Genomic DNA, 61741 nt, shown 5'->3' on the forward strand with positions numbered 1-61741 from the left:
GTTTAGAGATACAACTTTAATATTTAAATGTGATTTAAATATCAAGAATATGAATACGTTTATATACGGAAGCTCAGAAATAATGGAAATGGTCAAAGATGTAAAAAGTCAAAGAGTTGACTTTTGACTTTGAAAAGTCAAACTTTGACCGACTTTATATTCAAATGTGATTTGAATTTCAAAGAAAATGAATGTGGATTCATGCTCGGGAGGTCAAAATTAGTAAACACCGGGGAAAAAAAAAAAAATCAAAACGTTGACTTTTTTGGTCAAAGTTTGACTTTGACAAAATGACTATTTTTTCCCTTTGACTAAAGTTAGTGGGAAAATCCAAACTTTTGTTGGATAATTCCACTAACAAGATAGTGGGCTAGGTGTTGGCTTATAGTGGAGACATTAAGCCCACTTAGATAGTAGATTCTAGGTATTGGGTTTTTATGGATTTGTTTTATACAAATGTTGCATGACTTTTTTCTATAAATATGGGCTTTCAATTTGGATTAAAAACTTTTGCCATTGTGTCAAAATTGTTCGCTAAATTTAGGCTGAAAAAATCACAATTTTGGAGAAAAATTGATAACCCAAACCCAACCCAAAATTTCATCTTCTATTTCCATCTCTTTCTCTCTCTCGGGTTCTTCATCCATCGGGTCCCACAACCCGATTCTGAGTCCAGAGGATAGTAGGTCAGCTTTAGTGGTTGTTCGGTTCGTGTTCGAGCGGAGATAGAAGAGATTCGGGAGCTTCAAATGTAAGATTTAAAAAAAAAAAAACCTAATTAACTAATTTAGGGTTGTATGTTTAATTTATGCAATTAGAGTAAGATTGATCTTCAATTCCGCTGCGCATGCCTATTTTTCCATCAATGTTATATAATGAGACTAAACATTTTATGGTCCGGTCTTATACAAACTTCTTTGTATAGAATATCTTCGCTTACATGTCTCCACATGAATGATCAAGATAAGATCATTTGTAGCACTTTACAACAATTGTAACATCTACAAAGATGGTCATACTCGTAGTGTCACCAGGATAAGGTATCCAGTCTTATCCATCTACTACAAATCATTTAGAATATCACTTAAACATGATCCACCCGTATGTCTCTACATACATGTTTAAGCTATAAGATAATCTTGGATGTTAGTTATTGGATTGTGTTAATGCAACTAATTTTGAAATAAAACATCACATGTTTTATTACATAAATAAAATGTCTATACATTATAATAACAAACTATGGGACCTTATAAATTTAGGGTATCAACCCCAATATGACAATAAAATATTTACGGATTCATGTTATTTTTAAATATACCTTTTAACATTGTATTAATTTCTAAAAATGTTCTAAGTAATATATGAAATATATTGGTAAATATATTTGATATGTACTCAAATACAACTGCTTTACGATACTCAATGTTCAGCATAAACCACAGTATATATCATAAATTCAATTATATCATAGTATATATCATACAAAAATTCAAAATAGGCTAATACAAACAGAAATATCTACCACAGTATATAAATAATAGATTGACTCAATTTTCAGAATAAATGATAGTATATATCATAAAAATTTTAAATATACATCACAGTATATCATATATCACAATATATATTCTACCTGGGGATTTCTATAGGTTAAACAAAATGAAAGAGGTTCCTTGGTTTGCTTGCCCAAGAATCTCCCCAAATTCATCTTTGTTGTCGTTCAATTGTCCGTCGTTGTTCGTTTGTCTGCCACATATCCACTATCGTCCGTGTCGCGTCGTTGTCGGCCGTCAAGGCCAATCACTCAACATACATCGACTAGCCAAGTTTATCATTCATCATTCGCCATTCGTTCGTCGTCTGCATCACGCCATCATCTGTCGTCCAGTCGATCGTCGTTTCGTTCGTCTTCCAGTGTGGTCGCTAATGTTGAAGGTGGAGAGAGAGGGTTAGAGAGAGAGATAGGGAGAATGTGGGATAGAGAGAGAAAGAGAGTTAGAGGGTTAGAGAGAACATGAGACAGATAGAGAATGAGTGGGGTTTTGAAAAATAATTTTGGGTAAAATAAAAATTATACGTGAATCAAGGAAACTTTTGAGTTTCTTTTTTTGAAATGTGTAATTAATTATAGGTTGGGGACAAAAAGATAATTGAACACTAATATTTATGTAATTAAGAGGTTAACTTAGACATTCTTGTAAATAATAGAAAAAGTTGGACATAAATATAATATAGGGTCTTTATTAAGGTCTTATGTGTTATTATCCCAAAAAACATTCTCCTATTGATTTCTTTGTTTTTAATTTTCTTTATTTTTAAGAGTGCTTTTAAAATCCAATCGCATTTTAAAAACTAAAAAGAATAGCTGTTTAAAATTTTATTTGTTAATTGCAAAATGAAATTAGGAGAAAATAAAATATTTTTCAAATAATTAACATAGGACCCTATTATTAATGGGCTTCTTGTAGATTTTTGGAAAAATAAGTTTAAAAAATTAGGCTCATAGCCCGAAATTATTACTTTTGCAAAATAGTGAAAAACAAGTTCAACCTACGTGATACATTAATACACCTGATACACTTGATACACTATCGATATACACTTGATATACTACTCATATACACCTGATATATTTACTATACTGTTGATACACACTGTTGGGGATGATGTCTTAAACTCTCGTTGGGTCCTGTAGTTTGTAAACACAGTTTTGAACAAACGTTTGTGATGTATAATATATGATATTTTCTTCACTTTTGTCTATGAACATTTGATGTTTTAATTGTTTTACCACAAACCAATAAACTAAGATCCCTAGTTGTCATTTGTAACTTAAGCATGTATGTGGAGACATACAGTGGATCATGTCTTAAGTGATAACCAAAATGATCTGTAGTATATGGATATAGGAGAGAAACCTTATCCTGATAACGCTATGGATGCGGCCCGCTTTGTAGAATAGTTACAAGTGTTGTGACTTGCTACAAATGGTATGATCCTGATCATTCATTAGAGATATGCGAGCGGGGGCGTCCTATACAAAGAGTTTGTATAAGACCGGACCATGAGGTGTAGTCTCTTATAGTCATGAAGTGTTATAGTCTTGAGTCGTTCGTGAAGAAGATCGGAGCACCAATTGAAGGAACTTTTAACGAAGAGCATCCATGAAGGCGTTCGGATCTTTCCGATTTCATCGTGACCGAAATACAACACATACATTCTAACAGATAGTTTTGCAAATTAACGCTAATTAACAGCATGCTTCCAACAATAAAACACAAGGGAAAGTGTTCTCATACTAGTTAAAGACTCTCTTCAAACGTCGAACTCAGAAGCAGCAGAAGAACCTCTACACGCTCTATCGCCCAGCAAATCAAATGGTTGCGACAGCACGATCGTCTACACAAACAGTCACGAACAAGAAAACAACGGGGACGACACCACTAGTTGGAGCCCTTGGTATTCTCGGAGTGAGAATCCAAAGTGTGGTCTTTGGTGAATTTGGTAGAGGTAGGAGAAAAGACAGATCGTATAGACGATAAACAAGTGGGAGAGAAAGAGCTATTGTATAGCAGGGATGCTTATCGTTTAGATGGAGCTACACGATCGTGTAGGTTTTACTAAGCGATCATTTAATAAAAGGTAGATGATCGTTTAAAAAGGTAGCACGCTATGCGATCGTTTAGGAAATCTAAGTGATCGTTTAAGGACAAGTGTGCAATCGTTTAGGTACTAGTATGCGATCGTTTAGACAATGAGCTACTATCGTATAGGCTCTCAAGCTAGATGATCGTTTACATTTTTGCACCAATTGCGAATTTTTGAACTCTTTGCCAAATGAAACAATTTTTTATTTTATTCATCGATTACTGTAACCGAATGCAGCTGCTTCTACTAACGCACGATGGAGGAGAATAAAACGGCCAATTATCTCATAATTAATGAATTTAATAATAAATGAATATAATCATATTATATTCTTACCCTATAGTTTGATATCACATATTTACTATAGTAATTTCTCCTCCACTTGATATAAATCATATTTATATCTAATTTCCTCCAAAATAATATATCTCATACATTTAGCCAATTATATCATATATAATTAACCAGTTCGATTATATCAATATAATCGAACTGCCTCTTGTCAATTTGAACATTTCAAACTGACTCAAACACTGATTTTTCAACTTTATCCAAGCTACCCAGGGGACCTAATGGACCTATGGCTCGAAGCTCTAACGGTCCACATCCGTTAACTGTCAGGCATTCCACTAAAGACCAACAGCTGAACTGTTCTTACCACAAATATATTTTTGTGTCCATCAGATATAACCAATCATGAGTACGATGACCCTTCACAGATGCTCGTAAGTACAACTAGGCCAATTTACCGTTTTGCCCCTGTAGTTATATCTCACTCCTTAAGTACCACTGATTCTTCTAATGAACAATACAATATAGTCCAACTATGTGTGAACACCTCTCGGACCAAGAGAAGGTATGTGGTGCCATATCGTTCAAGCCTTGGAATCAGCCGTTAAGGGAGTTATCTATCTACTTACCCATGCCTCAGGGAAGGAGTGAATTCCATCTTGTGTAGCTGAGTTCCCAGGTCCCAAATCAGACGAATCCCCAAAATGATAGGTTTGAATTGGCGACCTGGCCATTCGCACCCATACAAATCAAAGAACCGTCCTCAATGGCAGGAGTTCCCAACTCACTCAGGACTGAGGTGATGTTTCTTATGGTCATCCTAGTGAAGTGAAATTTCTGTCATGAACGGTGTTATATAACGAGACGTTAACACTTCGTAGTCAGGTCTTATACAAACTCTTTGTATAGGACGCCCCCACTCACATGTCCCCTATACGAATGATCAAGATCAGACCATCTGTGACAAGTCACAACACTTGCGACCATTTCACAAAGCGGGTCGCATCCGTAGCGTTACCAGGATAAGATTTCCCTCCTATATTCATATACTACAGACCATTTTGGTTATCACTCAAGACATGATCCACTTGTATGTCACCACATACATGCTTAAGTTACATACAGATAACAAGGGATTTTATGTTTATTGGTTTGTGGTAAAGCAAATAAAATATACAACTGAGCAAAAACAAGATGTGAAGTAAATATTATATATTATACAACACAAGCGTTCGTACAAACTGTTTAGAAACTACAGGACACGATAATTTAGGGCATCAACCTGAACAGTTCATGACAGAGACTTCACTTCACTAGGATGACCATAGATAACATGATCTCAATCCTGAGTGAGTTGGGAACTCCTGCCCTTGAGGGCGATCCTTTGATTTGTATGGGTGTGAATGGCCAGATCGCCAACTCAAACCCTTTAGGGATTCGTCTGATTTGGGATCTGGGAACTCAGGTACACAAGATGGAATTCACTTCTTCCCCGAAGCAAGGGTAAGTAGATAGATTGCTCCCTTAAGGGTTGATTCCGGGGCTTGAACGATGTGACGCCACATACCTTCTCATGTCCCGAGAGGTATCCACACATAGTAGGACTATGTTATATTGTTCATTAGAGGGATCAGTAGTACTTAAGAAGTTAGATGTAACTATAGGGGCAAAACGGTAAATTGGTCCAGCTGTACTTACGAGCATCTATTAAGGGTTATCGTATTGTTATTAGCTATATCCGATGGACAAAGAAATATATTTGTGGAGAGAATAGTGCAGTTGTCGGTCTTTAGTGGAATGCCTGGCAGTTAATGGATGTTGGATCTCGTGGCTAAAAAGTTTAGTCAGCTATTCAGGTACTATTGGAGCTTCGAGCCATAGGTCCATAAGGTCCCCTTGGTAGCTCAATGGATTCAAGTTATGAATCAGTTTTTGGGTCAGTTTGAAGTGTTCAAATTGACAAGAGGGAGTTCAATTATATATGATATGATTGAACTAGTCAATTATATATGATATGATTTACATTATGTATGAGATACATTATTTGGAGGTAAATGATATAAATATGATTTATATCTAGTGGAGGAGAAAAATACTATGGTTATTGTATTGCATATGATGTGATATTAAACCATATGTTATAAATAAATATGATTATATTTATTATTTATTTTTGACAATTATAGTATAATTGTGCCGGTTTTATCTCCGTAACTCAATGATAGTGGGAGGTTGCATTCAGTTTTCATAACTGAAGGATAAAATGAAAACCATTTTCATTTTGCAAAGAGATAAGACATTTGCTCATGTTTAGTGTATACTACCTATCGCATAGCAAACCGAAAGCCTACACGATAGCTTAATGTTTCTAAAAAATCATATACACGCATGCGCAGTTTACTAAACGATCGCATAGGATTTGCTAAACGATCGTTTAGCTTTTTCCTAAACGATCGCACTCCCGAGCGTTTACTAAACCATTGTGTATCTCTTTCTAAACGATCAAGCATCGTCTATACGATAGACACCCGATATTCTCCCACTTGCTTGGTCGTGGTATACGATTGTGTCTTCCTCTTTCCCTCTACCAAATCCAACAGAGCCTACACCTCTTAGATTCTCACACCGAGAATACCGAGGGTTCTAAGTGGTAGTGTCTGCCTTGTTGCCGAGTTCGTTTGGTGTCCGTTTGTGAGTAGACGATTTGGTGGACTATTATTTGGATGTTCTCAGCGAGAGCAAAAGGAACAGTCGTTGGACGAGAGGGAGGTTTCTGTGAAGAAAGGTTCTTCAACTGATATGTATCTCCTCTCTTTTTTGTTTAAGTTTGAAAGCATGCCTGAAATTTGTTGTATATTGCATAACTAGTCTGGTAGATTGTGAATGCGGTAATTCTATCACAATGAGTTTGGAACGATCTCGCTTCCGCTTAGAGGTACTCTTTGATAAAAGTTCCTTCACACACTTGATATACTATTGATAGACACTTGACACTTGAGATACTAATGATACACGATTGAAAATGACTAGTTATTTAAACATTTTAAAAAATTCATGAAATTTTTTTTTTCGAAAAAAAAATCTCTAGTCATTCCAAAAATGCCCAAATTGTCGAAATGAGCATATTAAATTAACATTTATGAGTTTTAGGTTGAATCTCCTCGATCTATTATACATTTGTACTTAAAAATGAAAGAAACAACATCCTTTAAAAAGGAAAAAAGCTACAAAGAATAAAAAATGTAGCAAATACAAAAATTAAAATAAGTAATAACTCATATTATTACAAACAAAAATATAAAAAAGTATACAAATCAATGAAAAAAATACATAACTGGTATACTTTAAATGTGGTATTAGTTGACTGATATATCAAAAAAACGTGAGTTTGTTAAAAGGAAAAAATTGAAATACGGAATAAACGAAAATTTAAATTTGAAAATTTTACTATAACTATAATTTTTCATATGTTGAAGACGTATCTCTAATTATATATTTTAAATTTGCCACCCATGGTAAATTTCGTTATTTATTTATTTTGAAACAATGGTTAGGGGATGGAGGCGGAGTTTATTACTTGAATTTATAGCCTTATTTAGAGTTTATTACTTGAATTTATAGCCTTATTTTATATTTATTACTCTTGAATTTATTCCACTTTTGTGCTGTTAAGTGGGTAGAAATTAAATAGGTTGTCATAATTTAAAGGCTTGATTTAACTTTATTGTTGGGTTGAATTTGTAGGATCATTATTATTGTTGAGATTTTATGGATTGTTTATGTAATTCAAATTGAGACCTCACGGCTTTTGAAAAACCATCAATTAATATTTAATTAAAAAAAACGTTTTTTGGACAAAAAAAAAATTAAAAAAAAAACATTTATTAATTATTGATACAAAGTTCACTAAAAATGTTTTTTTTAAAAAAAAAAAAAAAGTTACATGAATAAAAAACCGATCGATTAATATTTTGCCCTACTTTTTATAACAATTTTGCCCTATTTCTTGATATTGAGATATTTTGTTTGCTTATGTCATTATCAATCAAAAAAACCAGAATACCCTTAGATTTTTTTATTTTTTTTTTATCTTCTTCCACTTCTCAATTTTCTCTTTCTCCACTGATTTTTTTAAGTTACAAGTTCAAGCGTGAGTATTTTTTTTTTCTTTTACCATAATCTTTGATGTACTTCAAAATGTAGGTTTTCTTTTTTTAAAAAAAAATAAATAAAAATAAAAATAAAAAGCTTTTTGCAAATTTCTCTTTCTCCCCCACTCTCTTATCAAAATGTGGGTTTTAACTAGAGAGAGGTCCTCAGAATGGGTTCGTTGGATTTATGAATTTTTACTCGAGAGAGCAAGAGCGTGATAGAGGAGATTGATAGTGAGGCAAGAGTGAAAGAGTAGAATGTGTTTGCATGTAGAAGATAAGGAGATTGAGAATGAGCAAGGACAGATATATTAAGAGGTTAGGGAGCACGTGCCCCCCTCACATCATGTCGTTTTACATATATATATTTGTATTTTCTTAATCTTAAATATAAAAATATGTATTGGTAACGTGAATATATATTAATGCGTGCCCTAGAATCTAAAATTGGAGCTTGGTTCAATGGTCGGGCAGTGGACTTTAAGACTCCTTTTAGATTGAGTTGCAATGTTAAGAAGTGATTATGGGAAAATCTTAACTGCCTACTTTGTTTGGTAAAATGGATTATTTATTAATATAACATAATCACTTTTTAATTTTAACTAGCCTGTAAAGCTGATGGACACTAGCTTTTAGATTTAGCTTCTTTAAAAATTTGCTGAACTTCTTAACCATTTAATTAAATATTTATAATAATATCTTTTTATATTAATATATTTTGTTATATATATTTTTAAAGGTTAATTAATTCATTTTCTATGAGAATTATTTTTAATCATTTGCCCAAGAATATATTTTTTAAAACTTATATCCAATTATTAAAATTAAATAAAATTAGTCGGAATTTAAATTACATAAATTTTTAAATAAATTATAAATTAATTATTCAGACAAAAATAACCGAAATAATAACTCTAGTTTGATTCATATAACTAAATTACACAAATTTAAATTTATTAAACACCATAACTAATTTTTTCTTATTTAAATTAAAATTTACTAAACACTATTTTACTTTTTTTCATAGCGGATTCTTCTAAAAGCACTAACTAGCAACAATATTTTAAAAGCTACCACAATCCCAAATTGAGCCTAATTCACCTAGCAAACCAGATTTTGAAATTGAGGAGAGGTCGTTGTTTTTTTCTTTTTATTATAACCAATTTTTAGTGCTTAGTGTGTGTATATATATATATATATATATATGTATGTATGTATATATATATATATATGTATGTATGTATATATGTATATATGTATATTGCCAGTGATGGATCAGTTTCTCCCATGCAATGTTGGCTCACTCTTGACTCATTGAGGAAGAGGTATAGTAAGAGATTATGTGAAGGACCCTAAAGCAAGCTATTAAATTTATCCTAACTAAAGAAAGTTGATGTGTCGATTACGTTCATCTCATAAAGATGTTCCTTTTTACTCCTAGATGAAAACTAAACTAAACGACAACATAACTTCTAAGGCAAAAGAGTCAAATATATATATACTTGTAACAACTTATTCCATTTTTATTTTTTCACATATATGTACACATATACAAATATTTCTGAGAGCTCGAGTTTGTTTGGAAACTATTTGATTGTTGGTTTTTATTTTTGAAAATTAATACATATAAACACCACTTTCACTTATAAATTTTTTGTTTTGTTATTTAGTTTCCCATTATTTTAAAATTACATTCAAGTTTGTAGAAGTTTAATCTATAGTTTTTAAAATTTATGACTAATAAATATTTAAACTTTCAATTTTAACTCTAATAAATTTCTTTAAAATGTCTAATAGATATATAAACTTTGAATTTAATATCTAAAAATTTTATAGAATATTAAAAATGCTTAAAAGTTAATCGATGTATTATACTATTTTCTTTTTTGTTTCCAATTGAACCTCAAATTTTTTAATTTTGTAGCCAATAGTTACATTATTTTTTTAAAAAAATGTAGGTACTATGTATTAGACAAACATATCGAGATATCAGTGGTCTATTATATATTTTCTTAAGTTCAAAAACTATACATGACATACATCTAGAAGTTAGTGGGCTAAAATTTTAACCTTGTACCCCTAACATGAAATTCTAGATTTGCCATTGTTCGTATATCCGTTACTTATGCTGGCTTTTGCGATATTATATGACTTGAATATTATATCCATGCATTTAAAATTATATTTATATGAAGGAAAATTATTTTAAATGACAAAACTATTGAAAATATTCACAAATATAGCAAAATATCACAATCTATATGCAATAGACCGCGATAGATTATTATTTGTGTCTATCATGACACAGATAGACACAGATATTAATCTATCGCAATATAGACACAGATATTAATCTATCGCAATCTATCGCAGATAGACAATGAAACTTTGTTATATCATATAAATATTTTGGTTCATCCTTACATGAACTTGCGTCCCTCTTACATAAGCAACCCAGTCTTCATGCATGATGTTCCGTTTTGGTGATTATGCTCGGATATGACATAAGCAAAAAGACAAAAATCCTATAACTTACGAAGTAGGTTAAATCTCACTTCACCCTAAATTTTGGGTTATTCCTACAATTTTTTCAATCTTTTAATTTGCTACAGGAAAATAAAGGAAAAATATCAATTCATACCTCTAAACTTTAGATATATCAATCTAAACCCTAAACTAATAATAATACCGATTTAACCCTAAACTTTTATAAGTATATCAATTTATGCCCTCAATTACCTTATGATTGGAAAAATCTCTTGTGAGACTTATAATTGTATCAATTAACCCCCTAAATTTTTATAAATGAATCAATTTAGACTCTTATTATTCAAACTTTTCTTTGAGAATTCTCCATGTATTCACATTAATTGTCTATTTTGTAAAATTGACATTTGAAGAAGTCTACATGTTTGAGTATTAATGCATGGAAGATTTTTAAAGGTAACCGTAACGCATGGTTAAAATTGATTGACTTATGAAAATTTAGGAGTCTAATTTACTCAAGTTATAAGTTTCACACGATATTGACCGAACAAAATTTGGAAAAAGATGTAAATCGATATACTTACAAAAGTTTAGGATTTAAATTTACAATTATTAGTTAACTAAAGTTGTAAATCCAACTCTTGGATGAGATAATTGTTTTGCATACACATTCGATCAAAGGTTTGCCCTTTTTACTTGGATTAATTTTATCCTTTTCATTTTAAACGTACAAAGTATAGGTTAAAAATCATTTTTAGTCCCTAAACTTTCATAAAAGTAACAATTTACTCCTTGAATTTTAGTTTATAACGATTTAGTCTTTATTGTAGAAATTAATATTAAGATTCAATGAGATTTCTTGAATAAATAAATCGATAAATTAATTAGAGACTCAATATTTTTGTAAAATACAAAGTTTATATCATAAAAAAAATAAAAATTGACATCTAATTTTGATAATTTTTTTCATTAGAAACTAAATTATTACAAAATTGAAAGTACAGGTACTAAATTGTTACATGTTAAAGTTTAAGAACTAAATTATTTGAACTAACTCCATTCAACCTTGTCTTCGGTACTTGGAATTAACCATCAATCTTCAATCCATTAGCATCTTCCATCATCTATTTACAACTTTCGTCTATGGTTTGTCCTTTTATATGCACTAGAGATGTGTTATGCATGTGGTTCAAAATCATTAGAACAAAAAATTTTAAATAGATATACTTTTAGTTACATTTAAACAGTATAAATGTCTAACGTGAAATTTAAAAATAATGAAAGAGATTAGATAAGTAAGACTGTGTATGTTTTATTTAGTTACCATAATGAATATAAAATGTGTTAGATGTAGTTGAAAATGCATGAAACATAATTTTAAGAGTTATTAAACAGTAGAACAAATATAATTTTTGTAATTATTAGACATGAAGTTTAAAATTAAACAAAGAGATAAAATGTAGAAATGTAGAAATGTATTTTCATTTAGAATTTCAAGAGTTGTTTTCAAATATAGTCAAATGAACCAAAATATTTACAAATATAACAAAATGTCACTGTCCATTAGTGTTTGATAGACATTGATAGACTACTATCATATATCACTAATAAAAACTAATAAATGTCTATCAGTATCTATCAATATCTATAATTGATAGACTGTGACATTTTGTTATATTTGAAAATATTTTCAAAATATTTTCATTTAAAACAATTTTTCTAATTTTGAATGGTCTTGAGTAAAAATGAATTATCTATAACGATATACACTAGAGTTTTTTTTTAAAAAAAAAAAAAAAAAAAGTAAAACAACGTTGTATTTTCTAAAACATTGTGGGATTTTATAGATTGGACAAATTTTTTTTTATTCTTTAATTAAAAAATTAAAAATTGGAAACAAAGAGACATATTCGAAATAAAAGATTTGAGGAGAAAATAATAATCGTTGAAAGATCTAATGACAAAAGAAAATTGTAAAATTAAATGAAAAAAGAAAAAGAAAAGACATGAAATGTAAAAAGAAAGTAGAGGTAAAAAAAGTTGGAAGGAATGTGAGGGCAAAAGAGGAATTGTTGAAAAATATAATAATAAAAGAGATGTAAAATTAAAAGAAAAAATAAAGTGTATAAAAGGTACTTAGAAGAGTATGGAGGAAGTGTGAATGTGAGGGCAAAAGAGTCTTTATCAAAAAAGTTAAAGAACAAAGAGGGAAGTTAAAAATTCTCCCTTCTTAGCCCATCTTAATATAATAGAGATATTTCAGTTTGTTCTTGATTGCACTTTATTCGTTAAATCATTATCATTACTTATGTTGAATAGCACATTTTTCTCTCTTTTTTTTCTTCTTTTTTTTTTTTTTACCGTTAAGACGACACTTCAGCAATGTTTTATTGACATTACTAAAAATGACAATAAATAAGCCACGTTGTGGGTTACAAGTTAATGTACCATGTCTCTTTTAAAATTAAACGACATCCACAAGTTAATGTACCATGTCTCTTTTAAAATTAAACGACAAAATCTCATGTCATTCTGGTGATATCATACGCTATATGAAAAAACATGATATTATATGTTATGATAACACGTGGAGGAATTAGGAAGTTGACTCCTAAATCCTCATAGGCTCTCCTTATTGCATTCTCAACTTGTGAATTGAGAAATCACTTTCCTTGTTTCACAACTAATACACACACAACTCATTGCACTATATATTAAAGTACAACTATGGAAAAAGATCTCTTTGGTGAGTTAGTTTTTAATTATTATATATGTTACATTTTCTTTTCTTAGATGCATATGAAATCTTTTATGATTTGGGTTTTATATTTTTTTTAATTAATCAATCATTTTGGTATGTTGATACTTTGTTAATTCTCAAATGAAAGTAGTAATTTCTCTTTCCTTTTTATATCCATGAGTGTTTGAATCCATTTACGTAATCCTACGACATTTTGATATTAAGAGAACTCGTATGATATTAGACTATGTTTACCTTAATGAATACATGATAGATCAATGGAAATAAGAAAATTGGCTCCATCTAATTACTTTTGGTGTTGTTTACTACATAGGATCCACATTCAAATCTGTAATAAAAAAACGCAAATTAATAAATAAAATGAGAGATCTCAATCCATTTGCATTTGGAAACTATATCGTATCATTCTTGTTACCGTTATGACTACCGTTATTGTTACGATTCAAACTGAAAAATTATCAATTTTAACATATTTATATTGATCCATAAAATTTCATTACAATTACACCAATTTCCATTATGATTTGGCAAATGTGGCCTTAAATCCTAGATAGGTGACCCCCATAAATTGAACCTATGACTTCTTAGCCCTTTATCAAGGGGATGTTCTCTTATTTACCATTAGCCCCACCCATTTCCCCTAGCCTATTATAATAAACTTCAATCAAAGTCTTACCCCATGGAATCAAGGTTAAAAGGCCAGCACAAGTGTAATAATAGAGATTAATTATGAAAATGATAAAATAGAATAGAATAGAATAAAATAAAAACATTAGACTTCCATTTAAATGGAAAATTTTATTACATAGATTTACAACAAAGCAAAGGTACGGGAAAGAATTAAAAAATCTGATCAAGTTATTCAGCATGGGAAGCTGGTAGACTAGTGCAAAAACTCAACTATACATCCTGTGTTAAAATAACAAAACACGTGATAAATTATTCAAATCACTGCAAGACCACCAAATTTTGAAGGTGACAAATTATTCAAAAAGTTGAAAAGGCCCGGTTTGATAACTGGTTCAAAAATGAAGAAGAAATGGAGAGGAAACAAGTACAATTTTCACAAACCGAAAACACAAAATGAAACCATTACTAAATGAGACCTAAAGTATTGATTTTGATAATCTAATACACACTTAATATGATACTAATTTGACTCAAATTCAACATATCATCCAGCCTTGAGTCTAGTATTTTATCTAGATTCAGCCCACAAGAAGACCATTCAAAGCAAAACAAGAATGAATCACAGACAGTGCAAAATGAATTTAGGGTGAACTAACATTGTGGTTTGTCAAAGCCACAAGAGCTAAGACATAGGCCTAAGTGCAAATATCTCATAAAACCTGAGAAATTCAGCAATAATACTTCTTCCTTTGATCCTATGATCCTATCTTATCAATCACTACACAGACAAAAAGTTTAAGCCGTTGAGATAAAGTAAAATCTAATCATTGAATACACTCTCAACACGAAGAACCAAAACAAACACTTGCTGATGTTCTTGTCTCGATTGATATCAACAAAAATTTGAAAATCTATATACAACTAAAGTCAGATACAGCTTTAATACGTAAACTCTAAAAGGATCCTTTTTTTTTTTTTTTTCCAACTTAAGTCAACCTGGAAAGATTATAAACATCAAACAGCTAATTCAACAAGGGATCAGAAGCAACAGGCTACCGCAAAAAAAACATAGAGACAGATTTGATACAAAAGGGTAACCTGGAAATATCGTCCATTAATTTCTGATCAACTTAATGTGGCTAACACTTCGCAGCGGAGGTGGATTCATCATGGTAGCAGGATTCGGGGTAGCCATTCGTCCGCCTTCTTCGATGACACGAAACATGGTAACTTTGAGCACAATTTCTCTCATCCTAAGAAGCTCAAACACACAAACATCACCCTCCCCTAAATTATTTTCCAGGCAAAACTCATACCATCCCTGACTTAACTTCGCTCTACCAACTTTATAAAGACATCGGACTGGCCACTGTCTCCCATCAGGTGTCTGAAGTTTGATGAATCCTGAAACCCCGCTTAGATTCTTTTCAGCAAAGCAAGATGGCAAATACTGTAAAAGAGTGGTCAAACTACCAATGTTAGTGCTCACATTTTTCAATTTAAGAGCTTCCATATTATATATTTCAAGAACCTCAGTATCTTACCATTATGCAACCTCTGTATAGATAAGATGGTCGCAAGACAACTCTGCAGAAAGGATTACCAGGCTCAAAAGCTTTTGCAGCGTTAATAGCTCTTTCTCTTTCTTCTGCTGTCACAGTTCTCTTTCTAGCAGAAGCACTTTCATAAAATCTAAAGCGAATGTCTCCTAAATCTTCACTATTGTGAGCAGATGGATGGTGCTCACCTGCAGATCGAAAGATACTGGGTAAGATATTCAAACATTTACATTGCAAAATGTGAAGCAATTTGACAGAAGCTTACTAGACTCAATTTTCCGCTTTTTGCCTCCACTCTTTTTAACTCTGTGTGCTGCATCATCACCCAAATTCTGGAATCTCACCTCGTCTGCAGATTTTTTAACCTCCACAGCACTAAACTGAACCCCAATATCTCGAGTAGATAAATACTCGGCTTGCAATGTACTTGCAGATTTTGATTGGTGCAGATTCCATTCATCACCAAATAGTTTATTTCGCAAAGAACCGGAATTCATGGACTGAGTGGAAGGAATGGCTTCAGGAATGTCATAATCCTCCATTTCTTCAAAGATTCGGTTTTGAATGCTGTAATTATTCCTTTGATTACTACCAAGAGCAGCCGATTGGTAGTTTATTTCAGATGTATTAAGATTAAAGATAAAAACACAGAATGCTGAGTTTCCCTCATATCTGAATACTAATAAATACCCAACCCGTATGGAGTAATGCTCAAGAAATCCTTGCCATCCATCTTCAAACCAAAATTTATTATCGGATTTCCTCAAACCCACACGCCAAACATGCCCATCAGGAACAGTAAGGGTTGCAACTGCTGAAAGCTCATCCCTGATCATCCTGACAAAAGTTTCTGGAATTCTCTGCCAAAATATTGAGCAGGGAAGGGGTCATGCAAATGAATGATAATATAGAAACTTAACTCCATTCCAACAAATAGGACATATCTGACAAGATGACTGCAGATGTATGACCATTCAACAAATCAAATCAAATGGAAATGTTCCTTATTGAAAAGGGAAGGTATTAGAACTCTTGAATTATGATTAAAGAAACAAAGCAATTCTATAAAGCGGTTGTAGCCAACGACAAATATTATTCATATGGGACAGAAAAAGTGCATAACATGATTAAACATGGGCTACATAAAACCAGACCCTTTTTCAGATGAAAACAACTTTCATCGTGACATATGTAAGAAATTAAGAATAAAAAACAATACCAATAGAGAGAGAGAAGGAAAGCCCAAACCAAGAAAACCAGGCAAAAATAAATCATAGCACAAACGGCATGATAAGAAACAAAACAACCAATCACGAAGCAGTAAGCTAACATGAAGTGCAGCAAGAATAACAAAAGCTAACACAACGAACGGTGAGAATAACAATACAACAGAAGGAATATAATGTTCGTTCGCTTTTGTCAAGATCCAACTGCTAAACTAGACTGATTCAACACTAAGAAACGATGGAAAGATCTCAAAGTACTTGCCACCAAGTTCTTAAGTTAAAAATTTCATGCTGTGAAGAATAAAGACATAAATCATTTATCTCCGCAATTAACAGTTGACAAGATATTTCAGAAGAGTAGTTGTAAATGAAAACAAAATTCTATCTGATTTATTATCTAAATGATATCTCACAGCTTAGCATGAAATAATAGTCATTATACTTCGAACGTTCTTCTCAGAGAACCAAGCATTTCAGTTGAAAATCGTAAAAAGATGAAACGAATCCATGAAAGAGGGCTCAAAATCTTTTGTTTATGTGACTATAGTATATGATATAACTATATTGTGTACATCAAATTAGAACAAACCTAAAAATGCTATCCCTAGAAGCTGAGAAGCGAGAACTTGAAGAGCAGGGCTCTAAAACTGAGAATGTTCAGTTAAAACGGGCCCTCAGAAAACTGGGATTTTACTACCAAGTGATTTCCAGCTGAAGGAAACATAACCTGCCTATCATGCAACTGAGAAGGAAACCCTTTTGAAAGCATAACCAATGCATCCCCTTAGATTACCGAAACTAACACGAAAAACCATTTCCAGCCCAGGAGATAACTTCATCTATTTCATGTTCATCTACTAATAAAAAGATACTTTAGAAACATGATTAACAGGCTTAAATAATGAAAGCTTTCAGCTCCAAATTCAATAATAATAGTCGTATATCTCTGTAGCAGACTGATAGACAAGGAAATGAAAACTTGGGAGTCTGACCTAGTACGACTAAAAAACTTCTTCGATTGATCAAAACTAATAAACAGAGAAGTAAGTAAAATCATCAAGAAAATCGAGTATATCCCGACAACTTTTTCCTTCTTCCCTGATTAAACACAACATAGAACTCAGGGTTTTAGCTTGAATCCATCAGAAAATTCGTTGTTAGAGCAAAAAAAACTCAGCAGGAGATACAGAAGGAGCAATAGTAGATGGACTATAAAAGAAAGAGAAAGAAGAAACGAAGTTGAGGCTGATTTTTCACGATAAACAAACAAAGGAAGCAAAACCCAGAAAAAATCAAACAGAAAAAGGATCAAGAGAGTACCAATTTCCTGGCTTGGATAGTTGAAGAAAGAACAAGCTTGTGAAAATGAGGGCGCGGCATTTTCCTTTTGAAACCGCCCGTTCGGAAAGCTGGAAAATCAGTCATTCAGCATAACGATTCAAAAACCCTTGTTCTGTTTTTTTTGTTTTTGTTCGAATCTACAAAACAATCGGCCGACCGTCGCCGGATTTTTCTCCCTTAATCTCCGCCGTATGAGGCTCTGTTGTATGAGCTTTCAGATCTACTTGCTGCCCTTCTTCCACTGATTCTTCTTCTTGCAGTCAAATTCCGTTTCTTCGAATTAATAATTAAAATTAAAATTAAAAACAAAAGTGAAAAAGAAAAAAAAAAAAAAAATTAAAAGGGAAAAGGGAGAAGAAAACTCAACTTGACCTAAAAGTTGAACCAGCCGATGGAAGGGGCTGGCCCATGGTGACTCATCGTAACTCGTCGCGATTTGACTCGGATTTTTTAACTCGGTTTAACTCGAACGATCCACTCAGTCATTAATTTTTTATTAACTATTATTGGAAACATTCCAAATTTTGCTCCAACTCTTGCAAGAGTTGGTATCTTTCCTGTCGTAGCCCTTTATTTTAATTCTTATTTTAAATTAAATTATAAGTTAATTAATAAATTAGTTCAAAAAAATTTTAGATCGGTGGCTTATTGATCTCTAAACTTATAAAATTACAAATTTAATTAATGAGCTTTTAAGGGTGTGTTTGGCGTTGCTTTTGGGAAGGATGGAAGCAATTATGAGAATAAATTAAGCGTTTTTTGTATTTGGTGAAACAAATTGAGATTAAATCACTTTTTAAAAACGCTCATTTCACACTTTGGACAAGTAACGTAATGAACCGTACCTGTATCTCTAGGCGCTATGATGTCTTATTATGTGGATCACGTCTTCCTTTTCGGGTTCCAAACCCCCCCTTCTCTAATAGGGGAAAGTACAAACCCACGCCTAGGGATATACAAGCACCATTTTTCAGATGGATCATTATTCGATAGTTATTGTAGCCAGGATAAGTAGGACTTCCGTATAACACCCTAGTTTGTTAATACATTTTTGTTTGTGAGTCGGTCCACTACGATCAAGACCCATACTCCTGGCATGGCTGCGAAAAAATCTATGGCGACACTCTCCCATGGTCACTGTGGTACAGGCTACGACTCCAAGAGCCTTAGGAGTCTGTCCCGCTCGACCTTGTACTATTGACACACAAGGCACATCTTCACATACTCAGCAACGTCGTCTGACATAACCGCTCTTGGGGCCATTCCATCAAATCTTTGAGAAGGTCGTATTTGATGGTCGGCGTGGCGATAGGGTTCGCTTCTACGACTGCCTCCCCAGCTATTGCGTTCTAAAATTAATATTCTACCATTTTTAGATTTTCCTAAAATCAGATATAGTTTTTAATTAATATTTATTATTTAATTTTATCTTAAAAATTAAGCTTTATTTTATATATCTATCTCTCACCTAATCAAATTTATCTTTTATTTTTTATAGTTTGAATGCATTAGCTTTATATATATATATATATATATTTCCTTTCATATTTAAAAATTAATCTAGCGAAAACAAAATATACCATACTAAACAATTTTTTAAAATTATAAATTATAAAAAAAAAATTAACAATAGGTATATTTGTGTTATTATTTTTTATAAATACTTTAGTACTTGTTTACCAAACCCTATCACTTATTTTTTTCAAATTTCAAGCTGAAATTTACCAAATACTAATTTACTTTATTTTACAGTTGATTTTCTAGAAGTATAGTTGACAACAATTATTTTAAAAACTAATCTCTTAAAATTTGATTCATTAGACACGAAATTGAAAATTTAGAATTCAATTAAAGGTATGTATGGGAGTGACTTTGAAATGGTTAAAACCAATTTTGTTACTTTTAAAATCACTTTAAAACATGTTATTGTTTATTTAAAACGAATTTTGATGATATGAAAATTACATTTAAAAGTGAAATTACACATAAAATAATTTTAAGTAATTAAAGGTGTGTTTCAGATTGATTTTGAATTTGACAAAAGTGATATTAATAATTTCAAAATCTCACTCACAAACATGCACCAAACATAAAAATCAATTTTATATTTAATAAGTGAATTAATTTTTAAATTTTTTAAATTTTAAATTTGTTAAAGACGTATTAGATACAAGATTGAAAAGTGAGAACCTATTAGACATAATACAACATTGAAACTTTCAACACCTATTAAATATTTTTTAAAATTTAGATACCAAATAGACAAACAGAAAAAGTTCATATATTAAACTTGTAGTTTAATTTAAATTTAGGAACTCATTTGTTTTTATGTATTATTGTTATGTCTTGTTTCTTATTTTTAATTAAATTTATGCCTTGTCTCTTATAACTATATTTTGTTGTTTTTTCTCTTTTTATTGAAAAAAAAAAGACATAAACGTGTTTGGTTAGCATTTTTCATTTCTTAGTTCTCTAAAATTTAAAATGTAAACATTTTACCTAAAAGTAAATATAGAAATATTTGATGTTATATTTATTCTTTTAGATATCTATTACATATTTTAGAAATAAAAAAATGATAATCTAATACTTTTATAGTGTTTTGGAAAAAACGAAAAAGAGATAAGAAATCAAATGCTTGATTTTATACAACTCCAACCATTGTGTTGCTAATTTTCTGTTTTTAATTTTTATAAAATTCATATTTGATAACCAATTCTCTTTCTTCAATTTTGAAAAAAAAAAACACAAATAGAATGTGTTCGATAATAGTTTTGGGTTTCTTACTATTTATTATATTACTAATATGTTTTCCTCTTCATACTCTAATCTCTCGAAGCAATCCATAGAAATGATCACAAATACAAGAAATCTCACAAATTTCACCTCGTCTCAATCTATGCGGTCAATCCCTCTCGTTTTTCGATTCTCCACTCTCATTTCTCTAGAACCAGCACCATCGCCTCTATAATATGCAATGCCCTAGACTGGGCTATGACGAAAATCTTTTTTGTAGTTTATTTTTTTAAGTCGAATTTGAAAACGTTTTTTAAATTTATAGATAAGAAATAGGATTGTTTATTAGACATGTATATTTTAAAAAATTTGAAAAACAACTATAGAAAATGAGAACATTATCAAATAAGATCATGTTTTCCACTATTACGTATAAAATTGTTTTTGAAAATTGAAGAATAAGAAGTATGAAGTATGATTAGTTAACAAACCTTTTAAAAAAAGTGAAAACAATATTAACAACTCTATTAAAATGCCTTGGATATTTCTTTCTAATTCTTGTATTTATTTAATGTTTTGTTTTTCCTTTTAAGAATATTACTTTAAGGTTTTGTTTTTTAATGCAAATTTTATAAATTTTGTATTTATTTTGCAGCTTTATATCTAACTTTGTATATGTAGATTCAAATATTGTTTAGTTAATTTCAAAAAGGAAAATATATAGTTTACTTTAGTCTAATGAATAAATACACGCATAAAGTTTTTTCTCAAGATTTTATTGAAAACTTGATAATTATGACTAGATTTAATTTTTATTTAAATATTATTTTTGGTTTTGGAATTTTTTTATACTTTGAAAATGTTCATTTTGATCTCTATATTTTTAACTTTGATTCATTTTGATCCATGTACTTTAAATATTTATTTCATTCTTTACCATGAATGGTCATTTTTTGAAAGCTTAAATACTAAAATGAATTGAAATTAAAAGTATAAAGACCAAAATGAATATTTTGGAAGTACAGAAATCAAAATAAACCAAAATTAAAAATACAAGGACTAAAATAAACTTTAAAAATATAGAGACCAAAATAAATCAAAATCAAAAGTACAAGGACCAAAACAATATTAAAAAATTTGAATTTATATGCAACTTCAAAGTTGGAAAAATTGTAGCAATATCCAAAGTTGTTTTTATTATTTACTTTTATTTTAATTGAGAGAGAGTTCAAGTATGAAACCTTCATAAAATATTATAAATATGTCTAGAGAGAGAAACTCATAGTCTTATGCTAATAATTCTAACCTCTTTGAATTGCAAATCGATCTCTAGACTTTCTACAATTTCTGATTCTCAATTAGCATGCTAGTGGCTAGTTGGTCTCTTCTTCCTCTTTCTCCTCCTCCTTCTTCGTCGACTTTCACTGATGTTGGTGATGTGAGTTTAGATGCTCTATCGTTCATCATTCTCATGATTTTACCACAATGGCTATAAATACACGTCTATGCTATCTTTGTTGAAGTTCTTTTTTTCCTTTATAGAGTTCACAACTTCTTGATTCATAGTTCGTTGCGTGACTTTCTGGATTTAAACTTTAAGAGATGTAGCAAACTAAGACAGTCTGGATGCTAGCCAAGAGTGGAGCAATACTAATGAGATTCAACATTTTATTAATTCTTCTACGTGATTTGATACATCGTGGTTTAACCTATAGCTTCTTTCATGTCATTCACAATTGTAACTCAACTGTTTATGAGTTGACGTCTCATGCTCGTAGACATCGACTCCCAACAATTTTGGTTTGAAAATCAAACATTATTAGTTCTTCTATCATGTCTAATTATCATGATCAATGACTTTATTTGTTCTTCTATTTCGTTATTGTTTACTAAAAAAAGAAAGAAAGAAATCAAAGATTTCAAAATTGATTTTTAATTTTATAGCTCGCACCAAAATGTAGATGCAACTTTTAGATAGGATTTTGTTCAACCTTAATAGTTTAATTATTGGAATTATTATATTTGGATTTTTTCTAATATCATCCAATTTTTTTAGAATTAAAATTTATGAACCATTTCAAAAACATTTTTTACTTTTTACTTTTTGGAAAATAAAATCATTAAATAGCAATTAAATCCATGATAGTAAGTTTTCATTATATTTTAAATTAAGACTTTTAACATCAATAATCAAGGTATGTAATGATAAAAAAGCTAATGTGACCTTTTTTGTGTGTAATGACAAAGCTATTGTGAGTTAACTACATGAAAAATGAAATCTCTGCATAAAAAAAAAAAAAAAAAATATCATTTTTACTGAAAGGACATATCAAGTCTAGTCTTTATTTTGCCATTTATCTAAATATAGTCAGTGACTCAATACATGAGATAAAATTAGTAAATTTATTCTCTAAAAAAAACAAAACAAAACAGAAAGTGAAACAGCAAAAACTAGAACAAAATTGCTAAATTTTATATATATTAATTTATTTAGTTAAAAAAGTTAAAATGGCGGATGATTAAAATGATATTTTGAAAGTCAAAGGTGAGTCTCGTGTGTACAAATGTAACCTAAATAAGATCTCAAATTGACATTTTAATACAGTAATTTATGGTTTTATACTAATTGAATTCTACTCTAAATCACATACGTGCTATTGCTTTTAATATTATCTTACGATACTTGTTTTTTTAGAATATGAGATAGAGGTATTCAAAAAATCCGATGATTCGAAAATTAGATCAATCCAACCTACTCAGTATGGTTTGGGTTTAGTTGAATTCAGACAAATAAAAATTTTATGAATCGGGTTTGTTTATGGGTTCACCTGAATTAACTCAAATCAAGCCGAATTTATTATTAATTTCAAAAGTATGTTGTTTTTATTTATGACACAATTTTTTTAACATATATTTATTTATACTTCATTTTTTTTTGCATGATTTTTTTATCTCCACCAACTCCTAAAAACAATTTTTTTAGCATGTTAGAAAGGAAATTTTGATAATATATATTGAAATTGAGCTATTAATCTTAATTAAATATATGAACATAATTAAATAAAAATTTTACATATTAACATTTTACTTATTTTTAGAATAGAAATTTAAATAAATGACCCAACTAACTCAAACCAATCCAACCCAAATGTTTTCATGGTGGAGTTGGATTGGATTTATTATTTAATTTAGTTTATTTTGGTTGAAGAAGTTTACGATTCAAATAATTGAGTTAGGTCTAAAAAATGCTTCAATCCAACCCAACCCACAAACACTCGAGATTATAGGAGGGTGGATTTAAAATTTTGACCTATAGAAAAGATTGTTGATTAGGATTGTATCAACACAAGGATCATCTAAGCACTCAAATTCACTAATTTTGGTATAATATAAAGCATGCTTCAGCAGAAAATGGGTTTCAAGACATACCTCTTGTAGAACTTCTTCAAAACTCCTTCTCCAGCTGCAACTTATTGTAGACCACCTCAAGATCTTCCCCACTTTTCTCTCGATGCTTTAGATTGAGTTGTGGGACTCAAAACAAGCTTGAATAAAGGGATGAAGGAGAAAAACTCACTGCAACAACCTTGTTGAAGAACCATTCTTCAAACCAGTTTTTCTCTAAAAAACTCTATGGATTGCATGCCCGATTTTCACTCCAATCTCTTCATTATATTGCAGATCAACATGCAAAGAGAAGAGCGGCATAAGTTGCAGCTCATGCTTGGAGAAGACAAGGCAAAATGTTGCTTCATGTGTGAGCTACTTCAAATATGGATAATGGAAAAATCCATTTTTCCATTTTGTCTTTTAGTTTTCCAATTTTTCAATTTTATCTAAAAATCAAAATTTGATTTTAAAAATGAAAAATTAATTAATTTCATAAATTAATTATTAAATAAAACTTAATTAATTTAATATCAAATATTAAATTAATTTTAACATATATCCATCTTTATATTTAAATCATATTTAAATATATAAATTCTCCTATTTCGTTTAATTCTAAAATTAAACATAAATATATCTCATATAATTACTAATTCCCTTAATTCTAATTTGAACGTTTCAAATTAACTTATCAGCTAGTCTGTTACGAGCTAGTAGGGGTATCTCGCGGACCTACAGATCATGGGCTCCAACGATCCAAGATTAATTGGCTGAACTCATTAGACCAGATTAATCTCCATTCATTAACTAATGGGTCATTCCACTAAAGCCTATAATTGCACTCCTCTCAATGTAGATATATTATGTCCACATGATTTAACCATAATCAGTAAGTCCACCCTTCACAGGTTGTTCGTAATAACGGCTGGGTCAAATATCTATTTTACCCCCAAAATTATGTCTTATTCCTCAAGTCCCTGATCCTCTAATGAACAATTGGTTTGTGATCCAATCACCAAACCAAACTCTCTTAGGCCAATGAGAGGGTGGGGCCCCTTGTTCAAGACCTGGATTCAGTACTTGAGAGAACAACCTTTCTCCTATCCCTAAATCGGGTAGGCGTGAACTTCGTCTTGCACCCTATGTCCCCAGCTATCTATCCGGTCTTACCCTTAAAATGGGAGTCTTATTGAGTCAGTGCTGTTGAGCCAACCCTCAACTATGCAAATCTAAGAGCAATCCCGAATGAACAGGAGTTCATAGTTAGCTTAGAATTAAGATCGAGTTACCTAGGTTATCTAGATGAAATAGTCAGTCTTAAACAGTAAACAACGTTATAAAGTAAGAGTGACTTATTTCTTGATCTTGATCTTATGCAAACTCATTACATAGGATGCCCCCACTCCTCATGTCATAACATGTACGAATTAGGATCACATCGTATGTAGCACTTTACAGCTCTTTGTAACAACTACAGAGTAGGTCACATCCAATGGTGTTACCAGAATAAGGTACCCAACCTCGTTCATGTACCATAGATCATTTTGACTATTTACTCGAACTTGATCCACTCTTATGTCTCCACTAGAGGTGGAAACGATTCGGTTCGGTTCGATTTGGTGGTCAAACCGAACCGAAACGAATTTTTTAAAATGTGAAATTGAACCGAACTGATTTAATGGTTCAAACAAAACCGAACCGAACCACATATTATATTCTTTTATTGATTTATTGATTAAAAAATCCATGTTATATTCTTTTTTAATTAAAAAGCGGTTCGGTTCGGTTTTAAATTCGATTTTACTCTTTTATATATTTATTATATATATATATATATATATATATATATATAATTATATTAGTTTAAAAAAAAAGGTTCGGTTCGGTTTCAAATTCGATTTTCAAAAGTGAAACCGAACCGAACCGAATTAATTCGGTTTCAAAATTTCTTCAAACCGAATCGAACCAAATTTTTCGGTTTCACTGAGTTTTCGATTCGGTTCGGTTCGGTTTGTAGAAACGGTTCAGTTTTTGCGGTTTGAATGACCACCCCTAGTCTCCACATAAAGTCAAGTACTCATACAATATTCATGGGTCTTAGTTTATTGGATTTAGACTTTCATACAATTTATGAGATCAATAAAAAGTATACTGAAAATAGAAAATGTTTATCATTTTACAAACTGCGAGTTTTTAGGACACAAAACCCACAAAACCCAACAATTGATGTATTAATTCAAGTTGGGTTAATGCACTCTATTTTAAAATCTAATCTATTATGTCTTCATAATTCTTTTGTTTTAATCTTAACCCTCAAAATTTCAAAAATATTTCTATCATATGCTAGTGTTTGCAAGTAGATGATTAGTTTCTCTTCTATCTATATATGATCAGACATCACTAGTACAAAAAACCACCGTTTTGAATTTTTGAGTACGTAATAATATGTAAATTTGATGAAAAAAGTCAAGAATAATGAGAAAAAAAAATGGAGGTTGGTAGAAATTTCTAGATTTTTTAATTACGTTTTTACTTGACACCTTATAAACGTCAAGTAATTTGTGGTTTATTTATTTTAGGGTTTCATATATTTAAAGAGATGTAAAGTTGAGGGAGGTGCCCCCAAACCCTTCACAACGTGTGAAAGAGCTTCCTCCTGCTTGTGCCTCTTCTCCTAGCTCTCAAACAACAAAATGCGTAGCTTGCTGCTTCTGCACAAAGTTTCATCGTTACCTCATTGCCTCGTCGATTCCTTCACGTAGTCACGCCATCGCCGCGTCCTTGTCGTTTTCGCTTGGTTCCTTCACACAGTCACATCGTTTCCTTTCATGTTGCTTGTTGGGATTGATGTCATACTTCGCTTAGAGTCTTGTAGTTTGTAATCTATACGCATTGTTATGAATAAAATAAAAGTTATTTTATCTGGCATTTACTCATATCCAATAAATAAAGCTCCATGATTATTGTATGTAAACTTAAGCATGTATATGAAATATACAAATGGATCATGCCTTAAGTGATAACCTAAATAGGTCTATAGTATAAAGATTAAGGAGGGATACTTGATCCTAGTGACACTACGGATACGACCCACTTTGTAGAGGTTTGCAAGTGTTGTGAACTACTTCAGATGGTAGATCCTGACCATTCATGTGGAGACATGCGAGTGGGAGTGTCCTATACAAAGAGTTTGTATAATACCAGACTACGAGATGATTCGTCTCTGTATATAATGCCGTTAATATTGGAGACTTACATCTCACCTAAATGACCAGAGGTGATATGATCTCAATCTTGAGTGTTTTAGGAACTTCTGCCTTTGAGGGGGAACCTTTGATTAGTATGGGTGAGAGTGACCAGATTGCCAACTCAACATGCCTACCTTTTTTGGACTTGTCTAATTTGGGAGCTGGGAACTCAGTTACACGGAATTCACTCCTTCCCGAAGCAGGGGTAAGTAGATAGATTACTCCCTTAAGGGTTGATTCCGAGTCTTGAATATAGTGGCCACAGCTTCTCTTTGGAAGAGAGGACTCAGTCATAGTAGGACTATGACTTATGTTCATTAGATTAGAGGGATCAGTGGTACTTAAGGAGTTAGATGTAACTACAGGGGCATAACGATTATTGGCCCAGCTGTACTTACGAGCGATCTGTGAAGGGTTATCGCACTGTTAATTGGTTGATATAGACACATAATATATCTGTAGTAAGGAGAGTTCGGTTGTCGATATTTAGTAAAGTGTCTAGCAGTTAACGGATGGTGGATTCCATGACTAAAAAGTTTAGTCAGTTATTCACGTACCGTTGGAGCTTCGAGCTACAAGTCCATAAGGTCCCCTTGGTAGCTCAATGGATTCAAGTTGAGAATCAGTTCTTGGTGTTGATTTGAAATGTTCAAATTAACAAGAGGTAATTCAATTATATATGATGATGATCAGGTGTGATGTATGAGATACATCAAGTGAAGGATTAATGTAAATGAGATTTATATTAAGAACCATGAAATAGAAAAAGAGCTATGGTTTATATGTTTTCATTAAAATGAAATATTAAAAACTATAGGTTATAAAATATATTATGGTAAGTTGGTTTATCATATATATTTATAATAATATTATTATGATAATAATTATCTCTTTTCCTCTAATAACTAATTGAGTGGGAGGTATTGGTAGTTTCATGGTAACCGTGAGATAAAAGGAAAAATATTTTCCTAAATTTAGTAGTTGTATAACTGAGAATTTCCATTCTTCGGCAAGTTACTCAGGGAAGGCTGTCAAGTGAATGAAGATTCACTAAAACAATAGTTGAAGAGAGACTATATGATCGTGGAGTGGATATACACGAAAGTTCACTCAACTGGCGGATAGCTAAACGATCGTGAACTTCTTCAAACGATTGGACATCATCTATACGATAGACCTTGTCATCTCCACTCTGCTCAATCTTTTACACGATTGTTCTTCTCCCGGTCTCGTCCTCTAACCAAGTCCACACAGAGCCCACACTTCTAGATTCTCACACCGATGAATCCCAAGGTAGCCATTGTGGTGGTGTCGTATTCACCTCGACATAGTTCGAGGTTTTTGGAGGTCGTTCGCTGTGTTCGTGGTCCTGGAGATCATTGTGTTCGTGGCCGCTGTGATCGTGCTGTGTTGCGATCGTGGTGTACGAACGTTCGTGTGTTGCAGTCTTGCTGATTGATCGAGCATTCGTGATCGAGGGTGTTTGAAGATGAGTCTTCAAAGGTATGTTTAATTCTACTCTTGATCTTATGTAAAGCATGTTATAATTTCATATGTTGCATGACCAGTAGTTTCCGTTTGTTGTTTGTAATTGTGTATGTTCAAATACGAATGAAATTTAAAACAATCATTCCGCTGCTCATGGAAATCCTCATGTCCGATTTCCTTCCCCGCTTCTTTAACGTCGATGTGTTTGAAATATTTCTTCACAACAGTGCTCCCATCCTTCATAGGTTCTTTCACGCCACACTGATTTCTCTTCTCTTTTGCTATTCTTCTTCAATTGCCCATCGAGGTATATCATTTTTCTTTAACCCTTTTTGTTTTTCTATACTCTCTAAACTAACCTAATTTTCTAATTAATTTTTTGGGATGAAGAAGGGGATAGAATCGTTGAGTTTGTTCGAGGAAGGGATCTGAGGCCAAGGGATAAGTTTTACTTGGCATTGGCGATTTGGGAACAAGTACGGTTTAATAGAATCTGTTTATAAATTGGTATATTTTAATGATTCATACATAGTATGTTTTACACTGTTTGCAGGCTGAAGCGAAGGCCTGGGTATGAGCCTCAACTCTCCCTGTCTTTTAATTTTCTTTAAGCAGTTCTTAATTTAGTATTTAGTTCAATACTTTCTCATTTCACACATTATTGTTGAACTTTTTGTCTTTGCGTTTGGATTTCTTATTTCTTGAGATATTGGTGATAGGTTTTGCAACCCCATATTTTTTTTATTACATCATCCATTGGCTCCACTTTGTATTTCAATTATTGATCGTAAATGTAGAGTTATTCTTCAACAAGTTGATCTATATTTTATTGGAGGCACTGTTTAGACTTAATGTTCTTGATTTTAATATTCTCCTCTTTTTATTTGTAGATTCAATGAGTTGAGGATAACATCCAATGAAGTTTTGACTTTGGAGTTACTTAAGAGTGTTATGGTGCTTAAAGGAGGGTGTAATCTCTCTTTCTTATTATTATGTATGCTTTGTATTTTGTGTCCAAATGAGTTTTGTTCACTTGTTGGGAGAGAGAATTTGTAACTTTGAATTATTCATGAGATTGTTAGTGTTGTAATATTGAAAGTATTAAAATAGAATTGTAATTTTGGAATTATTCATATAAATGAAGGTTAGTAACGTTGTAGACATAAAATTATGAATATATATTATTTGTTTATATGGTTGAAAAGATTGGAAATGTGTGTGTTGTTTATTTGGTTCATGAATATTGTTTGTCTAATATATATCAATGTAATTGTTGGATATCAAAACAGGAGCAATTAAATAGGTAATTTGTAATAGTATAATTTTCTTTNAAAAAGCTTGACAAGCAAAACGTGTCAAGTATTCCTTAAGTTGCCAGATTTTGGGTATCAGGAAGATATTACATTTGACAAGTAAAAACTCACATAATGAAAAACTTGATCTATAATAAATGTCAAGAATTTAGATATATGACACTTAAAATAAGTCTAGAGATCTCATATACTCAACAGTTCTGACGTATCAAGTAAATTACATCTTCACGCTTTTACGCAGTAAAAAAAGTTCTCTTATTCTTGACATTGGATTACTTGACGTTTTTAAATACGTCAAGTAACATTGATACTTGACAGCGAAAAAACATCAAATAATACAGTTTTTGTAGTAGTGTATCAATTATAGTCATGTTAGTAAGTCGAAGAATACGGTCTCCAACTTAACTATCTATTATAGTAATTTTAAGGAAGAAATATTCTTTTGGTGTTGAGGCTTAAGTCTAGTTTATATTTGGTCCTTAGATTTCAAAAAGTTACACTTTTATCCCTGATTTTTTAGTTTAATTTTCATATGGTTCCTATTTTTCACAACGTTTTATTTTTATCCTTGAGTTTTGAGTTTAGTTTTCAGTAGGTCTCATATTTCAGTCTTTTATATTTTACCCTAAAATTGTAACTAATGCTCACTTTTATATTTGACGTTAAATTTCAATTAATCAATTTAAAATAATTATAGTTTGATCTATTTATTTATATTCTAATTATGATGGAAAATTAATGAAAGCTAACTTAATTATAATTATTATAATTATATTAAATTAATCGATAAAGATTAACACCTTGGATCAAAAGTGAAAATTGAAAATTAGTGGAAAAAAATGAAGGTGAAAAGTGAAAATCTTTAATCGGAGCAAATTGAAATAAAAATTCAAACTCAAAAGTAAAAATGTAACATTTTGAAACTTATTGATTAAATAAAAATTAAACTCAAAATTCATGAGTAAAAGTATAACATTTTAAAATCTAAAGCACAAATAGAAAATAAACTCAAAACTTAAAACTTAGAACTAAAAAAATATTTTTTTTCCTAATTTAAATAAATATTGCATCACATTTGAAAGCGAAAATCCAAACTTCAATCTCTTTGGCATCAATTTGTGGAGTTTCACTCAAAGAGAGAAATAACCGAGCCAAGCTTGCCATTGTTACTCTGCAGTCTGCATCCTTGGGGGTCACAACAACTTTAATGGGTAAGCAATTATCTCTTTGCTAAGTCAAGCTAAATACTCTTTATATTAACTTAGACATCAAAATGTACTCGATAGTGATACAAATACTCTTCTCCTGCAGGTCAGGTCAGCTGAAGAGTGAGGAGGGCACAACAAGATGCCCATGTCAACAAAAATATACATTAAAAAAATCAATAAAAATGAAAATTTCACTTTGCAAAAGGGGGAAAAAAAAAAAAACGAGTCAACTCGGTTGGGCGACAAAGGCGATGGGGTTTAGGAAGTGTAAAGCAACGAGTGAGTCAAAGAGCGAACGAACCTATCAAGGCTCTATGGAGTAGATGCTGTGAGTGGCTTTATTCTCTTTCCTTTGCCTAACTGTATTATTAAAGGGAGAAGGAAAAAAAAAAAAAAAAAGAATACAAATTAATTATTAATTTGACTTGACACGTGTCGCATTAGGGAAGGGTAGATGATTGGGTGGGCCCGTCGCTCTCTATTATCAATCCAATGGCCTGGGCCATGTCTTCCGCAAGACCCAAAGCCACTATTGACCAAACGGAGAGGAAAAAGAAACAAATATACTATTTTTCTTTTAATTAATTAATTAATTATAATATCATTAATTATATTTAAAATTAAAAAAAAAATTAAATGCAACCCCACCCTAAACGGGGTGGGCCGAGTCGGAAATGCAGTCTATTTTTTTTAAAAAAAAAATTATTTAAATTTAGAATAGGAGTTATTCTCAAATAATTAAAATCAATTTTGTCATTTTCAAAATCATTATAAAACATATTTTAAAGGATAAATATTTTAAATAGAAAAATTGTTGAAATTATTTTCAAATAAAGCAAAATATCATATCATTTTATTTTATTTATAAATAAGTTAGCTTATTTTACTATATTTGAAAACAAAATTTAAATGATATAAAAATTGTATTTAAAAGTGTAATATTTAATATTAAAATAACTTTTAGTAATCAAAAATGTATTTTTGAGTACTTTTAAAAATGATAAAAGTGATTTTGATGATTTTAAAATTAGTTTCCACCGTGAACTTAAAAAAGAGTGAATAAATTTTTGCCCTAAATGTTACACTCTTAGAATAAAAATGCAATATCTGTCTAAGCTGAAACTGTTTAAAGTCTCATTTGAGCAGTTGAAAGTTTAGAGGGTGAAAATGAATTTATTCCTTTAAATAATTAACTTTATTTAACATGCATTTTTTAATTAATAATTTAACAAGAATGGGTTAGATATCATTTTTTTTTTTTTTTTTGTCCTTTGTACCTTTAGTGTGTTTACATATTTGGATTCACACTATTCATTAATTAAAAGTTAACTGAATGATATACATTTTGACACTACTACAAAACTGGATTTTAATGTCGGTTTAAAATTGACATTATAGGGGTATAATGTCAGTTGAAAATTGATATCGAAAATCGTGTTATAAAAGTGTCTTTAATGTCGATTTAAAATCGACATTATAGATGACCAAGATTTCGATCCAATTATCTTCAATGTCAGTTTTCAACCAACATCGAATACTATCTTCAGTGTCGATTGAACGTCTCTTTAATATCGGTTTTCACTTACTTTTATTGATAATTGTCCATTATTAAATGTCTGTCATGGTTTTATTATTGAAAAAAAAAATTTGCTTATGCACGTGCAAATCAATAATATTTCTTTGTTACCTGTACATGAACAAAATAAAATTCTAATTGCTTTCACAAAACCCCAATAAGTCATAAAAAAGGAATTGGATGATAATTTAACTCCAAAACCAAGATAAAAATATATTTTTCATCCAAATCAACTCCATATGTTTTAGACAACAAATCCCTACGTATCGACCATGAATTATACATATATATTATACGTTGAACAAGTATAGTGTACATGCTAAATTGCACACTAGAATAGAATTCAAAATAAAGGAACTACAAAGTGGTTAAAATGACCAAATATAAGTTAAGATAAATGAGGAGTGTCCTAACGATGCCTTCAACGATGTCAATTCTTGGAACATAGGGACTATTCTCCCACCTACAAAATTGAACCAAATGACAATTTGAACAAATAAGTAAAACATATCAAATAATATTACCCTCAGTGAACAAGAATAAAAAAAACTAGTGACCCAAACAAAACAACATAGTTTAATTCAATTTCTTGGCCTAAGCAATTTGCGTTAAATATAATGATTAAAATGTCACAAGATTTGAGAATCAACAAATTAGTCAAGAATGAGTAATCAACAAGTTACCATTTATACAAACAATACCTTACCAGTTATAGACGACCTTGAATGCTAAAAGCTTACAACAATGCAACACCGTATAATAACTTTAGATATCCTTTGAAACTCTAGATGTCGAAGCCTAGATGCAATGAATTGAAGAGAATTGCTTAAATAGGAATCATTTCAAAGGTTTATTACATTTAAACTACAAAACAGAAATCAAAGTGGGTTCACTTTAGATGCTAATACTCAATTCGACACATAAAAATCTGGACATCCTCTGAGATTATAAATGTTGAATGCAAAGGATCGAAGAAGACTGCTTAAATAGGAAACAAATCAAACGCACTTCACATATAAACATATAAAAAAATTCAAAAATAAAAAACAAAACCTCATTTAATAGAAGCACTTGACATTAGTAGCCAAAAGTAATTATGAATAATCAACTACCTGCTAAATTCCATTTTCAACAAAAAGAACCAAAGTCAATCTACTTCACATAACTAAATAATAGATGAACTTCAATAAATTAGGTTTTGTTTTTTTGAATTTTTTTTATATGTTTATATGTGAATTGCCTTTGATTTGTTTCCTATTTAAGCAGTCTTCTTTGATCCCTTGCATTCAACATTTATAATCTCAGAGGATGTCCAGATTTTTATGTGTTGAATTGAGCATTAGCATCTAAAGTGAATCCACTTTGATTTATATTTTGTAGTTAAATGTAACAAACCTTTGAAATGATTCCTATTTAAGCAGTTCTCTTCAATTCATTGCAACTAGGCTTCGGCATCTAGAGTTTTAGAGGATATCTGAAGTTATTATACGATGTTGCACTGTTGTAAGCTTTTAGCATTCAAGGTCGTCTATAACTGGTAAGGTATTGTTTGTATAAATGGTAACTTGTTGATTACTCATTTTTGACTAATTTATTGATTCTCAAATCTTGTGACATTTTAATCATTATATTTAACGCAAATTACTTAGACCAAGAAATTGAATTAAACTAATGTTGTTTTGTTTGGGTCACTAGTTTTTTTTATTCTTGTTCACAGAGGGTAAGAACATTAAGATAGAAAGAAACAATCAAATAAGAAAAAAGACACCAAAATTTAGTAATCCAGTTCAGTGAAATACACCTACATTTAGGGGCAGTGTGCCCAGGAAAGATAACTTCACTAATATAAATATTAAGCAATTACAACGTTATACCTATCTCTGGAATGCACACACGATTACGGTGACACCATAGAGCTCAACCACTCAATAGAACAACTAGGCTCCCCTAGAAGTGAGACTCCCTCTCTTTGAGACCTAGGCTTCCTCTAAGTATGGATATTAGTGAAGGATTACTTAGGCTCTCCCTAGGCTTGAGACTCCCTCTTGAAGTGACATAAACCCCCTTAAACCGTGAGATTCCCTCTCACTAGGACTTTATCTTTCCCACTAAAATGGAGACCACTCTACTTGAATAGCTTAGACTCTCTCTAAGCTTGAGAATCCCTTCTCAAGATGTTGAAGAATAAGACAATATAACTCAGCATAAACCTCCAAAATACAGCTACACGACCTTCATTTCTTCAAAGATTGAAACATTTGTGAAAACATTCTCATGAGACAATGACACTCATAATTTTTATAAAACGACCAACCTAAAACACCAATCATCAATCTTTTAAGTATGCACAGCGGAAAAGAAAATGAGAAACCCTAGATTCCAAAACAATCGCACACAATAAAGGCAAGATATCTGCAAAAAGACTACAGACAAAATTTTTCAAACAAGGAAAATATATCTCGTAGAATCAGAATTTTCATAAACAATCCTTTTGCCTGATATAATAGATGCAGAGACACCCCAAGTAACATCTACAAACTTAGCTAGAGGTTTAAATGTAAGACCAAAATTCGAACACGGCATTAACAAATGAGTTGGAATGTACACAAGAGTTGTCATGCTTCAATAGTGCCAAAATGAATCGATGTCTGAAAGGGCTCAATCAAAAAGATAAATGTTGGTTTTTTGGCCCTTAATTAATTAATTTTAATTAATTGACTAATTGATATTTTGATGATAAAAAAATTTACTTTAATTCACTAATAATTTAAGTATTTTGAAGTGTTTACTATGTAGAGTTTGGAATAATGAATCGAACACAATTTGAATCACTTAAATTGGAACTAAAATGAAAAAGATATAGTCAAAACAAGCTTAACGGAAAAAATACCCGAGGTGATGATGTGGAGCTAATTAAAAAGTGTCATTTGGAGCCTTGGGAGAGTGACACATGGTAGACTTTTGTTTTTTGTTGGATCATTAAAGAACATTATTTTTTAAAAAATATATAATATTATTTTATTTTATGTTTGTGTCTAACCGCTAGTTAGACACGTGGTGAGCTTTTGATTTTTTTATTGGTTTTAAAAAGAAAATGAGTTTAATATTATTTTATGTCTGTATCTAATGGCTAGTTGATTTTTAAAAAAAAAAATGAAGAAGAAAAATCTCCACCATTCATTTTTCTTTTCTAAGATCCAAAGACCCAAATTGAATTTGGTTTTCATCTCCTTCTCTCTTTTTAAACTTTTCATCTTCCACACATTTCAATGACAGATTTCATTATTTTCAATCTTCCATAAAACATAAAGTTTTCATTGTTATTCTCTCCGCTTTAATTTTCTTCTTTTCATCTTATACTTGAGATATATATATTGTATTGTGATTTTAAATCTACTCTTAGAGAGAGTTTTTCGCATCTTGTTCTTCATTTCCAAATTTATTGTAAGGGTTGCTCTTTATCCCTAAAAATAGTAGTTGTAACGGTTTGATCCTCAATCGTAGAAAGTATCAGGTTTATTTCTGCACTCGAAAGAAACATTATAACGGTTTGACTCTAAGATGTGGAAAGAGTCAAGTTTGAGTGACATATCCAAGAGGAGCTCGGGAAGTGGATGTAATTATCTTCCATTTCTTTACTAAATTTTTACTCAGACATCGATATTTACACAAATATTTGTAATATACCTAAATGTTTTCTCACTTTATATAATTGATTATTAAAAATGGTCAATTATAGTCTTACTAAACCACCGTTAAAATTTCATTACTAATTATAATAATTTTCATAAATATTCTAAAAAATTACATCGATACTTTCAAAGAACAAAACCATTATTTTTATTGACATCAATATTTGGAATCTTAATTAGCGCTAATAGTTGTTTTTGAATTTGAAATGAAAAGAAAATGTAAAAAAGGAAGTTGGAAACTAATATTTGCAAATAAATTTTGAGTATACAAACCTAAGATATGCAAGGTTGATGGTTGAATCTCCTTGAAATTGTTGAACTAAGAAAAACTTGTAATTTAAAGGAATATTCAGGGAAATAATCGAAATTACACCATTATTTGAAAAAATAGCAAATGATAGGATTCTTTTGAATTATGGCAAAATATCTCCATTACATGTGATGTATTTTTTAATTAATCCTAAAATGTCCTCAATAATATTTTGTATTATGTCATAATTAAATTTTGATCTTCCTATATTGTAGCCTATAAAATCTCCCTTATTTGTTTGAAACTTTGAGATAATATCAAATATTTGTTTTCAAATCTCACTATTTTCCATTTCTTTTCTCTTTCATCTTTATATTTTTTTTTTCAAATCTCATATTATTCTTATTGTTTTGATTCTTTCATTCTTTTCCTCTTTTTCCTCTTTTTTTTTTCTTTTTTGTATTTATTTCAAAACTTATATCATCCTTATTGTTTCATTTTACCTTTTATTTTATACATTTATTTTGCTTCTTCTTCTTTGATATCTCAAAGTACTTAAAACACAACACAACACTCCTAATTCGCTTTCTTTCCCGAGTTATTGCCTAAATACTTCCTGAAAACTTCTTTTGTAGAGGAGCTGATGTCATGATACATTTTCATGCTCCAAATTATTCTTCGCCAATTCTTTTATAAACACCAAAGAAAATCTTGATAGTGAGAAGTATTTGCTTTTCTTAATCGATTTCTGCAAATTAGGATTGGAGTTGCTGTTGTGATTCTTCAACGTATAGATATCATATCACGCTTTGAACTCATACTATGAGACATTTAGATGAAGCAATAACTTTCTAGATGAGCTTATGGACAGGAAAAAGTGCGATGGAGGCTTGATGAAACAAAATAGAGATGGTGAATTCGAAATCAAAAGATGAAGAGGAAGAGAAATAATTGATCGATAATTATTTTTGTATTCTCAATAATTTCAGTCTCTTATTTCACAAAATTGTGAACTCTCCAATAAGTAGTCATTATTTACTTCTTTCTTTTGTTGTTTACCAATTTTTCTTCAACCACATATTAAAATTACAATGTAATTAACTAACTAACGAATAATGATTTTTTAAAAAATTATTATTTGCTTCTTTCTTTTGTTACACTTTTATTATTTGCTTCTTTCTTTTCCCTTTACAAGGTGTCCTACCATTTTAATAAACCAGGAAAAGGAAAATTGGGTTGTATAACATCGTACCATTTTTACGAGGTATAATAAGTTATTTGCTTCTTTCTTTTCTTTTTCCTTTTTTTTAAATAGTATCAAAATCTTTCTTTCGAAACTTCACTCTACTCCAATTTTTCATTTATCCTTTCATCTTTTTCTTCTTCTTCTTTTTAATGTTATCTTATTTTTAAATATTAGTTTATCTAAAATTTTTGTTTTCTTATTTAATTTTTATATTTTTTTCTACATAATCATAGAACTTGTTGAGGATTTGTTATGTTTGACTGAGAATTTGTGTTTATTATTTACTATTTTGAACTAAGTACCGTCCATTAACCTTTTTTTTTTTTTTTTTTTGCAAGTACTTATATAGAGTTTCAGTTCTAGATTATAAATACACAATAATTATGTTCACATATGTTGTTGTTATACATTAATTTGGTCAGAATACCTATTCGTGGTATGTTTCAATTAGTATACTGCGGAAAACAATTGGGAGAGGTTTGACTATTTTTCTATATTAAGTTTTTATTTATTGGGTTCCTTATTTACAACATTTTAATGAGACAAAATTTTCAACATTAGAGAGAAATTAAGAAGTTGAAAAACAATTACATGAAATGCATCGCTATTGTCTCTTTTAGATCCCCATACATATCAACGTGAACTTGAAGTTCATAAGATAATTCATTTGTAAAATATAGCAAATTAATTACCATATGCATTTATAGATGCCAAGAAAGTAACTAAGTCACATATAGCTGCAAATGTTATAGAAAATTGATATCCCAACACACCAAGTTGTCACTATTGAGTCAAGTCAGTTGGAACAAGTCAGTTGGAACAGAAGCATGGTAGACCCGTGGGTACCAAAGATAAAAATCCTCGAAAAAAAAATAATTAATAGTCAAGAAGACTTAATACCATGAATAAATTTATGACATGACTAATGAGGAAGATGGAATACATAAAGATAATATTGAGATTTCAATAAACTATATCATGACAGGAAAAATAAGGAACTGAACTCATGAAGTTATTGACAACAATTTTGCGTATAATGTTGCTCTTGGTATTATATTTGAAAATGAGAATTCTGAACCAAAATCTGTTAAATAATGTCGACATAGAAAAGATTGGCTTTAGTGGAAAGAAACAATCAAGGCAGAATTAAACTCACTTTCAAAACATGTGTTATCAAACCTGTGGGATACAAATGAGTATTTGCGAGGAAAACAAATGAAATAATGAGGTTACAAGATATAAAAGCAAGACTAATTAGACAAAGTTTTTCACAAAGACCTGGTATTGATTAGGGAAATATATTCTCCAATGGTAGATGCAATTACACTAAGATGTTTAATTGGTCTGACTGTGTATGAAGGCACTTTTATATGGATCCTTTGATAATTACAGAGATTGCTATATGGATTGAAATAATCAGAACGAATGTGGTATAATTACGTGAGTGGATATTTTTTGAAAGATTGATATCAAAACAATCCAATATGTCCATGTGTTTTTATAAATAAATCACAATCAAGATTTTTTATTATAATTGTATATGTTGATGACTTCAAATAATTGGGACTCTTGAAGAGCTCTCAAAGGCAATAGAATATCCTAAGAAAGAATTTGAGATGAAAGATCTCGGAAAAATAAAATTTTGTCTTGGCTTGCATATTGAGCACTTAGCATATGGATATTTGTTCATCAGACAACTTATACGGGAAAAATTTTGAAAATATTTTATATAGACAAAGCACACCCATTGAACATTTCAATGGAAGTTCGTTCACTAGATGCGAAGAAAGATATATTTCGACCTCGAGATTATAATGAAGAAATTATTAGTCCTAAAGTACCATATCTTAGTGCAATTGATGCACGTATGTATCTTGCTAATAATACAATACCAAATATTGCACTTTCAGTAAATTTATGAGCAAGATATAGTTCTTCTCCAACAAAAATTCATTGAAACGGAATTAAGCATATACTATGTTATCTCAAAGGAACGATCGACACGAGTTTTTTTTATTCAAATAAATCAAAATTTGATCTAGTTGGATATGCATATTTTGGATATTTATCTGATCCGCACAAAGCTAGATCTCAAATAGGTTATTTGTTCATATGTAGAGAAACTGCTATATCATGGCGATCTGTGAAACAGACCATAAAAGACACTTCCTCAAATCATGCTGAAATTCTTATAATTTACAAGGCGAGTCAAAAATGTGTATGGCTAAGATCAATAACTTAGCACATTCGTGGAACATATGATTTGTCTTCTAGTAAAAATCTTCCAATGATATTATACGAAGATAATACAACATGCATATCCCAAATCAAATGGGGATATATTAAAGGAGATAAAACAAAACATATTTCACCAAACTTTTCTACACTCATGATCTTGAAAAAAAATAGCGACATCACTGTACAACAAATTTATTCAAAAGATCATATGGCAGACTTATTTACAAAGGCATTACCTACTGCAACCTTTGAGAAACTAGTGCACAACATTGGAATGTGGCAACTCAGAGATCTCAGATGACGTTTCCATGAAGGAGTAAATATACATTTTAAGAGTATCAGGTTAAATGAAATATGTACTTTTTTACCTTCATTGGGATTTTTTTTCCAGTGGGTTTTTTTCCTAATAAGGTTTTTTACTAAGCATATTTCATATATAATGGACATCTAACGGGGAATACTATAAATATATTAAATTAGGTGCAATGTAGATACTCATTATTAGTGCACATTGGTTATGTGTCATTTATCTTTATCATCTCATATGTTATCTATGTGTCTCAAGATTACACCCTATTAGTATCCATGTAATCTACCTTTTACTTGCCAAATTACCTATAGTGACGTTTGGTGAGTTTTAAAAGACACATATTGGTGATCATCCAAAAAAGATTGGAGAAAGTGGAGAAATTTATTATTTGTTATTTATTTATTTTATATATTTCATATTATATTATATTTATTTAACGATTAATTGCGCAATTTAAAAATGGAATGAACCAACGTGTTTAAATTTGAACTGTTTCTTGAGATCCAACTGGACCACCGATATAACCGTTTCCCGCGTTCACGAAGAGCCTCTGCTTCTTCTTCTCTCTCTCTACATTTCTTCTTCCCCTTTTTCTGCTTCAAATGATTTCTGAAACAACAAAAAATCCGAAATACAATCTCATAATTGTATTGCCAGCTTCTTCCCCAAATCCTCCAGGTACGTAATTAACTTAATTTCCTTTTCAATTTCCCCTTCCCTTCACATTCCTAGGGTTTTCCCTCCTCTGATTTTCCGGAAAATCTCCTTGATTCTCAGGTTTTGATGTTTGAAGAGGTTAATCGAAGGTAGAATGGATGCGATGAGGATGATGATTGTGGCTTTAATTGTGATGCTGCTGCTGCTTTTGGCTGTGGAAGGGATCAATACGAACGATATTTACAGTCCTTGTTTGGATTCGAAGATTCAGAGATCAGATGGATTTACTTTCGGTGTAGCGTTTTCCTCCAAGGAATCATTCTTTCAAGATCAGATTCAATTATCGCCTTGTGATTCTCGTCTTGCTTTGGCTTCTAAAAACGCTCAACTCGCTGTTTTTAGACCTGAGGTCGATCAACTCTCTTTCCTCACCATTAATAGCTCCACATTCAATCCGGTATGTATCTGATTCATCTTTTCATGTTGTTCATCCCGTGCTATTTTCATTCATGAAAATTGATATCGTTTTTCTTCCCCTGTTTTTTTGCCAAGAACATCCCATGAGAGAGAGAAAAAAAAACAATTATGAAATTAGGGTATGTTATGTTTGTTTCAATTTTAGGCTAACATTTAATATCATTGTTTTGGTGATTTCACTTATAAAACGGAGATTATTATCTAGAAACTTAAAAATTCATATAATATGGAATTTTTATAACCGAGATATTATTATCTAGAAATTTAAAAACTTATCAAATATAAAATTTTTTAGTATAATTAATTACAAGGTAGGAGATTGAACTTCTAACCTCTAAGAAGGGAATGTATATTAATACCACTGAGCTAAACTCAACCTCTATTATAGAATTTTTAATACATCATCCATGATTTTTATAAATAAATGGTAAAAATGTAGTCAATTTATAATTAATATCAATTAAATATAATATGTTAATGTTTAATATAAAATAATTTTGCCAATAACATCCTAAAAGAGGAAAAAACAATTACTAAATAGAAAAAAAAAATTGTCCTTAGATATAGTTTTCATTTGGTCCTTAAATTTAAAAATATTACACATTTATTCCAATTTTTTAATTTGATTTCAATTTAATTTAATGATTTTATAATATTACAATTTTACCATTGAGATATAACTTTTGTTTCAATTTGGTCTATTTCAAGATTTACACTTTTCATAAAACTAAATACTTACTTTTTGTCTTTTAGTGTTAAACGATAATGTCTATTAATTAATTTAAATGAATTATGATTAATTAAGTTTCACTACTTTCCATCACTATTAAAATTTTAAATTTTAAATTCACTTCATAATTATTTTAAATTGATTAATAGACATTAAGGTTAATGACTGGAAGTGAATTTTAATAAAAAGTCGGGATTAAAAGTGTAAATCTTGAAACCTACCAAATTTAAAACAAAATTCAAATCTCAATAATAATATTACAACATTTGAAACTTACTAGATTGAAACGAAACTAAAAACTTCATACTAAGTGTGTAACAGGTGAAATTTATGGACCAAATGATAATTAGACTCAAAATCTAAAGATTGAAAAAATATATTTTTTTAAAAAAAACTACAAAATAAATAGGGTGTCCGTACACCAAGTTTATTAGCAGTAGGGTTGGCAAAAATCCTCGCGGTGTCGGGTCCCCACTCCGATCTTGACCGGGGATGGAATCAAACCAGGGATTCTAACCGAGTCCCCAGGCGGGGACAGAGAGGGCACCCCCGCCCCGTCCCCGTCTCCGATTAATTTGTTTTATTTTTTGTAAATATATATATATATATATAATATATTATATTATATATAATATATATATATTATATATTATATATATATATATATATATATATAATATATAAAGGGGAGATGGGTCCCCACAGGGACTCGTTTCCCGGCGGGGAATCACCGTCCTCGTCCCTGCCTTCAATTGGTGGGGACGGGGTGGGGATGGGGGAAATATCCCCCGTGGGGACGAGATGGGACTCCCCCGCCTCGTCCCGACTCTGTTGCCACTCTAATTAGCGGAATGGTGTGATGCATAAGATTATTCAACGCATAAAACAGATAATAATGAGTGATTTTCTTTCTTAATTATTATTGTAGAGAATTATAGGGAATGTGAAATTTAAAGAAAAAAAAATTATAGATATCGCCACTTATTTTCTTCTCTTTACATTTTTAGCTCTGATAAGGGTGGAATGAATAGGGTTTGGCAAAGATCTCGCGGGTCGGGTCTCCGCGGGATCGGGGCAGGGAATCCCAGGTTGACTAGGGATGTGGGTCAAACCGAGTCCCCAGTCGGGAATGAGGCGGGGACGGGGCAGGGAATCCCAGTTTGAATCTAGGATGGGGTCAAACCAGGTCCCCGATCGGACGAGGCGGGAGGGCGGGCGTCCCCGTTCGATTCCATTTCCTCGTTAATTTTTTTTATTTTTTAATATATATATATATATTAAAAAAATGGGATAGGTCCATGTGGGAACCCGTTTCCCTGTTGGGAATCCCCGTCCCTGTCCCCGCCTTCAGTTGGTGGGGACGGGGGCGGGGATGGGGAAATACCCCTGCGGGGACAGGAATGGGGATTCCCTGCCTCGCCTCGACCTCGTTGTCGATCCTAGAAATGAAAATTTAACTGGCTTAGCAATATTGACATGATCTTCGTCTTTAGAACTCTGAGGTTCAATCTCCCACTCTGTAATTGTTATAGTAAATAAACTTCAAACGTTAACATTATAAAAGAACTTCCACTTCAAAATGTTAGTTATAAAATTATTAACTAAGGTTGTGACGATGTGATTGCTTTCTGGTAATGATTGGTTGTGTAATTCAAAAATATACTTTCCATATCCAGTAATAAAAATTAAAAAAAGAATATCAATCCATACCTCTAAATTTTGGAGGTTATATCAATATTTTGAAGTAATAATAATTGTATTAATTTAAATCTTAAAAAAAGTTTAAACCCAAACTTTTGTAACGGTGACAATTTATACTTTCTTTCAGATTTTGTTCAACCAGTATTGTGTGAAACTTATAATTTGAGGGAAATAAACTCCTAAATTTACCTAAGTTAGTCAATTTAAGCTATTCATTACAATTATCTTTGAAAATCCTTAATGCATTAATTCTCAGATGTGTGTAAACTCTCTCAGATATCGGTTTTACAAAATAGACTATTGGAGTAAATGCATAGACGATTCTCAAAAGAAACTCGGACTAAGAACTTAAATTGATTCATTTAGAAAAATTTAAGGATTTAATTGATATAATTATAAGTTTCACATAAAGTTTTTTCAAACAAAATGTAAGAGTGTAAATTGAGATAGTTACAAAAATACAAGGTTTAAATTTATTCAATTATTAATTCATGGTTTAAATTGATACAACTTCTAAAATTTAGAGGTAATAAATAGATATTTTCTCCAAAAATAATTTTATATAAGTTGATGGTGTTTCTAGTTATAATCAATGGGCTAGAATCAAGAAAATTTTTAGTCCCAAAGTAGTATATAAAATTTTTAGTACTAACTTCTTTCTTGTCATAAAATAAAATTTAAAAATTATATATGGGGTCCATGAATTAAATAAATAATAAATTAATAAATTATTTAATGATAGTGTTCTATAAAGAAGAGTAAAATATAATACGGTCATTCCATACATGTCCTGTTAAAATTATCAATCTCCCTTTAATGTAGTGCACTAATATGTCAATCCAAGATAAATAGAATGGATGACAACTTATTCAACTAGAGTTCTACCAATTTGAAACAAGATTCCAACCTACACTAATTAACTTGCTAAAAATGTTACCCTTTCAAATATGTCTAGTTAGCAGTTGGAAGCATTTGTAACTCTAGCACAAATTAGGGAAAAACTTCCCCAAATCATACACTTTAAACAATTTTTTTTCATTGGTCAACCCATGGGTGGGTCACTACCTTTTTTAATGTTGAAATAATGAATAATGGAAGATTTTGGTAGATGATTTTACTACATGAAGTTATATGATATTTTCGGAAGCAAGATTAAGGCAATTGCATCCATTTCAATTTTAAATCAATTATTTATATTTGTTCAAAACAAAAATAGTCATATTTAGACTCTATTTGTTAACTATTTTGTTTTTTTGCTCTTGTTTTTTAAAATTAAGTTTATGAACACTACTTTCACCTCCAAATTTCTTCATTTGTTATATACTTTTTCACCAATAATTTAAAAGACAGCCATATTTTGAGAACTAAAAAAATAACTTTCAAAAATTTGTTTTTATTTTTAAAATTTAGCTAAGAATTTAACCATTGTACTTAAGAAATATGCAAATTATCGTAAGAAATGTAAATAAAATAAGCTTAACTTTAAAGAACAAAAGTAAAAAATCAAATGATTATCAAACGGAACCTTAATTATTAGATTATGAACTCTAATTTTCCTCCCAAATATTGGTTTGCAGGCTATGAATGGTGGGTATATGGTAGCATTTGCTGGGAAGAAGTATGCAGCAAGATCTCTCCCAGTAATGATTACTGATAATTCTCATACCATAACTAGTTTCACTTTGGTAAGCCTATAAAGCATGTGCAAAGAAAAGGAAAAGGAAAAGGAAGATCAAGATTGTAATAATAATAATAACAAAAGTGTTTGCTTGTTCCAGGTTTTTGAATTTCAAAAGGGCACTCTTCAAAACCTGTTGTGGAAGAAATTTGGATGTGATAAATGCAGCGGGGATTTTTCAGTTTGCCTGGACAACCAAGATTGTGCAGTTCAAAGCTCCAAATGTAAGTACAATGGTGGTTCTGTTGACTGCAATTTAAGCATACAACTTGCATTTTCGGGGACAGACAAGAACCTGGAAGTCCTCAACTCCTGGTATGAAGTCGACAATCTCAGGCGTTTCTCCCTCTACAAACTTTTCTCCGATGTTCGTGATACCGTCACCAATCCATTCGGGTAAAAATCTTTTACATCTTCAGCTCTATAGGCAAGGAAACGATATTCTTCATATCATAGTTCAGAGCTATGATCTGCACATGTCAAGATGGCTTATTTATAGGAAAGATTATAGTTTTGTCATCGGTCCAAACATTTTGTAAGATATTGTATAATATTGAAGATTCAGCATACACACACATATATATACATAATGCAGCATAATATCATTGAATTCTATGGCTACACTGTATTCTGCAGAAATGAGAGTAGTGACCATCATAGATGGTAAAGTTTTCTATACCAAAGCAGATCTGAAGGGATCTCTTTTTTCCTTTTCTATTTAGTCACCTCACAAAATTACATGATCTTGATCATAGGGTGAATTTTCATCAAGATCATGTCCTGATAGAGATATAGATCCTCTGTGATGTCAATCAAAAAACAAATTTCTGTTCCAATATGTTAGAATCCAACTTAGACTTATCATTCTTCTCCCCTCTTCTATGCCATTCTTGTAAAGATACTGACTTTCTGAAAATTGAGCTTATTCCATTATACATTCAAAGTCGAGGCTATCGACAGAGGACTGGGAATTGTCATGCTCCTCTTGGTCGTTCTCCAATCCTGTGTTTGGCAAAGCTTGTGAACTATCTCCAGCACCTACATGTTCTGAACTTGAGCCTTTCTGGTTCGTCTGACTACAGCGGGTTTGAATGAGATAATGAGCCACAGACTTGAAACCCAAATTGCGGGCCTAAAAAACAGAGTATTTAGAAAATCATTCCAAATAGGCTATTAATCTACCATCCTAGAATTCGACTATTCTCTGCCACGCGTTGTATATACAAGGAAAAAACGAAGTTCTATAGATATTTCCTTACAAAAGCTTACATCATTTCTGAATCAAGAGACATGCTGGAATCTAAAAGGAAAGCATTTGTATATACATGTAAATGTACAGAACCTAACCTTTCTATATATAGCACCAGTCGGCATCCATCCTTTTGATTGTCGACACTGACTGCAGTTACAAATACCTCTACATACTGGGCAGATCCAATTGGGATTCAAATTCACTTCCATCACATTCTCTCCATACCTATATAAAATGGAAATTGCATACAGTTAACTGTTCATATAAATTGCAGAAAAGTGCAAGAAATCCAATGCATATTCTCAATAAAACCATAGGAATGATCAAATATGTTCCTATACTAATCAGAATAACAGATTTCCTTTAATTTAAAAAAAAATCAAGATCATCAAGAAAAGAGATTGAAAATTTCATAGTCCTCTAAAAATCAGCAGATTATAGATTTACCGTGTGTACAAGCAATCTCCACATAATTGCCCTTGGCCTAATCTACATTTGCTGCAATGTGAACGGTGACCAAGGGTTTTCTGCCTGCCAGTCATGAGGTAGATCATCGCAACAGGTAATTGTCAAAGACACTGATTGAAAACTAGGTGAAGATGGTAAAGTCTATGATATAATAGAAAATATAAGAGACAAAAGAGCACAAGCAAGTCTTTACATTGTGCCTATGAACTATTTTCTTTATCTATGTCGTTTCCTCATCACTATTTTTTATCTTCTTGCTACATTATTGATGGGTCATCATTTTGATAGTACTAAGAAGACGATTTAGTTGGCATTGGTGCATGCTTTCTTTTGGATCTCATGGGGCGTGAGGAATGGGCGCTTTTTTCGCGACTCTTTTTCCACTTTTGACCGATTTTTGGATTGAATTCTATTTACTACTTTTTCATTATGCAAAATTAAGCACCTATAAGTGTAATCACCTATAAGGGTTGGGTTTTCTTTTGTAATCACCTATAAGTGTTTTGTTTTGGGGTTCTCCCTTGAATTCATTTATCAATGAAATGTTTCTTTATTTTAAAAAAAAAATGCTCTAAGCAAATGGGATGTAAGACTCCATTGAGTCAGATAGAACCAGAGGTTCTTAACAAGTTTGCCTAAAAAACACTTCCTATATTGGTGGTCAAATAAGAATAACTTGGAGAGATTTAAGATACATGGAAATCAAAATCCACAAGTGAGCACACTTGAGATAGTTAAACAGAATGAGGAAATATGATTTACCCCAAAGCCCTCTATTAGATAGGAGGTTATATTTACTTTCTAGTTTGATTTATTTTTAGTAGACAAAAAAAATATTAGCGGACACTTATTTATGAATGAAATATAAATCGATCGATACAAATAAACCACACTGAAAAGTAGGAGGTTAGGAGCTTGAGCATCTATTTACTAGTGTGAGCCAAATTTCACTCACTGCTATCAATGGGTCAAAAATTGACACAAAAAAAGAGCTAAAACTAGATAATTTCATATTTCACATTTGAGCTTCGTTTTTGAAGATCTTTCGTAATTATTCTATAGGTACTATTTTGTATTCTTTCATTTTTTCTTTGTCAATGAAAATTATAAAACTAAAATATAAATTCAGTAATTAAACATTGCATACTTGATACTATTAACATCGTATGTGATACATATTATAACTTTTGAGGGTTTAAGGTTTAGGATTTGAATGACCATCATCTACAAGACAATATAACCTTAAGAAATAAAAGGAAATTAGAAACTAGTATTACCTGCATTGATGACACGACTCTCCATTGACAGGATCATACACACGCTTCCCATCTTGACCATATCCATCCACACCAAGAATCCAATTTGATTCACAATCTCCTAACAGCTTGGCATCTTCTTCTGTGTAAATTTCTGGTTGCGAGCCTTCTTTTATGCGAATCTCAATACTTCTAGAATTTTCCTTCTTAGTTTTTGGACGGATCTCTGCATAGCTAACTGGAGTCAATGTCTTCAACCTGGACATCATAAGCGATATCAATCCCACAACTGCCACTAACTTGCCTGTTGGCCAAATGTTAAATTGATTGCCAATCATTTTCCTTTTTCTCAAGAGAAAGTCTTGACAATCAAAGACTAAGTTGATTGGCTTGATTTCTGTGTTTTTGTTACTTGATCCATATATTTTGCGAAGAAAATTAGAGTAAATCTGAAAGCACCTCAAAATCTTGTGAACGTGTTCAGACATGTCAAGAAAGGACCATTTTCTGAAACATAAGTCTAAACAAGTTCAGAACTAAGTCAATTCAGCAAATTCATGGCAACATTTGAACCCTCTTCACGCTCTACTATACCTTAAAAACATATTCTGAAGAAATCCTTGTCTAGCCATATTTCTTTCCTATCTAACCAAGGGTCAACGAAGAACAATTTGTAAAGGAAACTCCACCATCCATAATCTGAAAACGTGAGACATGAAAATGCAAGTGATTGGTGTCCAATCTCGAGAACCCAGAGAAATGAGAAAGTAACAAAGAATTTCATTTCTAAACTAATATTTGAAATCATTTCTAAGTTACCCCTCACCCAAAAACTTACAACCTAAGCTTATAGGTAACAATAAGCTTAACCTAAGATTAATATTTTAGTAATCTCTTTACGTGTGGGCTTGAAATTTTGCACAAAGACTAAAGAAGTGGATATCGATATTATTTGAGCGAAAAGTGACATATTGACATAGTACTCTTAGTTCAAAAACAAGACCTCTCAAGCCCATGATAATTAACCACTAAACTTACTAAATTTAAAAGCTTGAGTGGGCTTTTGAGGTAAGGAATAGAGTTGCGAAGTATGTGAATACTTAGTCGTGGAGCTTAAGGAGTTCATAAAGCATTAAATTGATGTTCTTTTAGTGAAACTCTTTGAGCTACACAAGGAATCGAGTTAACAACTCCACCCTTCTAACTCCTTGGACCAAATACCTTCTAAGTAGATAAATTTAATGTAATATATATGAAATACTTTAACAGAGATTACATTCATTGTTTCACTCACTCAATGCAGAGAGCATCAAAACAACAAAACTTTCGAAACGTTCAAAACTCTTTCACTACCATTTTCCCCTCACAAACAAACAGAAAATATGAACAAGTGGGGAAAGAAGAAACAATACCTCGAAGAGCGCCTCTGGGGTTCGTCGGCAGGGGATCCGTTCGGCGGTTCCTTCCGAGAACAATTTTTGGGAAATTGTCTTGGAGAGGCGGTGGCGGTGGACTTAAGCTTGAGAGAAAGTTCGATAATGCCAAGTTTCTGCATCCTCTCTTGATTTTCCCTAACCCTTTGGTCCCTGAGCTGCTCGTAACCTGGAGCAGGAGGCACGGCGACGGTTCCATTTCCAATGACGGCGTCTCCTCCTCCTCGGCCCCTCTTTCTCCGAGAAACCATTGCCGCTCCTTTGCCCGCTGCCGATTGCACTTGAGAGTTTGGAGTGTCGCTCAGGAAAATCGGGGCGTTCACAAGAAATGGCGAGCGGAGAGTCGTGGGAGTGGCGCGAAAGGGAAGTGCTTTTTTCTTCAAAAATGGGCGCGAAGTTCTTGCTCCTTTTTTTTTTAAGCAACAAATTTATTATTGGGAGAGATAAGTTGAGTTAAGAGGTCATGTTTACCCTATTGAAAAGGTAATAGATCATTGGAAATATATATATTAAAAAAAACTCATTTGTTTATTCATTCTGTTATTTACTTGTGTTAAACATTTGTATTGATAAGTGGACCTCACATTCAAATTTGTAATGAAATGATGTAATCTGATTGATAAATAAATAATACTCAATCTGATTGGATTTGACAATTACATCTTATCGTTATCATTTCCATTATATTTATGCTGGGACTACTATTATTATTACTGTTATAGTTGAAAAATTATCAATTTTGACATCTTTACTATTACCGTTATTGTTACTGTTATACCGCTTAACCCTCAGAGGTCTAGGTAACGACAACAGTAAATCTGACAAGATTCATAATTTTAAGTAAATGCGATCAAAATCAATCTAATTACATTTGCGATTCAAGCTCATTATAATTTATCCATCGATAGAATTTCGTTACGATTACATAAAATTTCATTATAGTTTGGTAAACATAGTCTAAGTTGTTAATGATTGTTTGGAGGTAATAATTGTGCGTGTTATTGATAATTATTTGTTTTAAAGGTATAAAGTTGAGTTATTGGTTCCTGATGCGGTTTTTTGTAACTTCCAAAAGTATGCATTTTTTATGAGTTTTTTTTTTTACCATTTAATTACACATGTTTTCCCAAAATTTTAACACTCATTTGAGATGTGAACTCAATAAATAAAAATAAAAATTGAAAATTTTTTCGTGTAACTATTGCACTTGATGTAGATAAACAAAAACTATTTTTTTTTATATATATAATCAACAATCTTACGACATACTTTAACGGTTGTAAAACCTAAGAGTCGAACAAGCGCAAAAAAAAAAAAAAAAAAAAAAAAATTATCATCAATACTCAATTTACATGTTCGTAAACTATATATACATGTATACATACACACACATGGCCAAAAAAGGCTAATTTCATGCATATAGAAAAAATATTGTTCATTAACATAATCAATCCTATCGAGTAGATGCAAACAATACATCTTCTTAGACTGTAGTGGTACTGTTAAGAAGTAGTTGACCTTCTAAATATATGTGACAAATAGGTCTATAAGAATAACCCAAATATCCTCAAACAATCCTTCAATGTCAATTTACTATAAAAGACGACTATTAAACAAGATAAACCAATAATTTCAAATTGTAAAAATACTTTTGCTAGTTGAGTTTTTTTTTCTTCTTTTAAGTATATGATCGGTCGAATTGATCGTTAGAGTTAGTCATTGGAGATGAACGATAGAGTTGGTCGTCTGAAGTGATCGTCAAAGTTGGCTACTATAGGTGGTTGCCTTTGAAGTTAATCATTAGAGGTGGTCTTCATGCATAATTAACCATCTAAAGTAAATGTAGATATTAGTCATGGAGTGGTTGTCACTAAAATTAATCATTGTTCGGAGGTGGTAGGGTTATAAAAATGTTGCACTTTCTTAATTAAATAGGTTGATTTGATGCAATAATTTATTGGATGACTATGAATTTTGGAGGTAAAATCACACTTTCTTGCACATCAATCCAACAAAATCATCTCATCCATCTCTTTAAATGGGGTTTTTCCCCCCAAAAAATGGGAAAATGATAAAATGAAAATATTTTCTCACAAGTCACGAGATATCTCGTAGGCACAAAAATCTACCAAATATCCAAACTGGAGAATTTGGTTGGGCCAACAAGCCAATATATATATACATGCATCGTCTTGTTTATATACACAAATTGAGCTATAGATAAACGAAATAAAAAAGGTAATAAAAAAAAGATCATTGGCCAAATTGAAATTTCGAGAAAATATATATACATGCATCGATTTTCATTTTCCTCTTAAATTTAGGTTTTAAAATGTTATATTCTTAATATTTAAATTTTAAATTTGATTTCAATTTAATTCCTAATTTAAAATATTATAATTTTACTTTGGAGTTTAAGTTTTATTTCATTTTTATCCCATATTTCTAAACTTATAATTTTAACTTTTATTTTTACTAAATATTCATTCAATCTTTACATGTTAATTATCCATTAATTAATTTAAAATAATTATTAAATAATTGATACTAAAAATGAGTATTTTGTGAAAACCAAAGTCAAATGTATAAATCTTAAATCATAGGGATCTCATTGAACAAAACTCAAACTTGGCGAAGATTGGCAGAGTGTATGTACAAGTTTAACAAAAAAAAAAAAATCTATAAATGAATGTAAAAAAAAATATATTCATAACTTCATATATTAACTAATTTATTAGGTTATAATTGCCTTCTATGAGTTTTCATGATTTGAAATCGATCGGACTCTTCACTTACCATGCAACATCCTTTAAAATGTTATATTCTAACTAGTTAGAATAACCACTTAACCAAACTATATTAAACCGTCTTGACTTTGTACCAAAATTCTTAAATGAAAAAATATGATTTCGAGATTGACAAGGACCTTCTAGTAAATATGCTATATTAATTTAATCTCAAATATTGTAATTATAAGCATAAATTTTGGTTCTTAGATCAGGATGTCTAGATAGTCGATCAGATCCAAAACATTTTTGTCTTTGAAGATGATACCTCTATAATCTCTATTATTTTTTTTTAATAATACCTCTCTGTGTTAATTTTGAATTAACTTTACAAAAGTATTAATAATAAGAATATTACATTATATTATATAGATTTAAAGACTAAAAACTTAAAATCTAAGAAGATTTTAAAATTTACTTGTTAAGTTTGTATATCTAAATGATTGATAGCAAATAATCCTCTTGCTTGAACTCTTAAATTAATTAAAAAAATCTACACGAGTAAACGTGAATGTAAAAATAACATGGAAACAAACAAAAATATACAAAGTAAAATGCGAATATAAAAATTATGTGTAAAAAATGAACGATATATTTTTAATCGAATGTTTTTTAGATTGAAGAGTGAATTTGAAAAGGAAAAAAAAAAAGTAAATTGTCCAGTCTTGTTGCTGATAAAAAAAAAAAAAACAATTGTTTGATTATTTATTAAAAAACGACACATTATAATATTCTAAATGTCACATTGTTTATTAAAAAAAGATACATTACTATATTCTATTTACATGAGTTGGGCTTTAAAAGCCCACTAGAGATGAAAATTTTGGGTAAAAACTCATAAAAACGTCCAAAATAAAATGTTGCATATAGTAAGAGTCAAACTCCTATTTGCTACCAACCAAACAACACTAAATGTCAACAAGCTAGCACTATTTTTGTTACTCAACTTGAACAGTTTCACATATACTAATATATATTACTTTATAATTTATATTAAAATTACAAAAGATGGATAAATTGAGGGGAGCACGTGCCCTTTTTGGCCCCTATGTGGCTCCGTCAATACATTTTGAAACGTTGTAAAAGTATAACTTCTTAAAACTTAGATGTCACTTTTCTATAAATAAATAATAATAAAAAAACTTAGATCTTCTTTGACAACCATTTAATTTTTTAAAATTAAGCTTATAGGTCCTTTAGTTTATTATTATTATTATTATTATTATTATTTTTAACTTTGGCTAAAAATTCAACTATTTTAGCAAAAAAAGATGCAAATCGCGGTAAGAAATGAAGAGGAAATTGATTTAATTTACCAAACGAGGCCTTAGATACCAAAGACAAATTGTACAAATCAACCTTTAAATAGGATGGTAATTACAATTATACCCTTACTTTCAATAATAACAATTGCGCCCATAAACTTCTAAAAACGTTAAAATTGATTCTCAAACTTATAATAAGTGTAAAAATTGAACCCTCAAACTTTTACGAATATTATAATTTATATAATTATCAAAATTGAAGGGTCTAATTTAACATTTAGATAAAATTGAGGTTCAACTTTTAAATTTAAAAGTGTGTGGATATAATTGTATATCATCATATTTTATGATATTTACAACAAAAGAAAAAGAGATACCAAATAAAAATTAGATCCATATTTAGGAAAGATATTTTATCCTTAAATAAATCTCGCCCACAGTTGCCGGTCTTCAAAAGCCGGCCTCCGCCGCGTTTTTCGTTATCATATACCATGTCCGCAGCAGATTTAGGCCCACCGCTTACGCTTTTTATCCAAAAAGGTCAAAAGGTCCAATAAACCCTTCCAAACCTGTCCACGTCACCCACATCATCCCAATCTGACGCTCCAAAACACATCATCACACCTATCTGACGTCACAACCCCTTAGATATTTATATATTATAAAAAACCCAAATCAAATCCAATAATTAATAAACAAATAAACAAAATCCCATCCTTATCCAGTTTTCCTTCTCACCTTTCTTCCTCGCAATTTCTCTCAAAATTTCTACACCAAAAAAGCTACGATTTCCGTTTGATTTCAACAATGGAATCCTCCGTTCTCCGTTCCGTTTCATCTCCCTTACTTCTCGATAACACAGATCTTCATCTTCGCCGGATCGGATTATCTTCCTCTCCGAGATTTTCTTCTACCGTTGTTCGTTGTTCTTCCAAAAACCATGCTTATATTCCGAAGCTCGAGCCGTTTAGCCGCACCAAGCTTGATCGCGCCATCAAAGAACCGCCTCTGATCGAGAAATCTGAGAACGAGCTTGCAGGTTTGTCTATTGATTTCTTCAGAGGAAGTTGTTCTGTTTTATGTTGTGTTTATACTGATCTTTTGCGATTTCTTTTAGATTATTGCTCGACGTTGGAAGGAGACGATTCTTATAGCTGTTGGAAAGCGTATTTCGAACTCAAAGATCTCGAAGTGAGTTTCTACGGATTCTTCATCGATTTTACTTCCAGTTTTTCCGTTCTTTCACGTTTGATTTCCTTTTCCCTCCCAAATCTGACCTGATTTGCTGTTGGAAAGCGTATTTTGAACTCGAAGATCTTACAGTGATTTTAACGGATTTTTAAAATTGATTTTACTTCGATTTTTCCGGTCTTTCACATTTGATTTCCTTCCCCCCCCAAATCTGGCCTAATTTGCTGTTGGAAAGCGTATTTCGAATTCAAAAGATCTTGAAGTGAGCTTCTACGGATTCTTGATCGATTTCACTTCGAGTTTTTCCGTTCTTTCACACTCAAAATTTCCTTTTCCCCTAAATCGACCTAATTTTAATCAAAACAGATGAGATTCAATTAAATTAAACTCAATGAGTAATGAACCGTTTGTTTGTGTGTGTTGAAATCAGAAAGAATCGCCAAAACAAGAAGTGGAGAAGCTGATTCTTCAAGCAGGAGGCGTAAAATCGTTGATCGGATGCTTACACGGGATCACAGCCATACAGAAGAGGAAAGGAAAGGAAAAGGAGACAAGGAAGCCATGGAAGGGTGTGGAAGGAAGAGGAAGGGAATGCCCAATACCAGATGGATTGCCAAAATCTGCAGAGGAAATAGAAGAAGAAGAAGAAGGGAGAATGCCAGATTCGCCATTTACGAGATTGCTTAGGAGCAAAGGTGCATTCCCTGCTTGGTATTCCCCTGCACCCGATCATGAAACAGATTGACACTCAAAATTTGCTTAGTTTTTTAGGGTCTTTTTTTTTTTGGCAGATGGAAGAATAGTAAGTTGATTGATGAATTAATGTGTAAATATTTGTTCTATAAAATTAGTGATTATGTATGACACTTTTATGTATTTTGCCTGATAATGTTTAAAATATATTAGATTTTTCAAAATATACCATAGTTGAGTTTCAATCGTCTTCTAAACATTTTTTTATCGTTAAACTTTCAAATTACACTTCCAAATTTGTCCCAGCCTCAAAGTTGAATGATTAAGAAAGATTTAAATTCCGCAATTAATTAAAATCAAGCTCAACCCAAACAAAAACAAATAAATAAAGAAGTAAATCCAACAATAATTAAACAGGTCATTTGAATCACTAATTAGAAATAAAATAAAATCGTGTGGTTTATTTGACAGAGAAAGCAAGCAATTAAGTCAATCGCGGGATTGGTCATATATCTCTTTATATAAGTTTGTTTTAGTTGAGGCATTATTTGATAACAATTTAGATCTCATTTAATAATCATTTAATAATCATTTAATAATCCTTTGATTTTTTATTTTTATTTTTTAAATTAAGTCTATTTTATCATTTTCTTATACAATGATGTGCATCTTTTTAACTTCAATGGTTGAATTTTTAACTAAATTCTAAAAACAAAAACAACTTTTTAAAAACGATTTTTTTTTAATTCTCAAAATTTGGCTTGATTTTTTAAACTATTAGTAAAAAGTAAATAACAAAAAAATAAATTTGGAAGTGAAAGTTGTATCTATAGGTTTAATTAACAAAAACAAAAAACAAAAAACAAAATGGTTACCAAACATGACTTTAGTTTTCTGTTTTTGTTTTTAAAAATTAATCCTATTTCATCTATATTTCTTTTAAAGATTCGCATCTTTCTTAAATACAATGATTGAAGTTTTTTTTTTTTTTTTTTTTTTTTTTTTTTTTTTTAATTTTTAAAATTTCATTTTGGTTTGTTAAACATTGATAAAAAGTAGATAATAAAGGAAAGAATTTGGAGGTGTAACTAGTGTCCATGAACTTAATTTTCAAAAACAAAAACAAAAAACAAAATGGTTACCAAATGAAACTTAAGCGACTATTTCATTTTCATATATTTTTTCTTACTTTTTTTTTCCAATCATGTTTATAAACCTAACCATGTTTATAAATTGAGCAAACTTTAAACTTTGTGTACCTTTTTGAGATCTATATGCTGGAAGACAATTTATTCAATCATTTAACCTAGCAATGATCGTTTAGATCCTCAACGATCATCAATTTAGATTACATTATGTTTTTATTCAAACATTATCAACATTATTTTGAGTTGTGGTGCTAAAACCATAGTGGGATGAGAGAGGACAGAGAAGAAAAGATAGAGAAGGAGAAGATAAAGGTGACAAAGAGGAGAAGAATATAGAGGCGAGAGAGAGAATGACAAGAAAAATGTTGTAGATCAAAATTGAAGAAAAAGAGAAGAATAGGAGGGAGAAGGGTTTTTTTTATTTTTATTTTTTAATAATGTATTTTGATGTATGAGATTGATTTGTATAATGGATGTTTATAAGATTGGCACTTAGTTTTAGAATTAATTAATTTCATTGATATGATTAATGTAAGGGTCCAGTGTTTTGGGCATTTATATTCAGTAATCAAGTCTGTAAGTTCGAGTCATGGTTTTGACAAGAGTTGTTGAAAATGGAGATAAAATTAGGAGCAAAATGGACAAAGGATCAAAGCAAAAACTTGCATTTTGTGCTGGAGCGTAAGGGACAACATTGCCAGGCTTAAGCTAGAGCATTGCAACACTATGTAAAGTGTAGTGCTATGCTACGACAGATGGAGACTAGTGTTGCAATGCTCGGGAACAGCACGAGCATTGCATCGCTCCAACGTTTTCTCCGTTCGTGTAGATGTTCGTGGAAGTTTATTTATTTATTTATTTATATTTGAAAAATAGTTAAATTAATATAATTTTGTTATATTAATTTAATTATTTCTTTTAGGGTGTCAATATTGGTCTATTATTGCTTTAATAATATAGTTTATCAATGTGCATGAGATGTATGTTCTTATTATATTGTTTATATGTTGCATATCGTATGCCATATAGTTTAAAATCCTACCATAGGATTAAACATGTTCATGCATCATATTAGTATATAATTGTTATGTAATATGATAGCATATTTTAATATTACATTAGTTTAATATAATAGTTATATTATTTGATGAAATTGCATGATTTGTTATATTATATAGTTTAAAGTATGATTAAAAATGGTATACTATATCGTTTTGTTTTTCATTAATCTTACCTAATAGTTGTATTATGTTAATTAATGAAAATAAAAAGATGCATGTTATAGATTTTAATTTCTTTGATATAATAGTTATACGACATAGAAATTAAAAATTTACAATAAAGAGTTGGATGCAAACATAGAGTTTTAATTAATGTTTTAAATTGTTTAAAAATTGGAAATTAAAATCTTATGCTAAAATGTTTCTAATAAGATAGAAATAGGAAAATTTTTTACTTGTTTTAATAGGACTAAAATAAGTCAATAAAAGATTAAATTTATAAAATATTGACTATAAGGGGCCTTTTGTCTAAGTAATGTTTTGACTAAGGATTGGGGTATTCAAGTTGATGGAAACGAAACACTCCTACCTAAAAACTGATCTGGAAAGTGAATTAATCAACATTTTATAAGCATACAATAATGCATTAATTCATTAAAGTGTTTGGTGAATTAAGACATTCTGTTAAACTATCCAATATAAATGGGGGCAAACTTAAACCTCACTTAGAAAAGCGACTTAAACTAAGTTTAACTAAGTAATGAACCTTAATTTGTAAAATACTCGGTGAGAGAAAAAGTATATTTGATATACATTTACTCTCATATTCTCTGTTAAAAGTTCACACCGTGAGATTCATACTCAACCTTGGTGCATTGGGTGCATATTTCCTTCGGAAGGTGTTTGTATGGATCAATACCAAGGTGAATGGAGAGAGTATTAATAGTGAGTGGGAGAGAGACATATTTCAACATTCCTATGGTCTCCTTCATTAATATGCAATTTCAGATTCCATACTCGACCTTGTGGTACCTTGGGCGCATCCTCCCTTCAGAAGGTGTTTATATGGAGTCAATATTAGGGAAAAACTCCAGTAATTAATAGGGTTACCTTAGTTTTTGCACCAACATGGTTTTTCCCTTTGGTTAACTTATTAGGGTGGAACTCTGGGGTCTAAAATGGAGGGTTACACTCATAAGAATCATTAAATAAGTTAATATTTTCTTGATTAAAATAATGGTAATTAAACACTATAAGAATAAGAGTTATTCTGGAGTATTGTTTGGTTGAAGTGTCTCGATTCAGTGAAGGAATAACTGACTGCCCTTCGGTGACTTTTAGTTCTAATTTCTAAATCATTGAAGTATCTTTACAAAATAATATGATTTTAAGGGTTTTCATTATCATTCTTGCTAAACTAGATTGGTTTTAAAGAATTATGCAATTATCTAACTTAGATAAAAATTTGTTTATTTCAGCAAAAACTTTTCGGCGGGCAAAAACGCGAAAACAGGCCCAGGGGTTAAGAACGATGAAACAAAACCGTGCGCCAGATGGTTTTGCGAACGGAGCTCATTCGGTACCCCAAATGGCTATTGGACCCAGCGGGGCTGCCCCGGGGCCCAATTTTTGTGTGCGAACTTTCCGGCGGGTGAAAATGCGAAAACGGACCCAAGGGTTAAGAACGATGAAACAAAATTCGTGTGCCAAACGGTTTTACGAACGGAGCTCATTTGTTGATCCAAATGGCTATCGGGTCCGGCGGCGCTGCCCTAGGGCCCAATTTTTGTGCGCGAATTTTCCGACGAGCGAAAATGCGAAAACAGACCCAGGAGTTAAGAACGATGAAACAAAGCCGTGAGAGAGAGATTACTTGTCCGTTTTCGTGTTTCCCCGCCAAAAAGTTCGCGCACAAAAATTGGGGCCCGGGGCAACCCTGCCGGGCCGATAGCCATTTAGGGCACCAAATGAGCTCCATTGCAAAACCATCTGGCACACGACTTTTTTTATCGTTCATAACCCTATGTCGGTTTTCGCATTTTCGCCCGTCGGAAAGTTCGTGCACAAAAATTGGACCCTAGAGCAACCCCGCCGGCTGATAGCCATTTCGTGTCCGTTCGCAAAACCGTTTGGCGCACGAATTTTTTCATTGTTCTTATCACTGGGTCCATTTTCGCATTTTCGCCAGCCGGAAAGTTCGCGTACAAAAAATGGTCCCAAGGCAGCCCTGCGAACCCGATATCCATTTAGTGCACCAATGAGCTCCATTTGCAAAATCGTCTGGCGTACGACTTTTTTTCATCGTTCTTAAACCCCTGGGTCCATTTTCGCGTTTTCACTCGCCGGAAGTTCGCGCACAAAAAATGGGGCCCCAGAGCAGCCCCGCTGGGGCCGATAGTCATTTGGTGCACCAATTGAGCTTCGTTCGCAAAACCGTCTGGCGCACGCTTTTTTCATCGTTCTTAACCCTGGATCCGTTTTCCCGTTTTCGCCCGCTGGAAAGTTCGCAATAAAAAATGGGCCTTGGGGCAGCTCGCCGGGCCGATAGTCATTTGGGGCACCAAATGAGCTCCGTTCGCAAAACCGTCTGTGCACGACTTCTTTTCATCGTTCTTACCCCTGTGTCCGTTTTCGCGTTTTCGCCCGCTGGAAAATCTGCGCACAAAAATTAGGCTCTAGGGCTGCCCCACCGGGCCCGATAGCCATTTGGGTACCAAATGAGCTCCATTCGCAAAACTGTCTGGCACACCGTTTTGTCTCATCGTTCTTAACCCTGGTTCGTTTTCGCGTTTTCACCCGCCGAAAAGTTTACAACACAAACTGGGCTCGATGGCAGCCCCGTCGGGCCGATAGCCATTTGGGGCACCAAATGAGCTCCGTTTGCAAAATCGTTTGGCGCACGGCTTTTTCATCATTCTTAAACCTCTGGCTCTCTTTTCGTGTTTTCGTTCGCCGAAAAGTTCGCACACAAAAATTGGGCCTTGGGGCAGCCCCGTGAGGCCAATAGCATTTGGGACACCAAACTTGCTCTGTTTCGCAAAACCGTCTGACGCACAATTTGTCTAATCGTTCTTAACCCCTGGGTCCGTTTTCATGTTTTCACGTTTTCGCCTATCGAAAAGTTCGCGTATAAAAACTGGGCCCCGGGGCAACCCCGTCGGGCCGATAGCCATTTGGGGTACCAAATAACTCTGTTCGCAAAACCGTCTGGCG

General features: G+C 31.5%; 4 protein-coding genes across 6 annotated transcripts; 2 read left to right on the top strand and 2 right to left on the bottom strand.

Moving 5' to 3' along the window:
- Nucleotides 1-14818: 14818 nt before the first annotated feature.
- Nucleotides 14819-18409, bottom strand: LOC120070124 (B3 domain-containing transcription factor VRN1-like). Its single transcript, XM_039021985.1, has 4 exons — nucleotides 18077-18409; nucleotides 15796-16390; nucleotides 15516-15718; nucleotides 14819-15421 (listed from the first exon to the last, which is right to left on the bottom strand). The coding sequence occupies exons 1-4, from the start codon at nucleotides 18179-18181 to the stop codon at nucleotides 15086-15088; spliced, it is 1239 nt and encodes a 412-aa protein (XP_038877913.1). The 5' UTR covers nucleotides 18182-18409; the 3' UTR covers nucleotides 14819-15085.
- Nucleotides 18410-41303: 22894 nt separating this feature from the next.
- On the top strand, nucleotides 41304-46467 carry LOC120070122. Its single transcript, XM_039021983.1, has 4 exons — nucleotides 41304-41470; nucleotides 41570-41906; nucleotides 45935-46042; nucleotides 46136-46467. The coding sequence occupies exons 2-4, from the start codon at nucleotides 41604-41606 to the stop codon at nucleotides 46433-46435; spliced, it is 711 nt and encodes a 236-aa protein (XP_038877911.1). The 5' UTR covers nucleotides 41304-41470; nucleotides 41570-41603; the 3' UTR covers nucleotides 46436-46467.
- On the bottom strand, nucleotides 46380-50825 carry LOC120070121. Of its 3 annotated transcripts, none has more exons than XM_039021981.1 (5): nucleotides 50424-50825; nucleotides 49033-49269; nucleotides 47735-47818; nucleotides 47383-47512; nucleotides 46380-46505 (listed from the first exon to the last, which is right to left on the bottom strand). In XM_039021981.1, the coding sequence occupies exons 1-5, from the start codon at nucleotides 50693-50695 to the stop codon at nucleotides 46443-46445; spliced, it is 786 nt and encodes a 261-aa protein (XP_038877909.1). In that variant the 5' UTR covers nucleotides 50696-50825; the 3' UTR covers nucleotides 46380-46442. The 3 variants fall into 3 exon arrangements, with proteins under 3 accessions (XP_038877909.1, XP_038877907.1, XP_038877908.1); XM_039021979.1 differs by lacking the exon at nucleotides 46380-46505 and adding an exon at nucleotides 46940-47167 and having other exon boundaries at nucleotides 50424-50823; XM_039021980.1 differs by lacking the exons at nucleotides 46380-46505; nucleotides 47735-47818 and adding an exon at nucleotides 46940-47167 and having other exon boundaries at nucleotides 50424-50824.
- A 4347-nt stretch (nucleotides 50826-55172) lies between these two features.
- LOC120070123 (CCG-binding protein 1) lies at nucleotides 55173-56605 on the top strand. Its single transcript, XM_039021984.1, has 3 exons — nucleotides 55173-55534; nucleotides 55613-55686; nucleotides 56117-56605. Exons 1-3 carry the CDS (start codon nucleotides 55303-55305, stop codon nucleotides 56429-56431), a joined length of 621 nt encoding a protein of 206 aa, XP_038877912.1. The 5' UTR covers nucleotides 55173-55302; the 3' UTR covers nucleotides 56432-56605.
- Nucleotides 56606-61741: the final 5136 nt, after the last annotated feature.

The sequence above is a fragment of the Benincasa hispida genome, unplaced genomic scaffold (assembly GCF_009727055.1).
Source record: "Benincasa hispida cultivar B227 unplaced genomic scaffold, ASM972705v1 Contig952, whole genome shotgun sequence".
Lineage (NCBI taxonomy): Eukaryota > Viridiplantae > Streptophyta > Magnoliopsida > Cucurbitales > Cucurbitaceae > Benincasa > Benincasa hispida.

Bases quoted from the DNA above. Each gene is read 5' to 3' on its own strand.
- LOC120070124 (XM_039021985.1), bottom strand. From the start codon at position 18,181: ATGACTGATTTTCCAGCTTTCCGAACGGGCGGTTTCAAAAGGAAAATG. The intron at 16,391-18,076 runs GTACTCTCTTGA...ATATTTTGGCAG, and splicing joins CTATCCAAGCCAGGAAATTG to AGAATTCCAGAAACTTTTGT. The intron at 15,422-15,515 runs GTAAGATACTGA...ACTCTTTTACAG, and splicing joins TATACAGAGGTTGCATAATG to TATTTGCCATCTTGCTTTGC.
- LOC120070121 (XM_039021979.1), bottom strand. From the start codon at position 50,695: ATGGTTTCTCGGAGAAAGAGGGGCCGAGGAGGAGGAGACGCCGTCATT. The intron at 47,819-49,032 runs GTAATACTAGTT...CATGACTGGCAG, and splicing joins GAGTCGTGTCATCAATGCAG to GCAGAAAACCCTTGGTCACC. The intron at 47,168-47,382 runs GTTAGGTTCTGT...TCTGTTTTTTAG, and splicing joins CTGGTGCTATATATAGAAAG to GCCCGCAATTTGGGTTTCAA.
- LOC120070123 (XM_039021984.1), top strand. From the start codon at position 55,303: ATGGAATCCTCCGTTCTCCGTTCCGTTTCATCTCCCTTACTTCTCGAT. The intron at 55,535-55,612 runs GTTTGTCTATTG...GATTTCTTTTAG, and splicing joins ATCTGAGAACGAGCTTGCAG to ATTATTGCTCGACGTTGGAA. The intron at 55,687-56,116 runs GTGAGTTTCTAC...TGTTGAAATCAG, and splicing joins TCGAACTCAAAGATCTCGAA to AAAGAATCGCCAAAACAAGA.
- LOC120070122 (XM_039021983.1), top strand. From the start codon at position 41,604: ATGGATGCGATGAGGATGATGATTGTGGCTTTAATTGTGATGCTGCTG. The intron at 41,907-45,934 runs GTATGTATCTGA...ATTGGTTTGCAG, and splicing joins ATAGCTCCACATTCAATCCG to GCTATGAATGGTGGGTATAT. The intron at 46,043-46,135 runs GTAAGCCTATAA...TGCTTGTTCCAG, and splicing joins CCATAACTAGTTTCACTTTG to GTTTTTGAATTTCAAAAGGG.